This window comes from Elephas maximus, chromosome 4 (genome assembly GCF_024166365.1).
Source record: "Elephas maximus indicus isolate mEleMax1 chromosome 4, mEleMax1 primary haplotype, whole genome shotgun sequence".
Taxonomy (NCBI): Eukaryota; Metazoa; Chordata; class Mammalia; order Proboscidea; family Elephantidae; genus Elephas; species Elephas maximus.
The window spans coordinates 178,302,859-178,374,947 of record NC_064822.1 but is presented as its reverse complement, the minus strand read 5'-3'; the positions used below and the strand labels follow the sequence as shown (position 1 = coordinate 178,374,947).

The 72,089-nt window shown below is 44.3% G+C and overlaps 1 long non-coding RNA gene across 2 annotated transcripts; it reads left to right on the top strand.

The window, feature by feature from the left end:
- Positions 1-30,759: 30,759 nt before the first annotated feature.
- On the top strand, positions 30,760-71,705 carry LOC126074777 (uncharacterized). Of its 2 annotated transcripts, none has more exons than XR_007517026.1 (3): positions 30,760-30,804; positions 51,629-51,765; positions 71,667-71,705. It is a non-coding gene; the product is annotated as an uncharacterized LOC126074777 (long non-coding RNA). The 2 variants fall into 2 exon arrangements; XR_007517025.1 differs by lacking the exon at positions 30,760-30,804 and adding an exon at positions 49,004-49,087.
- Positions 71,706-72,089: the final 384 nt, after the last annotated feature.

Sequence of the window (72,089 nt, the reverse complement as noted above, 5' to 3'; positions counted from 1 at the left end):
ACTGGGCTGCTAGCTGAAAGGTTGGTGGTTTGAATCCATCCAGAGGTACTTTGGAAGAAAGCCTTGGAGATCTACTTCTGAAAGATCACAGCCATTGAAAGCCTTATAAATCACAGCTCTACTCTGACACATGTGGGGTCCCCATGAGTTGGAATTAGCTTGATGGCAACTGATTTTTTGGTTTGGAGTGCATAGCTGGAAAGTCCTCGTATACACTAGAGTTGTGTTTGGCTGCAATATATGGATGACACAAATAAAGTATTGTTTGTCCATAGAACAAGGGCTCTGCCTTCCTTACCACGTAGGTCTGCACCCTCCTGCTTATCACCTCATGGTTGTGTGGTAGCTACTGTAAATAAACCTCAGGGACTTCCAGAGGGGAATAAGAGTACGGGGCCAGCAGCAGAAAGGGGAAAAGGACAGCACACATGTACACGTGTGCATGCACACACTCGCACACATACTCACACTCACACACACACTGGCTTCTGCTAGAAGTTAAAAGCTCCCCAAGGACTTCTGCCACATCTCACTGGCCAGACTTGTGTACATAGCTCTTTAGGCAGATGGGAATTAGATGATTTTAGCTTTTCAACCTTTGTAACATAGAAAGATAAAGAGATTTTGCTTATAAATAGCCTTTAGGTAGCCAATTCACAGTGTCTGCCCCAGTCCCCTTTTGAGAAACGCAGGGGTGAACAGTCTTGACATAGAACCCAAGGTAAGAAGCCAGAGGGAAGTGTAGATCCTCGCATGGCCCACTGATTCTCGCCTTCCCCTATCTCTGTCAATGCCTTCACCCTCCCCGCCTCCCCCTCCAATGTATCTTGCATGGGTGTAGCCATATCTGCAGCTATTTTCAATTTTTCTGAATGCACCTGGTTGTTTCATACCTTCACGGTATTTCTCATGCCTTCCTCTCTGTCTGGGAGCCCTGTCCTGTCCTCCTCCAGTCCACACAGTGCCCATCTATGTGTCAGACATTAGGGATTCTATAACAGACAAGATGGATAGGGTCTCTTTCCTTGTGGAACTTATAGCTTAGTCCTCCTTTGACTTATATCCTCTGGGAATGGGCAGGACAAAGGAAAGAACCCATTTCTGATTGACTGTAAGCAGCCTATGGAGGTAAGTGTTATCATATCCATTTTAGAGGTGAGGAAACTGGAGTTCAGAGATGTTAAATGACGTGCCAAGGTCACAAGGCTTGAACATAGCAGAGGTGGAACTCGAACCTGGGTTTGCCTACTTCAAAAGCCATGCGTGGTTCCACCTTATTATGCTGTCTCCTCTTTTCAGAGGGCAGTACTTCATCTATGTGTGAAGATTGCAGTTAAGTTTCCATGAGGCTTTCTTCTCAAGAAGATATATTGGCATTCTGCTTGACCATTCCTCCCTAGGATGGCTCCTCAAGGGCAGGGTCTGGGTCATATTTAATTTCATACCCTTGTCTGGCATATAGTAAGGACCCAAGAACCCAAAAACCCGAGAAACTTGGGTTTGAATCTCAGCTCCACCGAGACTGTTGCCCTTGTATAATTCACATGAAGTCTCTGGCCTCCATGTCCCCATCTATAAAGTAAGCATAAAATGGGCAAATTTCCACTGCAATGTCTAGTACATTCCTCAAACTCCTTATTTGGAATCAGGAGGCATGAGTCAGAGGGGTTCGTTGCTGTGGGTGGCACAGGCTCAAACTTGTGTTCTGGCTCCTTGAGATACTTGGCCCAATGACTCTCCATGACATTCAGGTCTGTAAAATGGGGACAAAATACCTATTTCAAAGTGTTGATAAACCACTCGCTGTTGAGTTGATTCCAAATCATAGTGACCCTATGAGAGAGAGTTGGACTGCCCCATAGGGTTTCTAAGAACAGCTGGTGGATTTGAACTGCTGACATTTTGGCTAGCAGCCAGATGCTTAACCACTGCACTACCAGGGCTCCTGCAAAGTGTTAACAGGAAAAAAAAAAAAACCCAAACCTGTTGCCATTGAGTAGATTCTGACTCATAGCGACCCTATTGGACAGAGTAGAACCGCCCTCATAGAGTTTCCAAGGAGCACCTGGTGGATTTGAACTGCCGACCTTTTGGTTAGCAGCCGTAGCATTTAACCACTATGCCACCAAGGTTTCCAAAGTGTTCATAGGTGGGTAAAAAAGAATATACGTTATAATAATGAGACTAAAACAAAACAAAACCCAGTTGCTGTCGAGTCAGTTCCAACTCACGGTCACCCCATGTGTGTCAGAGTAGAACTGAACTCCAGAGGGTTTTCAATGACTGTGATCTTTCAGAAACAGATCACTGGGCCTTTTCTCCTGTGGTGCCTCTGGGTGGATTTGAGACACCAACCTTGGGTTAATAGCTGGCTGCTTAACTGTTTGTGCCATCCAAGCACTCCAATAATGAGATTGTTGTTGTTAATTGCCATCAGGCCTATTCTGGCTTGTAGAGACTCCATGTGTCCAGAGTGGAACTGCTCCATAGGATTTTCAAGGCTGTGTGACCTTTCAGAAAAGGATTTCCAAGTCTGTCTTCCAAGGTGCCTCTGGGTAGGTGCAAACCATCAACCTTTTGGCTAGTAGTTGAGCGCAAACTGTTTGCACCACCCAGGAGCTTCATAACAAGATTAACTACGATTTATTGAGCACTTACTATGTGCTAGGACCTCTGGTAAACCTGCGCCACATATCACTGCATCGGGATTTACAATAACACAAGAAGAGATATATTAGTATTCCCATTTTTCTGGTGGAGAAACTGAGGCTCAGAGAAGTTAAGTAATTTGCCCAAGGTTATACAGAATGTCAGGCCTGATTTGAACAGGACTGACTCCACAGACTCTGCTCTTAAATAGCTGCTGTAAAACAAAACCCTATAAATACAAGGTGCTGGGAAATGTTAATCCAGGTGCTCCATACAGGCTGAATGACTGAATGATTCAACAAAGAAACACATGACATTTCTGTCTTCTATCCTCTCCTACCCCATATCTAGCACAATGCCAGATGTATCTCAGGCACTCAGTAATCACTTATGATAAATAATAACTAAATGAATGAATGACTGAGTGAATGCCCTTACACCCCTTCAAATCCTTCTCTTATTGTGTTTAATCTGTTCATTAATTCCACAGGTCCCTGGGTAGTGCAAATGATTTGTGCTCAACCGTTGGTGGTTTGCACCCATCCAGTGGTGCCATGGAAGAAAAGCCTGGTGACCTGCTTCTGTAAAGATCACAGCCACGAAAACCTTACGGAGCAATTCCACTCAAGCCTGGTGACCTGCTTCTGTAAAGATCACAGCCGCGAAAACCTTACGGAGCAATTCCAGTCTGTAACACACAATATTGCCACGCGTCGGAATTTACTCTATGACAACGGATTTTGTTTTGTGTTTTAATAGGTGCCAGACATGGTACTAGAGGTTAGGGATAGACCCACAGCAAGGGATAAAATAATTGCCCAAGAAATAGTTTGCCAAACCGAGGAATGAAGAGAATCTGTAGGATTTCCCCCCCAACAGAGATGACAAGCTGGAATGCTAGCCCAGCTCCTGAGATGCTTTTGGAAAAACAAACCAACTACCTGCCTAGCTGACCAAGCCGCTCTGTGTGCTGTTTCCTCCACTCTTCCTCCCTGCTGGGGAAGGACACTGGTGAGCAGAAAGGAACTCTGCTGTTTTAGGAGCGACTCCTTCCCTTTCTTGTAGCTTGAATCTGCTCAGATCATCATCTCTGGCTGGTGACTCTGCTGTCCGTTGCCTGGGAGTTGATTGTGATCTCACCACCAGAAAATTAGGACCCAGAGAGGGGACTAAGGAGGAACAAGGAGTGACTGTTAGACTGCAGAGAGTGTTCTCTGAGAAAGGCCTTGGGAAGTGTTTGCAATGTCACATTCCTTTCAGGGATGCCTGCTTGATTTATGTCATTCAAAGGGGCCTAGTAGATCTAGGGTAAGCCACTCCAACGCTTAGGGCCTCAGTTTTTGTCATCTTCCAAATGGGGTAATAACGCTTGCTCTGGCTTCTTACTGGCCTTCTGCTCCTTGAACCCCAATTTTTCTGCCTCTGAGCTTTTGAACTTGCCATTCCATCTTCTTGGAATGCTGTTGTCTCTCTTTCATGGACAAGTCCTCTTCAGCCTTAAGGCCCTGGTTTCAAGTTCACCTCCTCAGAAAGCCTGTGTCAACTAGACTAGCCCTACTCGACCCCCTGTTACTCTCTATTATATAACCCTGATTATCACACTTACGCTCCTGAAATTATCTTCTTCATTTATTTATAAACATGTTCGTTATTTATCCTCCCCCCTCTACAATGTAAGTTCCACAAACTGTCTTGTCACTGTGGTGTCCTCAGGGCCTGGCCCAGTGCCCAGAACATAGTAGGCACTCAATAAATTATTTGTTGGATGAGTGAATAACAGGCAGTTGTTAAACAGAAGGCTATTTCCAGTGGCCCCAATATCATCATTAGGGACAGAGGCCTGGCTTAGGTAGATGGTGGACATCTGGTACCCCAGTGCTATCCTCTGCTGCCACAGAATGACATTCTCTGTTAGCACGTCAACGTATGCAGCTTCATTCTCTGGGCAGCAGGAGGGTCTGGGGTGAATCAGGACAGTCCCAGGGAATTAGCCCCCTTATACTGGGGCAGGATCAGTCAGCTGATTCACCTCTCAACCTGCATGAAAGACAAAGGTACCCAGAGAAAGAGAGGAATTAGTTTCCAAATGAAACCCTGTTGTAGGAGTGGAAAATGGACTCAGCTTGGCATAGAAGGACTGTTTGAATCTTAGCCCTATCACTTAGGAGCGGTGTAGCCTTAGGCAAGTCATTTCACCTCCTGAGCCTCATTTTTTCCTTATTTATGAAGCTAGAGGTACCAAAAACAAAACAAAACAAAACAAAACAGCCCAAACCCTTTGCCTTCAAGTCAATTCTGACTCATATTGACCCTATAGGATAGAGTAGAACTGCCGCATAGGGTTTCCAAGGCTGTAATCTTTATGGGAGCAGACTGCCACATCTTTCTTTCAAAGAGTGGCTGGTGGGTTTGAACCACTGACCTTTCAGTTAGCAGCTGAAATCATCAGGGCTCCTTGCTAGAGATACAGCAAGCAATAGATACAATACTAGTGGATATAAAGGTGTTTATACAATGTCAGAAAACTCTGGTGGTGTAGTGGTTAAGAGCTACAGCAGTTCGAATCCACAAGGCACTCCTTGGGAACCCTATGGGGCAGTTCTACTCTGTCCTATGGGGTCGCTATGAGTTGGAATCGACTCGACAGCAATGTTTTTTTTTTAATACAGCGTCAAATACAATGCCACACATAAACGACACTCTCTTCTCTTACCTCCTCCTTTTTCTTCTCCCTCTATCTCTTCCTTTTCTTCCTCCTTCCTTCTCTTTGTGACCCTCATGTATTATTCTTTCCTCAGTCCAGACTTCTATTACATGAAGAGAAGAACAGGTTTACGGATAATTACAGGGATCGAGTCTCAATCACATGGGATACAGACTTGGACACTGGACCGGACACAGGATTTTATTTGGTTCCCGTGCTAGCTGGTCTGTCTAGAGCTTTTAACGGGGTAACATTGGAGCGAGCACCTTGGATCCATCACTTCTGCTCCCTGGGCCTTGTTTTTATCCTAAGTAAAGGAATAGGACCATAGGGGATGGCCAAGTAATTACTCTGTTAGAAAGAGCGTGGACTTGTAACGGGGTCAGCAGGAAATGGTGTTGAGTGATAGAATAGTGAACCTGTCAGGGCAAGTGATGGCGCAGGTCCCCTGTACTGGCCCTCCCTGGTCCAAAGCAATATTTCAGGTGTCTCCTTACGATGATTCTTCACTGAGTTGTCACAGTGAGTCAACCCCAAGAAATATAGTCTCGTATTTTTTCTATGCCAGGGGTGCAGAGAGAAGCATCAGAGGTGGATATACCCGTTGTCAGTACTTCAACCTCAAGGTTTTAGAACTTGCCTCCTAACGGGCTTTGATAATCCATGAGGAATCAATCCATCATGACTTTAACTAAGCTTTTTGAGAAACAATTTGAAATTTCTACCTCTGCAGCCTCCTGGGAGAATGAGTTCCATACATTTATTACCTGCTACATCACCTGGTGCTTCTTTTTAAATTTCTTCGGAAATCACACAAATTGCAGAGAAGCTGTGGAAAGTGGATGTCCCCGCCTGTAATCAGGAGATAATGAATGTGGCCACACTCACTTCTTGGCCTGTCTGGAATACCGTGGATTTTTTCTCTTCCTCTCTCAGTTTGTACCTCTCAGAGATGAAGGGGCTGGATCGTCGTGGTTGTCAGGCAGCAGCCTTGGAGTGAAGATAGTTCTGATCCTTCAAAGCCTGCATTAAATGCTACCTCCTCCAGGAAGCCCTTCTCAATCTTCTAGGATCAGAATTGTTGTTGTCATTAGTTTCCGCTGAGTTTGCAACCACATCAGTGCAGAGTAGAACTGCTCCATAGAGTTTTCAAGACTGTGGCCTTTAGGAAGCAGATTGCCAGGCCTATCTTCTGAGGTGCCTCTGGGCAGCTTTGAACCACCAACCTTTCATTTAGCTGCCCAACCATTTGCACCACTGAGAAACTCCAGGGTCAGAATTAACCACTCCTTTTCTGAGTTTCCAAAGCACCCGGAACAATCTAACAACAATTTGCTGTGTGTAGAAAACTCTTCATACCTTCTGAAGAACTTCCAAATCCTTTCAGAGCCCAAGCCATAATAAGGCTAATGATAATAATGAATAATAATAGCTAATACTTCTAGAATTTTTGCTACGTGTCAGAGAGTATGCTTAGCGTTTTATTTACATGAATTATCTTCACAATACATCTTTCTAGGAAGCAGTATTATTTCCATTTATTGGTGGGTGAGGAAAATGAGGCACTGAGAGGTTAAGTTATTTTCTACAATTTAAATATGAGAAAACAGAAGCTCAGAGAGGGGAAGTGGACAAACCTGGGTTGCACGGTCAACCAGAAACAGAACTGAGGTGTAGCCCTAAGTTTTCTGATTCCAAGTTTCCATTACATCTGGTCGGCCCCTCCTCTGTCTCTCATCAATATTTCCTATCGTGCTGTGTGTTATAATCAGTTGCCACCTGCCTGTTTCCCTCAGGGCATTAAGAATGACTTCAGGTCAAGGCTGTGCTTAAAACAACATGCATTTACTACCACACAGTTTCTGTATGTTAGGAATCTGGACGAGGCTTAGCTGGGTCCCTTGAAAGGGTGTGATTAAGGTAACGACTGAGGCTGGGTTCTTATCTGGAGGCTCGACTGGGAAAGGACCCACTTTCGAACTCACAACGTTGTTGGTAGGATTCAGTTCCTTGAGTTACAGAATTGGGGACTTCAGTCTCTCGATGGCTGATAACAGAGGTTGCCTATGGCTCCTGGAGGCTGCCTGTAGTTTCTTGCCACATGGGGTCCCCCAGTATGGCTGTTTGCCTCCTCGAAACCAGCAAGAGAGTGAGAGATGCCACCAAGATGGGATCTACAATCTAATGTAACCTAGTCATGTAATCACATACATGTAATCATGGGTATCCCATCACTTTTGCTGTATTCTATTGCTAGAAGCAAGTCACAGGTCATGGCCACACTCAAGAGTTTTGAGCTATTTTTCTTCTTTTGCCCCATGCTTTGTAATTACCAGCTGCTAGTGGGGATGATTAACTCTGAGTATGTACTGTGTCTTAGGAGCCCGGTGGCACAAGAGGTTTGCAATCAGCTGTTAACACAAAGGTTGGTGGTTTGAACCCACCTAGTGGCCCAACGAACAACTTCCATAAAGATTACAGCCAAGAGAAGCCCATTGAGCAGTTCTAGTCTGCACACAAGGGGTCACCCATGAGTCCCAGGCTGACTTGACAGCAACTAACAACAACAATGTACTGTGTATGTATATAAGAGGGACAGGTGGAGGCTGCTCGTTGCGGGGGGATGACAGTAATTTCCTCGCATCTAGGGGTCCCATAAATACCCCATAGATTAAACGGGTATGTCGAACCTTCTATTTTATAAGTGCTCTTTCCTCCTTATTATCCCAAATACATGAACTCCTGGTCCAATAGGGTCTAACCAATAGCCAGAAGCTAATTTTTTTTTACCCTACAGCTGCCAGTGTCCTGCCAGGAGACTTGGAACAGTTAGTAATTGTCATTGAAGCCGAACGTAATGAATTCAATGACTCTACTATTTGCCTTTAATTTGTCAAAATTATATCTCAAAACTGGGGCATGATGAAAGATTGCTGTCGAAAAGGAAAATAGGTCTCCTTAGGCACCTAAGGAAGATGGAAGGCTTGGGAAGAAAATGGAACTGATCCCAGTTGAACTTGTTTTGTGTGCCAAGTGCTATTCCTGGCCTTCAGATGCACAAAGCCATTTAAATCTCAGAAGTGCTCTCTGAGCTAAAGTAATATATTCATTTTCCAAATGAGGAAGCTGAGGTTCAGAGAGGTTAAGTAACTTGCTCAAGGGCACACAGCTAAAAAGTGGCAGAGGCAGGAATAAAATCTGGCTCTGGCTGACTCTAAGAAAATGTTCATGCACTAGGTGGTGTCACCATGGGCTCGCTCAACTTACCTTTATTATCCATACAAATTTATGCAGTTCATCTACATATGGATTTCACAACAGGTGGTCCACTGCTGCTGAGAAAGCTTGACTGGGTCGGCCCTGAATTGAGGTTGAGGGAGGAGAGAAGGGGAGGAGAGGGGCACAGCATTGCCTTCCTACTAGGACTTCTTACAACCCATGGAGGAAAAGTAGGGGAGTGAAAGACAGCTTGGAGGTCTTCCAGGTAAGAGTTGGAGAGCTATTGGTAAACTCTGATCTGTTTAGAAAATGTGTGCGTCGTGTCTCCAAACCGTCTCTCAAATCTTTTTATTTTCTCCATCACTACCTTCACCTCCGTAGGTCTCTATCATCTCTTTCCTATGGACAGTGGCAACACCCCACAGGCAGCCAGCTCCAGTCTTGTGTCTGTTCTGGTCCATTCTACATAGGGTTGTTGCTGTCGTTGGGTGCTGCCCAGTAGATTCTGACTCATAGTGACCCCATGTGACGGAGTACAACTGCCTTATAGGGTTTTCTTGGCTGTGGTGGCACAATGGTTAAGAGCTTGGCTGCTAACTAAAAAGTTGGCACTTCAAACCCACCAGCGGCTCTGCAGGAGAAAAGACCTGGAAATATGCTTCCTTAAAGATTAGAGCCTAGGAAACCCTATGGGGGCAGTTCTACTCTGTCCTACAGCATTGCTGCGAGTCAGATTCGACTCGATGGCACACACAGTAACAGTCTTTACAGAAGCAGGTCACCAAGTCTTTCTCCTGCAGAGTCACTGGGTGGATTCGAACTGTCAATCTTTTTAGCTGGTAGCCAAGTGCTTAACCAGTGTGCCACCAGGCCTCCTTCTAAATAGGGCAGTTAATGGGATCTCTTTAAAACAGAGAAGGAGCCCTGGTGGCGCAGAGGTTAAGCATTTGGCTGTTAGCCCAAAGGCCGGCAGTTTGAACCCACCAGATGCTCTGCGTAAAGACTACAGTCTTGCAAACCCTATGGGTCAGTTCTACCCTGTTCTATGGGGTTACTTTGAGTCAGAATCAACTCAAGGGCACACAACAACAACAATAACAGTAATCTTTACGGAAGCAGATTGCCACATCGTTATCCTGTAGAACCGCTGGTGGGTTGGAAACACTGACCTTTTGGTTAGCAGCCAAGTGCTTAACCAGTGCGCCACAAGGGCACCTTCCAAGATTACAACCTTGGAAACTGTTCTACTCTGTACTATAGGGTCACTATGGGTTGGAATAAACTTGATGGCAAAAGGTTTGGTCAACACAGAAGGTTAACCATTAGATCTCCTGCTTGAAAAGCTTCAAAGGCTTCCCTTTGCTTTTGCCATTACATCTATTACATCCAAGCCTGTTAATTCCCCCACTGTCATCACTCTTCCTTTCTTCTTTCCAACTGAATAGAGCCTCTTTCTTTTCCTGAAATGCTTTCTGCTCTCCCTGGCCTCAAGCCTTTGCCTGGTAGAGTCTTGCTTGCCCTGCCTCTCTTCTCCAGCTGACTCCTACTGAAGTAGACATGAGTTTCTATCTGCCCTGCATTGATTTCCTCTTCTTTCGGAAACTGTACTGTTAGTTTTCTTTGAGGAACCCCTACTCTCAGGCCATGAGCTTTGGTGGGACTGAGATGACACCCCAATTCCAAGGGTGGGCACATGACCCAGGCCTGGCCATTTAGTGCTCTCTCTCCCCCGGCCATGGCAAGTTCAGGGATGGACAATGGCCTAAGCATGACCAATGATCAAAGCACTGGGATTTTTGCTGAAACCATTGAGAAAGATTCTCCCGAAGGGGTTCAGCTGAGAGCACATAAAGCTGGAGTTTCTGACGTGTTCTTTACCATCCCCTGGGGAAATCTTGCTTGAGAATGATTCTCACACAGAGGAAAACAAAACCCAAAACGAAGAGAGAGGATTCCTTGCAATATTATCATTTCAGCACATAGATTTAGCTGCACTTGAAGCATGAAACCCTACAATTTTCAGGTACACAAGCCAATACATTTTCTATTTTGTTTAGGCCATTGTGAGTTAGGTTTTTGTCACTTGTTTTTCCAGTCCCAGCCTGAAGTTCTTTTTTCAGGCCTTCTTTTGAGTAGGTTTAAATCTCCCTGTCATTTGATCAGTAATATTTATTGAGCACCTACTATGTTTTGGATGCAAAGGATTCAGCAGTGAAGAAAACAGACTTGAATTCCTGTATATTCTAGTGGAGGCAAGAAGTGACGCACAAAATAAATAAAATGTATAGTTTGTTAATGGTGATGAGGGCAAAGGAAAAAATTAAAGCAAAGAGGGGGAGAAGAAATCTCAGCAGTGAGTGGGGTGGTGGGTGAATGTAAACCTTTATATAGGGTGGCCAGGGAAGACCTCACTGAGAGGGAGACATTTAAGCAAAGACTGAAAGAGGTGAGGGAATGGTCTGACTGGCTATCTGAGTTCCAGGCAAAGGAAACAGCACGTTTCAAGATCTAAGATCAGAGCGTGCTGGTGGGTTACACATTCCCATAGCAATTCTATATTACCGTTTCAATTTCACATATGTTAGATCATTCGATTTCATCCTATAGGGTTGTTTTCTCTGTCTCTCTCTCTCTCCCTTGCTCTAATTCTTTCCCTGTACTTCAGTTTGTGTATTTTCTGTTGGCTGCTCTTTGAGTTCACTGGTTCCTTTCTTCTGAGTCCAGTTTGCTGTTAAGCACATGAACTGAATTCTTCATTTCAGATGTTGCATTTTCAAGTTCTAGATTTTCCATTTAGTTCTTTTATAAACCTTTCCTTTATCTGCTGAAATTCCTTATCTATCCCCTCATTCTTCTAAAATTTGTATAAAGTTAGAATTCTTCTAAAATTTGTATAAAGTTAGAATTCTTCTAAAATTTGTATTTAAAATAAATACGTTAAACATATTAGATGTTGTTGTCAGGTGGCGTTGAGTCGGTTCCGACTCATATCGACCCTATCTACAACAGAACGAAACACTGCTTAGTCCTGAGCCATCCTTACAATTGTTGCTATGTTTGAGCCCATTGCTACAGCCATCGTGTCAATCCGTCTCATCAAGGGTCTTCCTGTTTTTCACTGACCCTGTACCCACCAAGCATGATGTCCTTCTCCAGGGACTGGTCCTTCCTGATAACACTTCCAACGTATGTGAGATGAAGTCTTGTCATCCTTGCTCCTAAGGAGCATTCTGGCTGTACTTCTCCCAAGACAGATTTGTTCGTTTTTCTGTCAGTCCATGGTATATTCAATATTCCTCACCAGCACCATAATTCACAGGGGTCAATTCTTTTTCGGCCTTCCTCATTCACCATCCAGCTTTTGCATGCATATGAGGTGATTGAAAACATCCTGGCTTAGGGCAGGGGCACCTGAGTTCTCAAGGTGACATCTTTGCTGTTTAACAATTTGAAGAGGTCTTTTGCAGCAGATTTACCCAATGCAATGTGTCTCTTGATTCTTGACTGCTGCTTCCATGGGTGTTGATTGTGAATCCAAGTAAAATGAAACCTTCAACAACATCGATCTTTTCTTCATTTATCTTGATGTCGCTTATTGGTCCAGTTGTGAGGATTTTTGTTCTCTTTATGTTGAAGTGTAATCCATACTGCAGGCTGTGGTCTTTGATCTTCATCAGTAAGTGCTTCGAGTCCTCTTCACTTTCAGCAAGCAAGGTTGTATCATCTGCATTTCGACAGTAGTTAATGAATCTTCCTCCAACCTTGATGCCCTGGTTTTTTCATATAGTCCAGCTTCTCGGATTATTTGCTCAGCATACAGATTGAGTAAATATGGCAAAAGGATACAACCCTGACCCACATTTTTCCTGATTTTTAACCATGCATTATCCCCTTGTCCTGTTCATACAACTGACTCTTGGTCTATGTACAGGTTCTTCATGAGCACAATTAAGTGTTCTGGAATTCCTATTCTTCATAATGTTATCCATAATTTGTTTTGATCCACATGGTTGAATGCCTTTGCATGATCAATAAAAACACAGGTAAACATCCTTCTGGTATTCTCTGCTTTCAGCCAGGATCCATCTGACATCAGCAATGATATCCCTGGTTCCACGTCCTCTTCTGAATCCGACCTGAATTCCTGGCAGTTTCCTGTCGATATACTGCTGTAGCCTCTTTTGAATGATCTTCAGCAAAATTTTACTTGTGTGTGATACTAATGACATTGTTCAATAATTTCCATGTCCTGTTGGATCACCTTTCTTTAGAATGGGCCCAAATATGGGTCTCTTATAGTCAGTTGGCCAGGTAGCTGTCTTCCAAATTTCTTGGCACAGACGAGTGAGCACTTCCGGTGCTGCATCTGTTTGTTGGAACATCTTAAATTGGTATTCCACCAATTCCTAGAGACTTGTTTTTCACCAGTGCCTTCATGGCAGCTTGGACTTCTTCCTTGAGTACCATTGGTTCTTGATCAGGTGCTACCTCCTGAAATGGTTGAAAGTCAATCAATTCTTTTTGGTACAGTGACTCTGTGTATTCCTTCCATCTTCTTTTGACGTTTCCTGTGTCATTGAAATATTTGCCCATAAAAAATATTTGCCCATAGAATCCTTCAAAACTGCAACCCAAGGCTTGAATTTTTTCTTCAGTTCTTTCTTCTTGAGAAATGCCAAACGTCTTCTTTTCTTTCAGTTTTTTAACTCCAGGTCTTTGCACATTTCATTATAATTCTTTACTTTTTTTTCTGGAACCATCCTTTGAAATCTTTGGTTTGACTGTTTTACTTCATCATTTCTTCCTATTAAATATTAAACATATCAAATATGTTTGGTCATTCCACTATCTGGGTCACCTGTGGGTCTACTTTTATGTCATGGATTGAATTACGTCCCTCCCAAAATGTGTATATCAATTTGGCTGGGCCATCATTCCCAGTATTGTATGATTTTCCTGTATGTTTTAAATCCTGCCTCTATGTTGTTAATGAGGGGGGATGGGCAGCAGTTGTGTTAGTGAGGCAGGACTCAACCTACAGGATTGGTTTGTGTCTTGAGGCAATCTCTTTTGAGATATAAAAGAGAGAAGTGAGCAGAGGGGAGGGGGAGGGGGTCTCATACTACCAAGAAAGCAGTGCCAGGACAGGAGTGTGTCCTTTGGACCGGGGTTCCCTGTGCAGAGAAGCTCCTAGTCTGGGGGAAGATTGATGAGAGAGCTGACAGAGAGAGAAAGCTTCCTCTGGAGCTGATGCCCCGAATTTGGATTTTTAGCCTACTTTTTACTATGAGGAAAGAAACTTCTCTCTGTTAAAGCCATCCACTTGTGGTATTTCTGTTACAGCGACACTAGATGACTAAGATGGTACATTAACTAACTTTTTTCTTGGTTATGGGTCATATTTTTCTGTTTCTTTGCATGTCTCATAATTTTGAATGCATGGCATTTTGCTTGAAGAAACAGCACACACTAACCTAGGTAACATGGTTGTTTTCTCTCTCAGAGAAGACACCCCTATTTTCGTGTCAGGAAGCTAGGGTGAGAGGTTGATCAGCCAGATGATTCAGATGATACAGTTGGGCTGAGCTGAAGCTAGAATTAGTTTGAGTTTCAAATGAGATAACAGAAATCTCTCTTTTTCCTTCCCTCCAATGCTTAACTTTCCACTGCCGCTCCTGAAGGACTGATCTCTTTGAGCTTATCAGAATTTCACCTAGGAGGGTCTTGTTTTCAATTTCTGTCTCGATTCAAGTTAAGGGCTGCACAAACCTCAAGATCCTTCTCTGGTTTCCAGGTCCATCCCCACAGGTGCTTACTCAGCAAAATTCCTGTTGAGAAGCACTGTCGGGCCAAGAGATTTATTATCACATTAGGGACTCCTCTAGATTTCAATCTGTCAAGCCAGCGCACATTGTCAATGAAATTTCTGTTGGGTCGTCCTTGTTCCAGCAAAGTCTCTCTGCCTATGGCAGGCCCACTTCTTCACTTGCACACACCCCCAAACAATCAGACCAGGCATGGAAGCTGTGGCTACCCTTTCACTGATGAAGGATTTGTTCCTCTCTGGAGTTTGGCTCCTTTAAACTTCTTTGCAGGTGACTCATGGTGCAGTAGTTAAATGCTCAGCTGCTAATCAGAAGGCTGGAAGTTCAAACCCACCAGCTGCTCCCTGGGAGAAAGATGAGGCAGTCTGCTTCCCTAAAGATTACAGCCTTGGAAACCCTATGTGAAAGTTCTACCCTGTCCTATTGGGTTGCTATGAGTCGGAATCAACTTGAAGGCAATGGGTTAAACTTCTTTGCATCCACCACTCCCTAATGACTTTAATGAAAGTAAGGTATTTCATTTATCTGGTGTTTGCTTCTGTTAACAATGGGGACAACAGTCTTTCACAACCTTAAACATCCTAACCAGCAGTGAACCTCCTACATTACTTTCCATAGCACCTGTTTCGTTTTTAATTATTAGTCACATTCCTGACTCCCCTGCTGGTCTGTAAGCTCCATGAGCACACAAACCACGTCTCCTTTGTTCAGTGAAGTATACCCAGAGCCTAACCCAGGGCCTGGCACATTGTAGACAAAAAGGGTATCACCAAGTCTCTGGTCTAGGTGCTGGGCAGCAAGTTGGGTAAGACCATCCTAGTTCTCGAGCTGCTCACAATTGAGATGTGCAGCTGGATCAGGGCATACCAACCATTTGATTGGAAAAGACCACCAAACCCCAGGTCTTCCAGGTTGTGTCTCCAGCTTAATCATGACTTAGAGAAATCATCACCTTAGTAAGACATGGAGGGGTCAAAGTTATTTCATCCATCTGGCCTCTTTTTCATGATCCATCAGCTGAGTCATCTCCCCTCTGATCAGAAACAGCTGGAATGTGGAGGTGTAGCCAAAGTCTAGAGGAAGATCGATGGTCTGGTTGACTTTGGGTCTGTGAGGTCTGAGACTGAAGTGAATCACATGCATGGAGGAGGCTCTGCTGAGTGGGGACCCCTGAAATCTAGCTGCTAGGGGAAATAAAGTCAAGGTGAGGGAAACACACACCTCCAGGCACATCCAAGAGCTATTTGTACTCAATCTTTATCAACGAGGACAAGAGCAATAGGCACTATTTACTGATGCTCTCTGTGCCAGGCACTGTGCTTCATACTTTATACTCATTGTTCTCTGAAGCAGGTGGTCTTACCTTCCCTATTGAGCAGGTGAGGGTAAGAGCTCAGAGAGGTTAAGTTGTTTGCCAAAAGTCTCACATCTAGGGAGTAGTGGAGCCAGGACCTGAAACTCAGGAATCTGATCTACTTCTATGTCATTAATTGTCTACCTGTTCTGAGCCAGCCACTATAGAAGCCCTTGACAATCATTACTTCTGATTTTGATAATATGCCATTTATAGACAGGAATACTGAGGTTCAGAAAAGGTAAGGAATTTGCTTAGTGTTACAGCTAGGAAGTGTGAGAGTTGGGATTTGATCCAAGGCCAGTAACTCCCAGACTAAGAGCTTTTCCTTTCTAACCTGGGTGTTCTTCATTCACCCATAACCATTTCTCCCCTTCTTTGCCCTGCCCAATGCCCCAGGAGCTTGACCCCTATGAAATGAACCTGCAAGCCTCTTGCCTTTTGACTTCTGGTTGGGTTTATCAGTGGGGGAAGTTGGAGACTGGGAGAAGAAGGAGGTGGGGGCCTCTATGAGTCCTGATTCTCTCTGCTTTGGTGTGGTTTTGGGAGTGGTTGCATTCCTGTCTATAATTTCTGTTACAACAAACAAACAACAAACAAGCAAAAAAACCAGTTGCCATCAAGTCTGTTCTGGCTCATGGTAACCCCATGTATATCAGAGTAGAACTGTGCTGAGAGTTTTAGAAAGCAGATTGCCAGGCCTTCCTTCTGAGGCACCTCTGGGTAGATTTGAACCACCAACCTTTCAATTAGTGGCCCAGCACTTAACTGTTTGTGCCATCCAGGGGTTCTGTACAGCTTATGTTTGGCAGCTTCTGTTCTAGTTTCCAGCTCTCTACTGGAATTGGATGGCAAATTCTCCCCTCGTCCTTTCGTGCCTAGGAGATGCAAACAGCTTCCTGCTGTTGCTGGTCCCTGTGGACCTCAACATCCCCTGTGGGTTCCCTCAATGCTGCCTACTCCCATGTGCCCACTGTAGCCCCCCTCATTAAAAAATCTCTTCAAAAATCCCATCTGAGTGAGCTTCTGTTTCCTGCCAAGACCATGACTGATACACTTTCTCATCAGAGATCCAACACTTTGGGAATAAGATTTCAAAAGCTAGCCTGGCTTGGAGCCCATTTTGTGAAAATGTTCACTGCCTTCGAGAAAAGCAGCCCCCATCTTGGCCTCATCTCATTGTCCCTCTGCAGTGTGGCTCTCAGTGGTTTGGCTCCAGGTTCTCCACATCAGCCAAAGCACCCCGTTACCCAGCGTTGGCCAATGCATGGCATTTCCAGGCATCTGCCTCTCTTATGTTACCCTGTGGCTTCACTTCTGTGGCATGGATCACAGTGGCAGCTGAGAACAGATACAATTTAATTAAGCTCTTTATGGGTGTCAGTGGAAAGGAGAGGGACAGATGTCTCCTCCTTGTAGCTGTGGGAGCTGTTCCTGCTTGAAGGATGATGTATGAGTGGGTTCCTTGGGTGGAAGCCTTTGGGAGAGCAACTTTCCAGCCTGTCTGGGCCAAGATGGGGGAAGACTTGGCCAAAGATCTCATTCTGGGAGGGAGCCCTCACTCCCTGTCGTGATCTGCATTTATTTCTCAGCTTGTCTCTGTCTTTTGCCTCACCAGGCAGGTTTGGTACATTTTAGGCATCCAGCAGGGCTGGAAGCACTGGTTGGGGCTGGGGAGTGGGTGGGTGGGGGCCTGCAGTGAATCAAGATTAATGAGGAGAGTTTCTTGACAGACAGTGGGTGCTTGCTCCCTCTCTTTTTGGCTAAGTAAGGAGAGGGAAAGGAAGTAACATTTATGATACATATGTTACTGACAGGCCCCATCTGGTATGCCTTGTCTCATGGGGTCCTCACGACAACCTCGGAGGTGGGTGGCTGTGTCCCTAACTTACATTTGAAGAAACCAAAGTTCAGAGAGGTTACGTGACCTGCTCAGGATCACACAGCTTGAACCCACAGAACGCAGGTCTGACCAACTCCAGAGTCCTGGCTGTGTCCCTCCATCACACACCTCTGCAAATGATAATGACCATTTGGCAAAACTTCTTAAGAGCAGGTAGCCCTGCCTTCTTCTTCCTGTGTTCTCCTTGTACACAGTGCTAGCCACACAGCAAGTAGCAAGCACTCTACAAATTCCTCAAGTCCTAGAATGCCCAAGTCCTCGGACATTGTCTTAGACTGTGTTCTCTAGAGAAGCAAAACCAGTAAAGTGTATAAACATATATAGATAGATAGATACACAGATAGATAGATAGACAGATAGATTTATATCAAGGAAATGGCTCACGTGGTTGTAGAGGCTGGAACGTCCCAAGTCCATGGACTAGGATAGAAGCTTCTCCTGATTCATGTAGCCGTAGGGGCTGGAACCTAAGATCGGCAGGTCAGAGAGCAGAGCTCTTGCTCACAGGCTATGGAGATTGACAAATCCTAAGATTGGCAGGCAAGCTGCTAGCTCAAGTCCCAAGAACTGGAGATCAGATGAACAGGAGCCAGCTGCAGGATCCAGAACAAGCAAAAGCGCTTGAACCTTGCCAGAACATCTGTCTGTATTTGAATGCAGGCCGTACACCCAAGGAAACTCCCTTTCAAATAATTGGCTACTCACAACAGATCCCATCATGGGGGTGATCACATATGAAATCTCAACAGGGAAATGATCACCACATTGTACAACTGCCAAAACACTGAGAATCATGACCTAGCCAAGTTGACACACAATCTTAACTATCGCAGGCATTATTTGGTATATCTCTGCCTTTATTATCCAGACAAGAATTCTAAGGCTCAGAGAGTTGGAGGGACCAACTGGAGGTCTACAGGGCATTGAAGTTAAAGAGAGCTAAGTAATTTGTATGTTGTTGTTGTGTGCCATCAGGTTGATTCCAACTCATAGCAACCCTGTAGGTCAGAGTAGAACTACCCCACAGGATTTACTAGGCTGTCATCTCTATGGTTATCAGGAAGGACCAGTCACTGGAGAAGGACATCATGCTCGATAAAGTAGACAGTCAGCAAAAAAGAGGAAGAACCTCAACAAGACGAATTGACCCAGTGGCCGCAACAGTGGGCTCAAGCATAACAACAATTGTGAGCATGGTGCAGGACCAGGCAGTGTTTCGTTCTTTTGTACATGGGGTCGCTATGAGTTGGAACCAACCCGATGGCATCTAACAAGAATGACAACAATCTTTATGGAAGCAGATCGCCAGTTCTTGTCTTTCGTGGGACCACTGGATGGGTTCGAACCCCTGACCTTTCTGTTAGTAGCTGAGCGTTAACCACTGCGCTACCAGGGCTCCTTCAGTAGTTTGGATAGGAGTATTATAAAGGGTCCCTATGATGCTATGCACGGTATGTTCCCACTTCCTTCCTCCCACCAAGCCAGGCTTCTTCTGTTCTTTGTCCATGTCTAGAGCTCTGCTCCCTGCTGTGTGTACTCAGTAAATACCTGCAGGTCAGAAAGGTGTAGACAAGTTACTTATTTAAAAGGTTTCCATCATTTCTAAATGTGGGTAGATAGGCCAATTGCCTTGAGCCTCATTGTATGGGATGTAATTTTTCTCTGGTTCAGAAGAAGTCATTTTAAATCTTTTGAACTTGTTTCTTGGTCTAAGACACAGTAATGATGGCACTTGCTTCAGAGAGCTATGATGAGGGTCAAACAGATAGTGGTGAGACTAAAACTGTTAAGAAATGTGAAACCAATGTTAGAGTCAGTGCCTTACATGCTCAGACAGTGACTTGGAGGTCTTAAATAATCAACTGACACTCTGGGGGCTTGGATCAGCAGTTCAGGGAGTTTCGAGAAGAGAAGGGCACGGGGAGGTCACTCCTGTTGGATCCTCAGGTTACTCGTTGTTGAGGGCCCTTCTCAAGAAGGAGGCTGTAGTCTGCATTTTTAACCTTGCTGAGAAGCCCTGTTACAACTGGGTGGGATAATGGGAAGCAGTACCACTGAGATTCCTTGCTTTAAACTTCCATGAGTTAGGTGGCCTGGCTGACCCAATCCAGGAGTGACTCCTATTCTGGAAGAATAACATGGAGACTCTGGAGTCATGCAGGCCTGGGGTCAAATCCACAGTCATCTTGAACTACTGCATGACAGTGAAACCGTGTGTGAGTCATTTGGCCTATTTGAACTTTGGTTTCCTCAAAATGAGAATTATACTAATAGTTGGCCCCCCTTAGAGTTGTTGATGTGTATCAGATAATGCATTAGCACAGAGCCTAGCTTCAATAAGTGCTCAATAAAACATTAGCTACTATTGTTCTTGTTGTTATTTGCTGTCAACTCCAATTCATGGCAACCCTGTGTACAACAGAACAAAATGTTGCTGGGTCCTGCACCAGCTTCATGATTTTTGGTATACTTGACAGCCCCATGTGTCTGTCAGTTTGTTGTACTGTTGGGGCTTGTGTGTTGCTGTGATGCTGGAAGCTATGCCACCGGCATTCAAATACCAGCAGGGTCACCCATGGTGGACAGGTTTCAGCTGAGCTTCCAAACTAAGACAGACTAGGAAGAAGGACCTGGCAGTCTACTTCTGAGAAAAAATTGGACAGTGAAAACCTTATGAATAGCAGTGGAACATTGTCTGATATAGTGCCAGAAGATGAGACCCTCAGGTTGGAAGGCACTCAAAATCCAGGAAAAACAGGGAGACCCTCAATGAGATGGATTGACACAGTGGGTACAACAATGGGCTCAAGCATAACAATGACTATGAAGATGGTGCAGGACGGGGCTGTGTTTCGTTCTGTTGTACATAGGGTGGCTATGAGTCAGACTCAATGGTACCTATCAACAACAGCATTGTTGTGATGCTGTATTTTGAGAATCTTCCAGCGTAGACGGCTCATCCTCCAACACTCTACTGGACAATATTCTGTGGTGATTTATAAGGCTTTTATTGGCTAAATTTTGGAAGTAGATTGCTAGGCCTTTCTTTCTAGCCTGTCTTAGTCTAGAAGCTCTGCTGAAACCTGCCCACCACGGGTGATCCTTCTGGCATTTGAAATACCACTGGCAAAGCTTCCAGCTTCACAGCAACATGCAAGTCACCAAGTGTGACAAACAGACAGACAGATGGTGGTGGCAGCTATTGGTAGTGGCAATTTAATTTGCAAGACTTCTCGAGATGGCAAAATCTGAACCCTATTGGAATTACACAGGCTTGATCTGAAATGACTGCAAAAATCTTTTGCAGGTGTTAACATGTTGCACATCCACCTTCACGTACCCTCTTGATCTTGCAACTATTTCCAGGACTCCAGTTGGCACCTGTGAGAAGAGGCTCCTCGTCTGCCCCCCTGGAGAGTTAACAAGCAGCTTTTGGGAAGGAGAAGTTTGGGAACCTTTTGTGCAAGTGAACAGAGCACCTGAGAACATGCTGTCTCTTCCAGGCCAGGGCTTTTGCAGGGACTTCCAGCTCATTCACTCCTCTTTTTTATCTCGGCCCGTAAGTAGCACAACAGCACCTTACCCAGGCTCTGGGAAGGAGCCTGAAAGTTCTTAGACTCCAGCAACAAGTCTGCTTTAATTATAACAGCCAGCTGTTCCCTAGTCCCAGGCACCTAGAGAGCAGCAAAAGGGGAATTCATTTCGATCTGTGAGCACATTGGCTACATTATTTCCGTTGAAGGATTTTGCCAACCAAGGTCAGAGCAGATAGGAATGGAAGCATGCATGCGTTAATACCCACAGTCATATGTATCACTCAACCCAGGAGAAATACCAGGCACAGACCAATCTCTCCACGAGGGTTGTGGTTGGGAGGCACGGTGGGGAGGTGTGTTTAGGAGGAAAGAAATTCCAGACTGAGCAGCCTTCCAGAAGGCCGAGATTTCCAGGACCCATCTTCCATCCTAGGGGGTTTGGAAATTCTGTCTCAAAACCAGAGATTTCAGTCCATTCTTTTTATTCAATTTTCCTTCCATTTTGGGCACCATGGAATCTCAGGATATGGACATCAAACAAGTCTGTCTACTAGGTTGACCCAGAGATCATCCGCCCTCTGGAAGACAAAAAACCAAAAAAAAAAAACCAAAACAAACAAACAACAACAACAACAAAAAACCCAAACCCGTTGCCGTCGAGTCGATTCTGACTCACAGTGACCCTACAGAGCAAAGTAGAACTGTCCCCTAGAGTTTCCAAGGAGTGCCTGGTGGATTCGAACTGCCAACCGTTTGGTTAGCAGCCTTAGCACTTAACCGCTATGCCACCAGGGTTTAAAAGCAGTCATAAAATGACTTTACTTCTTACTAATTTTGCTCTGTCACTTCCTCGTTTGCCCGTTTACTCAACACACATTCATTGGGCATGTAGTGACTTCTACCTGCATCAGTTTTCTCAACTGTAAAATGGGGATCCTAGTAAAACCTAGAAGACATCAGTAGTTCAGTGGTAGAATTCTCACCTTCCACGCAAGAGACCCAATTCGATTCCTGGCCAGTGCACCTTATGCGCAGCTACCACCTGTCCCTCAGTTGAACAGGCTTCAGTGGAACTTCCAGACTAAGATGAGCTAAGAAGAAAGGCTTGGAGATCTACTTCCGAAAATCAGCCCAAGAAAACCCTATGCATCACAACCAATATGCAAATGATCATGGTGACGTGCTGGAGACCCAGTTAGATGCTTGGGATAAAATATGAATCCAACAAACTCCTTGTTCTTGTAGAACTCACATTTTAATAAGGATGGCAGACTGTAGTGTAGTCGCTGCCTTCATGGAGTTTAGTTCTAATGAAGGTGACTGACAATAAACAAGTAAGCAAAGTTACTCCCAAGCACTGGGAGGGGACAAACATGTTATGTGGCAGCAAAGAATAGGGAAACCCACTTTGGTCTTCGGGGAAAGCACACATAGGCATGTGACATTGAACTGAAGGCTGAAGGATAAGGAGGGCCAGCGTGTTCCCAGCCAGGCCATTCCTGTGGGTGATTCTTGGGCTGGATATCTTCAGACTCCTGGATCTGCACACAGGATGCAGGAGGCAGAGCTCCTCCGCCCCCACCCCAGTGATTTGAACTACTCCTACTGGCTGGCTTCTGCCTGCAGTGCCCTCCCCAAGTCTTGTCTACTGCATCAGCTTCTTCTGTGTTCAGGGACAGTGCGTGGTCACTGTCCTGGGATGCTTTCTTTGATCGCTGCCTCTGTATCAGGCAGCCTTAGGCCCTTCTCAGCTCACAGAGCACATTTTCCAAACACCAGCTAAACCCCATGTGTATCAGAATAGAACTGGGCTCCGCAGGGTTTTCAGTGGCTGATTTTTTGGGAAGTGGATCTCCAGGCCTTTCTTCTGAGGCATCTTTTGGTGGGTGGACTTGAACCTTCAACCTTTCGATTAGCAGCAAACTCATTAACCATTTATGCCACCCAGGGATTCCTTCCCAAACACAGCTGTCATGAAATGATTGTATGGGGTTTGTTCGCTTGCTTGTCTCCTCACAAACTTGTGACTGTCTTGAGGACAGAAATGGTACTGTGTTTACGTTCATTGCCCAGCATTTAGTCTGCCCGACATACCGTGGTTGTTGGGTGCTGTAGAGTCGCTTTTGACTCATAGTAATCCCATGTGGCAGAGTAGAATGGGCCATAGGGTTTTCTTGGCTGTAGGATTTATGGAAGCAGATCACCAGGTCTTTCTCCCCAGGAGCTGCTGGGTTGGTTTGAACTGCCATCTTTTTGGTGAGCAGTTGAGCACTTAACCGCTTGCGCTTAACCATGGCTCTTTAGTTGGACATATAGTAGATGCATAATACTTATCTGATGCATGAAAGGATAAGTGATTTACTCCCTGAGGGCAGGAACCATGTCTTCTAACTCTTTGTACCTTCTCTTGCTGCCCCCTCCCCCACACAGTGCCTGTGCACACTGAGAGACCAATAAATGCTTATGGAATAAATGATTATTTTAATTACTCAATGAATCACCACAGGGTTTCCTTAAATAGCACTTATTCTGGTACTTTTAAATGTTCATTTATAAATTATTAACTATGTCACCAGGAAGCTTGGAGAAAGGAGCTATGCAGTAAAGAGGGGCTGGCAGAAAAAACCTAAGCTACAAATTTAGGCAGGAAGGCACAGAAGAACGAATGATGAACTTGGGGCCTGATGACCTAGGACCAGACAGACTCTCACTAGCTGCATGACCACAAGCTCTCACAGCCATCTGCAAACGGGAACGATGTTTTTGCTTTAATTGCTTCTCAGGGTGACTGTGAGGATCACATCTACGCAACAGTCTTCTAGGACTAGGGATACAATGGTGCCCACAGCAGGTAAGCTCCTGTCTTCAAGGAGCCTATAGTCAACTGAACTTATAGTCAATAGCGGTGGTGCAAAAGGTTAATGGGCTTGGCTGCTAAAGGAAAGGTTGGAGGTTCCAGTCCACTCAGAGGCACCTTGGGAGAGTTCTGAATAATCAACCACTGAAAACCCTATGGAGCACAGTTCTACTCTGACACACATGGGGTCACCATAAGTTGCATTGACTTGATGGCAGCTGGATTTCGGGGTTACACAATGGTGACTCCCAAAGAACCAACCACACTTCCTGATTTCATACTCCATGTAGTTCCCTCCCACACAGACTCTCGGCTTGGCCATGGATTTGCTTGGGCCAATGGCACATTAGCGAGAGTAATGAAGTAACGAACTGATGCACACTTGCACATTGGGACTTAGCATCTTGGAACACTCTAGGACATCAGCTGCTGTGCTGTAAGGAAGCTCAGGTTAGATGACTGCATGATAAGAGGTCTCTGGAGAGACAGCCCTGAAGATGAGAGGCTCTCCTGCATGGTCCAGTCTCAGCACTGCTCCCAGCTGATGAGCTCCAGGTGAGTGCAGGTGCATAACTGACCTCAGCTCCAGCACCTGAGGCAGATTATCCAATAGGCAAGGTAAGCATGGTGCTTACCTTGCTTACCAGGTCATCTGCAGTGAACAATTTCACATTTATTCACCACATCAAAGACTCTGTCTGCTTCTAGCTGTGGCTGCCCTCTGTCTCTGTCCCAACCCCACACCACCTTCCTACAGAATCAAAGCCTCTTTTCAAATTTACAATCCTGATAGGGGGAGAAGACCTAGCAAGCAATGTAAGCATGGTCTTACTTATGCTTACTTATCAATCTGTAGTGAACAATTTCACATCACAGATGTACTGAAACGTGAAATTGTTCACTACAGATTATCTGTCAAGCAAATTAAACACCGTGTTTACCTTGCTTATTGAATAATCTGCCAACTTTCCTGTTGAACCCAGTCAAACACAGAATTGTGAGAAGTAATAATAAATCATGGTTGTTTTCAGGACTAGTTTTGCAACTGATAACTGAAAAAAGAAATATAAAGGAGAATGTATCAGACAAATGTAAACTGCCAAGCTAGTGCTAGCTCTAAAATTTATATCTAGAGGAAGCTACAGAACTTGAGAAAGCTGAATAAATCTAAGCTAGTGGGATATGGAGTCCCTAGGTGGTGCAAACAATTAAGTACTTGGCTACTAACCGAGAGGTTGCTGGTTCGAACCCACCCACTGACACCTTGAAAGAAAGACCTGGATTTGCTTCCAAAAGGTCACAGCCGTGAAAACCATATGGAGCACCGTTCTACCCTGACACACATGGAGTCACCGTAAGTCAGAATTAACTGGATAGCAACTGGGTACCAGAAAAATATAACACTAAGCAATTTTCATTTATTTATTGAAAGCTTATAATGTGTCACAAATCTCACTAATGAAATAATAATAATGATAATGATAGAAGAGATTTTTCTGTTTCAGGTACCGGGCTAAGTGATTTACATGGCTCATTACATTTAATCCTCAAAAAAACTCTATGAGGTAGCACTGTGCAGATACGCAGATACCCATTTCTCACATATGAAGAGACGGAGGCACGGAGAGGTTGGGTAACTTGCCAGATATCGTGCAACTAGTACGTGTTGGAGCTAGGATTCAAACACTGGCATACCAACTCCAGGCTCTTGCAACTCAGAAATGTGATCCGTGAACCAGCAGCATTGGCATCACTAGACAGACTGTTGGAAATGCAGATTCTCAGGCCCACCCCAGACCCACTGAATCAGAATCTATGTTTCAACAAGATTCTCAGGAGGATTTGTGTGCATGTGGAAGTGAGAAGCCTGATCTAGACCACTCTGGAGTTCATGCTCGGCATGGTTAACACGCTCCCAGGTGACTCTTATGCTAGTTAACTTTTGACAGCCACCGGCCTAAGGGGCAGCCATGCTTCCAGAGGACCTAGACCAGTAGTACTCTCAATACTGTAAAGTAAGTAAAGTTAGGCTTTCGGGTAAGGAGGCCTGAGACATAATGGAAATAACACAAGTTTCAATTCTTGACGGATGTGGGTTTGAAGCCAGCTCTGCCACCTGCTAGCTAAAGTAATGAGCAAGTCACTTCACTTCTTACCACCTCAACTTCTTCATCTGTAAAATGGGTGTGGTAATTCCTCCTCACCTTCACTTTCTCCCATTTAATCCAACCAAGGAACCATTTCATTCTCAAGTTTTGGCTGGGAGGTTTGTCATTAACCTTCCTTAAAGGTATAAGCCCCTCTAGAGTATTTCCTGGAAACCCTGGTGGAGTACTGGTTAAGAGCTATGGCTGCGAACCAAAAGGTTGGCAGTTCGAATCCACCAGGTGCTCCTCGGAAACCATGTGGGGAAGTTCTACTCTGCCCTATAGGGTTGCTATGGGTCAGAACGACTCGATGGCAAGTTGTTTGGTTTTTAATTATAGTGTTTCCATTTCGAATGGGAAAATCATATGATCTACTATGCCCAGGATGTCAAATTGAAGAGGAATGGTGTTGCATTCATTGTCAAATAAAAAAAATTTCAAGTTCTACCCTGAAGTACACTGTCAATAATAGGATAATATCCATACGCCTACATGGAAGACCAGTTAATATGACTATTAGTCAAATTTAAGCACCAACCATTAAGGCCAAAGATGAAGAAATGGAAGATTTTTACCAACTTCTGCAGTGTGAAATTGATCAAATATGTAATCAAGATGCATCGATAATTACTGATGCTTGAAATGCAGCGGTTGGAAAAAAGAAGAAGGATTGGTATTTAGAAAATACGGTCATGGTGACAGGTTGCATGATAGAATTTGGCAAGGCAAATGGATTCTCTATTGCAAATACCTTTTTTCACCAACGTAAACGGTGACTATACATTTGGACCTCACCAGATGGAATACGTAGGAATCAAATTGACTATATCTGTAGAAAGAGATGATGGAAAAGCTCAATATGATCAGTTAGAACAAGGCCAGGGGCTGACCGCAGAACAGACCATCAACTGCTCATATGCAAGTTCAAAATGAAGCTGAAGAAAATTGGAACAAGTCCACCAGAGCCAAAGTATGACCTTGAGTATATTCCAGCTGAATTTAGAGACCATCTGAAGAATAGATTTGACATACTGAATACTAATGACCGTAGAACACACACATTGTGGGATGACATCAAGGACATTATACATGGAGAAAGCAAGAGGTTGTTCAAAAGACAGGAAAGAAAGAAAAGACCAAAATGGATGCCAGAAGAGCCTCTGAAACTTGCTCTTGAACATCAAGTAGCTAAAATGAATGGGAGAAACAATGAAGTAAAAGAGCTGAACAGAAGATTTCAAAGGTTGGCTCAAGAAGACAAAGTAAAGTATTATGATGACATGTGAAAAGTCCTCGAGTTTGAAAATCAAAAGGGGAGAACACGCTAGCCATTTCTCACGCTGAAAGATTTGAAGAAAAAATTCAAGTTCGAGTTGCAATATTGGAGGATTCTATGGGCAAAATACTGAATGATGCTGGAAGTATCAAAAGCAGGTGGAAGGAATATACAGAATCACTGTACTAAAAATAATTGGTCGATGTTCAACCATTTCAGGAGGTAGCATATGATCAAGAACCAATGGTACTGAAGGAAGAAGTCCAAGCTGCACTGAAGTCTTTGGTGAAAAACAAGGCTCCAGGAATTGATGGGATACCACTGAGATGTTTCAACAAAAGGATGCAGTGCTGGAGGTGCTCACTCATCTATGACAAGAAATTTGGAAGACAGCTACCTGGCCAACCGATTGGAAGAGATCCAAATTTATGCCTATTCCCAAGAAAGGTGATCCAACAGAATTTGGAAATTATAGAGCAATATGATTAATATCACACAAGTATTGTGCTGAAGATCATTCAAAAGTGGTCGTATCAGTACATCGACAGGAAACTGCCAGAAAGTCAAGCTGGATTCAGGAGAGGACTTAGAGCAAGGGATATCATTGCTGACGTCAGATGGATCCTGGCTGAAAGCAGAGAGTACCAGAAGGATGTTTACCTGTGTTTCACTGACTATAAAAAGGCATTTGGCTGTGTGGATCACAACAAATTATGGATAACATCGCGAAGAAGGGAATCCCAGAACTCTTTATTCTGCTCATGAGGAACCTGTACGTAGTTCACGAGGCAGTTGTTTGGATAGAACAAGGGGATACTGACTGGTTTAAAGTCAGGAAGAGTGTGTGTCAGGGTTGTATCCTTTCACCCTACTTATTCAATCTGTATGCTGAGCAAATAATCTGAGAAACTGGACTATATGAGGAAGAACGCTGTGTCAGGGCTGGAGGAAGACTCGTTAACAACGGGTGACACAATCTTGCTTCCTGAAAGTGAAAAGGACTTGAAGCACTTACTGATGAAGATCAAGGAATACAGCCTTCAGTACGGATTACACCTCAACATAAACAAAACAAAAATCCTCACAACTGGGCCAATAAACAACATCATGATAAACGGAGAAGAAATTGAAGTTGCCAAGGATTTCATTTGACTTGGATCCACAATCAATGCCCGTGGAAGCAGCAGTCAAGAAATCAAATGACATATTGCATTGGGAAAATCTGCTGCAAAAGATTTCTTTAAAGTGTTAAAAAGAAAAATGTCACTTTAGGGACTGAGTTGCGCCTCACCCAAGCCTTGGTGTTTTCAATTGTCTCATATGCATGCGAAAGCTGGACAACGAATAATGAAGATCGAAGAAGAATTGACGTCTTTGGATTAATGATGTTGGCGAAGAGTATTGAATGTACCATGGACTGCCAAAGAACAAACAAATCTGTCTTGGAAGAAGTACAGCAAGAATGCTCCTTGGAGGCAAGGACGGTGAGACTTCGTCTCAAATACTTTGGACATGTTATCAGAAGGGACCAGTCCCTAGATAAGGACATCATGCTAGGTAAAGGGTCGGTGAGAGAGAGGAAGACCCTCAACAAGATGGATTGTCACAGTGGCTGCAACAATGGGCTCAAGCATAACAAGGATTGAGAGGATGGCGCAGGACCAGGCAGTGTTTCATTCTGTTGCACACAGGGTCACCGTGAGTCGGAACTGCCTCGATGGCACCTAACAACAACAGCAGAGTATTTCCTTGGTGGCACAGTTAAGTTTGCTGGGCTACTAATGGAAAGGTTGGCAGTTTGAACCCACCCAGTGGTGCCTAGAAAGAAAGGCGTGGTGATCTGTTTTTGGAAGGTTATAGCCATGGAAACCCTACGAAGAGCAGTTCTACTCTGAAACACAGAGGGTCGCCACGAGTCAGAAATGACTTGACGGCGACCGGTTTAGAGTATTTTAGTGCCATGCAGTACAGGACCAAGGGGCACTGGTGGCACAGTTGCTATAGCGCCTGGCTGCTGACTCAACGGTCGGAGGTTTGAACCCACCAGCTAGCTGCTCTGCAGGAGAAAGAGGTGGCAGTCTGTTCCCATAAGGATTTACAGCCTTGGAAACCCTGTGGGGCAGATTTACTCCATTCTTACAGGGTGATTAGGAGTTGGAATTGACTCAATGACAATAGGTTTGTTTTTGGTTTGGGTAGTACAGGACCCTGGTCATGTGGCCATTGCCCCTCCCTTATGTATGAAATAAAAGTATTGGCTTCCATCATCCTGAACCAACCAACTGATTTGACATTTAAGTGTGTGTGTGTGTTGGGAAGTGGAAGAAGGAGAGAACACCAGAAGACTTTATTAATTTTTTCTTGAATTTTGAAAGATGATGCTTATCCCCTTCTCCAGGCTGGCTGGCTTAACCCAGAGGTGACTTGTAAGGCAGCTAGGAATCCTTCGTTGCGGAACTGGTTCTGACCATTTTGACTTTTCACTTCCTGAGGACTGGAAATGTACAACTTCAGAAAACAGAAATAAAGGTACTTTGAAGATGCAACAGAAATAAAGGTACTTTGAAGATGCAAAAGTCCTGTACACTTAAATTCCACACATGAATGGGAGATGCTTTTTGGACCAACATAGGGTTTTCTCCAGGCCCCTGTATCTCACTAGAAGGCCCCCACTTATGCCAGGCACATAGACGGTAGGGGTCACGTGGCATCATCCTGGCCCCGCTGGCTTTTGTCAAGTAGACTGATAAAATAAAAAACCAAACCAAACCTATTGCCGTCAATTTGATTCCAACTCCTAATGACCCTAAAAGACAGAGTAGAACTGCCCCACAGGGTTTCCAAGGCTGTAAATATTTATGGAAGCAGAAAGCCACATCTTGTTCTCATGTAGTGGCTGGTGGGTTCGAATCGCCGACTTTTTGGTTAGCAGCTGAGCAGTTTAACCACTGTGCCACCAGGCTTCCCTCAGCAGACTGATGTTCACTCCCATCGCTAAGACAGGCCCAGAGGAGGCCAGTGTAGGAGGCAGGCAGCCAGTAGGTGCCCTGGGGGTTAGAATGTTTGGGTTTATGTACCCATGCCTCGGAAGGAATTTGCCTTCCTGCCCTAGTGACACGGATCAGCGCTTGAGAAGTGGATTTTCTGCTTGAAAACCAAGGCTGCATTCTCCACGGTCCTTTAGGCTGATTCTCCCCCACCCCTCTCAATAGCAGCTTCCCTTAGGCACGGCTATTAAGACCTCCCTTCCTTTAAAATAGCCTGGGCTCAGCGAGGCATGAGCATAATGGGAAGTGATACCTCGACCAGCGTCTAATCCTGGGCATCCAAGGAGGTGAGTGTGTCTGGTTTTGTGCACTTATCTGCTTGATGAGCGCACCTCCCAGAAAACCTGGGGACTACTGGGCTGCTGCTGCTGGAGATCAGGAAGGCAGCTGGAGTGGTGCTCAGCCGATTCAGACTCGACTGTATACCAGGCCTGTTCGAGGTACTCTCTGCACACTGTATTGTTTAATTCTCAACCCGGTTCTTCAAGTGGACATTATTATCCTTGCATTGTGGTGAGGGAGCAACCTTGGAGAGATTAAATAACATGCTCAAGGTCACACCGCTATGAAGTGGTGAAGTCAGGATTTGAAAGCCTGCCTGTCTGATTTCTTTCTTTGTGAATCTGATCATCGGGACTTTAGAATCGTCAAAACATAGAATCCAAGCATGCAAGGGCCCTTGAAGTTCATTTAGTACCTTTCTTTGTTGAACACAGGAATCCTATTGGTGTCTGTCCTCACCAGAGACCATGCAACCTCTACCGATGTAATTCCAGTGTGACGGGGACCTCGCTACCTCACAAGGGAGTTGGCCCCTTTACTACAAAACTCTGCCTTTACAAAGTTTGTTCCATTGGGCTGAAGCTCCCCCTCTGGGCCTCCTCCCCACGTAGCCTTCAGAGGCTGAGGCCTCACTGACTTTGCTCTTTGAGGCTGATCTACTCTTGGCGACCTGTGGCTTATTCTCTCAACTCCCCAGCTGTGTCATGGTAGATAAAGGAGCACTCCTGATATTGTTCTTGTCCACAAAGGGCTGATTCACCCAGGGGAGTGTGCTGGGCACCAGGCTGAGGAAGCATTTCTAAGAAGCAGGAACGAGAGCCAGCCTGGCAGGGAAACACTGTTTTTCACAGCAAAATTCTCATTTATTCTGTTTGCTTCATGGCACACAGCTAGTCAGTGGCAGTTGTTGTTGTTGCTAGTTGCCTTCGAGTCGATTCCAACTCATGGTGACCCCATGTGTGCAAAGTAGAACTGTATTCCATAGGGTTTTCAATGGCTGTGACCTTTTGAAAGCAGATTGCCAGGTCTTGCTTCCGAGATATCTCTGGGTGAGTTTGAACCACCAACCTTTGCTTAGTAGTGTAGCGCTTAATCGTTTGCTCTACCTGGTGAGCTTGACTCTGAGGCCTCCTTGACCCCCCTTTTACCATGCTTCCTCCCATGGGCTTGTCTTCCCTGTTGGCTCCTCTATCCCATCCAGGAGGCCCTGCAGAAAGGTCTCAGCCTCTGTTGCCTCCCGGGAGCAAGGGGGCCTGTGAGAGTCAGTGCTCACAGCTGGAGAAGCTCCTGGGCAAAGCCCTCCTGGTGAACACCTACTGTGCACTGCTTGATTTCCCAGGTGAGCTATACAGCTCAAAGAATCCTTCCTGGCTCCTGAGTGGCCCCTGAGAACCTGCCTGTTGGAATTTGTCCTGCTAGGAAGCAGATTTGGAAAGTGAAGGGCACTTCAGAGTGTAACTAACCTGCTATGTGGGCTTGGGCAAATCTCCTCCACTCTCTGGGCCTTGGCTTCTTCCTCTACAGCATGTGAGCTTTGGGCTCAATTGGTGTATCTCTCCTGGCTGCCTACCCCAGAGATTGTCATTCATTCTGTCTGGGCAGAGCTCTGGGTGTTGGCATTTTTCAGACACTCCCCAGGGGAATTTAATGGGCAGCCAGTCTTAAGAACCACTGGGCTAGATAACAATAAGTTATTTATTGGATTTGTAAGAAGACTCAGAGTTCACCCAGTTTCACATTTGTTGTCTCATTTGATCTTCACAAGGAGAGATAGCAGGATAGGGGTTCTGGTCTGCTCTTCAGAGATAAGGTTGCTGGTGCTCAGAGGGGTTAAGTGACTCACCCAAGGCCACACAGAGAGGGTACAGCAGAGCTTGGATTCGAAACCAGAATTTCTGATTCCAAATTCTGGGCTCTTTTCACAACACCAGGCTATCCTCTTCAGGGCCTCTTCCAGCTCTGAGAGTTGTGTACCGTTCCCTGACAAAGGGGCCAGCATTCTTCAGTGCCAGCCTCCCACTGGTCAATAATAAGAATGATAATGACCATAATAATAATAGCTGTTGTAGTCTAGTGCCATCGAGTTGATTCTGACTCTTAGTGACCCCCTGTGACAGAGAACTGCCCCATAGGGTGTACTCTTTACAGAGGCAGACTGCCACGCCATTTCTCCCTTGTTGTTGCTGGGTGTGTTTGAACAGCCAACCTTTTGGTTACCAGCCAAGTGCAAACCATTATACAGGGACCTATATAATAACAATAACAACAGTAATAATGATTTATCATTTACCAGGCACCCAGAGTGTGCTGGGCCTTCTGCATACCTTGTTTCTTTTCCTCCTCCCGACGTCCCTGTCAGGTGGGTGTTTCCCTCATGTTCACAGATGAGGTATTTGAGGTACAGAGAGGTCTAGAACCTTGCCCCAGGTCACACAGATGGTTCATGGCAGAGCTAGGATTTGAACCCAGGTTTGTCTGATCTGCAAAGCACAGGCCCCCTCCCCTGCACAAGACTGCCTCACTTAAGAAGCATGGCATCACGCAAATCTTCCAGCCGCCTAGTGAGCCTCCTGCCTTGAACCAACTGCCAGTCACTCCTGGGTATTGATGGATTCCTGCCTTCCCTGGCACGACCTCGCCGAGCCCTGTGGCTTGGATTCAATTACACAATTGAAAAGACAAACAAATTAAAAGAGGAACAGGGCTCTGTAAAAAGCTTCTTCAATGACTCTGAGGACCAAGCTTGCCTCTCCCCTTTGGCATGAGCATCTCCTGGCATGCTTTGATGGTTGTGTTCTCTAACAAACACTAGCAGTGTGTCAGGGCAGTGAGGATGGACAGGTGTGTCTTGTGGCCGAGAAGGCCGGAGTGGGAAGTCTTTGGAATAATACCCACTTTCCCTGGAAAGGCCTGTAGGATTCACGCTGGAACCCAGAGAGTCTAAGAACTTGGCAGCACATCCGGCTCCCTCTCCTGGGGAGCTGGTTAAAAATGCGGGCTCCTGAGCCCCAGCCCCACCACCACCCTGCCGGTTTGTGCTGGCTTGCGTGCTGCTGTGATGCTGGAAGCTATGCCACCAGCATTTCAAGTACCAGCAGGGTCACCCATGGTGGACAGGTCTCAGCAGAGCTTCCAGACTAGGACAGGCCAGGAAGAAAGGCTTGGTGATCTACCTTCAAAAATTACCCAATGTGTATGGATCACAACAGAATATTGTCCAATAGAGTGCTGGACGATGAGCCCCACAGATTGGAAGGCACTACGCAGTAGTCACAACAATGGACTCAAATGTACCAATGATTGTGGAGATGGTTCAGGACTGGGCGATGTTTTGTTCCGTCACGCAGGGGGTCCCTGAAGATCAGAACCGACTTGGCAGCAGCTAATAACGACAACAACAACAACAGCAACAAGGGCTACGTGGTGCAGCACCCAGAGATGATGCTTCTGAGAGGCTGGGTGGACCTCAGGGATCTGCATACTAAACAGACCTCCTCCAGGCGATTCTGATTCAGCTTGTCCTTAACTGTGTGTTTGGGAACTCTGAATTCTTCCTGACCTAGATAAAGCCCAAATGGGACAGGATGTGCCCATGATCACAAGGCAGGTCAGCAGGAAACCTGGATTCATTCTGGGCTGTTTATGACCTCCAAAACCAACCAAACCAAACCCATTGTTGTTGAGTCGATTCCGACTCATAGTGACCCTATAGGACAAGCAGAACTGCCCCATACGGTTTCCAAGGTTGTAAATTTTTACAGAAGCAGACTACCAAATCTGTCTCCTGAGGAGTGGCTGGTGGGTTCGAACTGCTGACCTTTTGGTTAGCAGCAAGTGCTTTAACCACTGCACCACCAGGGCTCCTGTTCTCCAAGACCTCTTCCTACCTCATTTTGGGAATTTATTCTATAGTGCCAGAAATGCAGGATTATAGTAGTCATGTAATACTCTCTTACAGGAGCTCTTCAAAGAGCGAGGAGCCCTGATGCCACAGTGGTTAAGCACTTGGCTGCTAACAGAAAGCTGGGCAGTTCAAACCCACCAGCCACTCTGGAGAGAGATGTGGCCGTCTGCTTCCATAAAGATTTACAGCCTTGGAGACCCCATGGGGCAGTTCTACTCTGTACCATAGGATTGCTGTGAGTCAAAATCAGCTTGATGGCACAAAATAACAACTTTCTCAACCTTCAATGCTTCTCAACCTTCAGGTCTCAGGGAAGAAGCCATCTCTCCAGGGAAGCCCTCCCTGCCGACATACTCTACACCAAGGGCCTCCCACCCAATAATTCTTTATCACGGCCTCCTATTTGCTTCCTTCAGAGCAATATAACCATTACCTGTTTACAATCCCAGACCCTAAGCTCCTCGAGAATAGGAACTGTGTGCGTTATGTTCATCACGGTGCTAAGTAGCCCTTAGCAGGTGGTCAACAAATGCTCGTTGAAGGAGCGAAGGAGGGAATAATACCCTTTGGCATCAGACAAGATGAAGCAGCCCACAGGGAACCAGGAAGCCAGGTTCTGGTCTCAGCCCTGTCTCCACCTTGCTGCGTAATCTTGGGAAGGCTGGCAGTTTCTTGGAGCCTCAATAGCCTCATTTGTAAGAGGAGGCCCAGTGAGACTCTCTCCTAGGACCCATCATTCCAAGAGGAGCTTCTCACTTTCCCTCATCACAATAAGTCCCCCGTGTTCAAAAGCCCCTTCCTACTAGGCCTCCAGGAGTGTCTGAGGGTGGTTGACTACTAACTGAAGGATTGGTGGCTCCAATCCACCCAGAGGTACCTTGGTACAAAGTCCTGGTGATCTACTTCCAAAGGTCACAGCCTTGAAAACTCTATGGAGCACAGTTCTACTCTGACACACATGGCGCTGCCATGAGTTGCAATCAACTCAATGGCAACCGATTTGGGTCCTTTTTTTTTTTTTTTTTCTGGTTTAGCAGGTCTGTCTTTTCCCAGCCTCCCTCGGGGCCTCTGTAGCTACAGTTTCCATTCAATTCATTTGGATGATTTTGCTTTTCTCAGCATTTATAAATACTCTGCTTTTCTTCCCTTCGCCTCCACCAAATTTTTTCCTTCTTTCCATCTCTGCTGTTATTAAGTGAGGTCATGTGCTCACGGTACCCAGTGAGTCTAATTACCAGGGAAAGTAATTAACATTTCTAATAGAAACTGCCACTGCTCATTTTCATCAGGGCCACACAAAAGCAATAAGGTAAAGAGTTTCGTAATTAAAGATTCGTTATTGTGGGCTTCCCATCCTGTCCTGCAACTAATAAAGTCTTTTGCAGGGGAACTAACTGAGTGTGCTGAGCTTCACGGAGACGGACAGGACCCTACTGGAAAGCTCTGAGCATGTTTTCTTGCCTTGAGCTCCTTTCCCTTTCATCTGGAGCTCCATCTTCTGGCTTCCACTGTCTTTTCTTGGAGAAAACCTCATTTCAGGAGCAAAGACTGAACAGCCCCTAGAAACACTTGGCTGTGACCTTAATGAAGACTCAGCATAGCTTGGCAATCTGAGTCTCAATTATTACGTCTAAAGATGAGCGAGTGAGTGTGGGAGGGGGTGGGGTGAGAGCCATGGGAAGAGCTATGTTGGGTCTTGGGTGAGGTGGATACCCTTCTGGTGGAGTCTCATCTCTCCTGGCTTTAAAGGATAATCTGGGCAAATCTCTCACATTTCATTTTCTTTTTTTAAATTGTGGTAAAATATACAAGACATTTGCCATTTAAAACATCTTTAAGTGTACAATTCAGTGACATTACTTACATTCACCATGTTGTGCAATGATTACCATTATCCATTTTCAAATATTTTTCATCCCTCTAAACAGAAACGTATGAGGGGCAGTGATGGTTCAGAGGTAGAATTCTCACCTTCTATGTGGGTTTTTTTTTATGTGGGAGATCTGGGTTCAATTCCTGGCCAGTGCACCTCGTGCACAGCCATCACCCATCTCAGAGGAGGCTTGTGTGCAGCTATGATGCTCGACAGGCTTCAGCAGAGTTTCCAGACTAAAAGGGACAAGGAAGAAAGACCTGGCTATCTACTTCTGAAAATTAGACAATGAAAACCTTATGGAGCACAATAGTCCAATCTGCAACTGATCATGAGGATGGCGCAGTATGGGCACCTTTTCCTTCTGTTGTGCATGGAGGCGTCACGAGTTGGGAGCCAACTTGACGGTAGCTAACGACAACAACAAACAGAAACTCAGTGCCCCTTAAGTAAGAACTCTCCATTTCTCCACCCCCTCAACCCCCTGGTAACCATTAATAAAGTTTTTGTCCCTATGCATTTTTCTATCCTAAATATTTCATTTAATAGGGGTCATACAGTATTTGTCCTTTTGTGTCTGATTTATTCCACTCAGCATAATGTTTTCAAGATTTATCCATGTCGTGGCATGCACCAGAACTTAATTTTCTTTATGGCTGAATAATATTCAGTTGCATGGATATGCCACATTTTGTTTATCCATTCATCTGTTGAGTGTAAGGGGAGAGAAGGTGTCTTAGGCTAGGTTCCCTGTTGTTGTTAGGTGCCATTGAGTCAGTTCCGACTCATAGCGACCCTATGCACAACAGAACGAAACGCCGCCTGGCCCTGAGCCATCCTTACAATGAGCTTGAGCTCATTGTTGTAGCCACTCTGTCAATCCACCTCTTTGAGGGTCTTCCTCTTTTCTGCTCACCCTGTACTCTGCCAAGCATGATGTCCTTCTCCAGGGACTCATCCCTCCTGACGACATGTCCAAAGTATGTAAGATGCAGTCTTGCCATCCTTGCTTCTAAGGAGCATTCTGGTTGCACTTCTTCCAAGACACATTTGTTCATTCTTTTGGCAGTCCATGGTATACTCAATATTCTTCGCCAACACCACAATTCAAAGGCGTCAATTCTTCTTCAGCCTTACTTATTCATTGTCCAGCTTTTACAAGCACATGATGCAATTGAAAATACCTTGGCTTGGGTCAGGCACACCTTAGTCTTCAGGGTGACATCTTTGCTCTTCAACACTTTGAAGAGATCCTTTGCAGCAGATTTGCCCAATGCAACGTGTCTTTTGATTTCTTGACTGCTGCTTCCATGGCTGTTGATTGTGGATCCAAGTAAAATGAAATCCTTGACAACTTCAACCTTTTCTCTGTTTATCATGATGTTGTTCATTGGACCAGTTGTGAGGATTTTTGTTTTCTTTATGTTGAGGTGCAATCCATACTGAAGGCTGTGGTCTTTGATCTTTATTAGGAAGTGCTTCAAGTCCTCTTCACTTCCAGCAAGCAAGGTTGTGTCATCTGCATAACACAGGTTGTTAATGAGTCTTCCTTCAATTCTGATGCCCCGCTCTTCTTCATATAATCCAGCTTCTCAGATTATTTGCTCAGCATACAGATTGAATAGGTATGGTGAAAGAATACAACCCTGAAGCACACCTTTCCTGACTTTAAACCAGTCAGTAACCCCTTATTCTGTCCAAACAACTCCCTCTTGATCTATGTAAAGGTTCCTCATGAGCATAATCAAGTGTTCTGGAATTCCCATTCTTCGCGATGTTATCCATAATTTGTTATGATCCACACAGTCGAATGCCTTTGCATAGTCAATCAAACACAGGTAAACATCCTTCTGGTATTCTCTGCTTTCAGCCAGGATCCATCTGACATCAGCAATGATATCCCTCATTCCACATCCTCTTCTGAAACCAGACTGAATTTCTGACAGTTCCCTGTCAATATTCTGCTGCAGCCATTTTTGAATGATCTTCAGCAAAATTTTGCTTGGGTGTGATATTAATGATATAGTTCTATAATTTCCACACTCGGTTGGATCACTTTTCTTGGGAATAGGCATAAATATGGATCTCTTCCAGTCAGTTGGCCAGGAGGCTGTCTTCCAAATTTCCTGGCATAGAGGAGTGAGCACCTCCAGTGCTGCATCTGTTTGTTGAAACATCTCAATTGATACTCCGTCAATTCCTGGAGCCTTGTTTTTTGCCAGTGCCTTCAGAGCAGCTTGGACTTCTTCCTTCAGTACCATCAGTTCCTGATCATATGCCACCTCTTAAAATGGTTGAACATCAACTAATTCTTTTTGGTATAATGACTCTGTGTATTCCTTCCATCTTCTTTTGATGCTTCCTGCATCGTTTAATATTTTCCCCATAGAATCCTTCACTATTTCAACTCGAGGCTTGAATTTTTTCTTCAGTTCTTTCAGCTTGAGAAACACCGAGTGTGTTCTTCCCTTTTGGTATTCCATCTCCAGCTCTTTGCACATGTCATTATAATACTTTACTTTCTGTCATTCGATCTCCAGCATTGTTTCTATCACCAAGGCCATACTTTCCAACTACTGATCCTTCTTCTTTGTTTCCAACTTTCGCGTTCCAATCGCCAGTAATTATCAATGCATCTTGACTGCATGTTCGATCAATTTCAGACTGCAACAGTTGATAAAAATCTTCTATTTCTTCATTTTTGGCCCTAGTGGTTGGTGTCTAAATTTGAATAATAGTCGTATTAACTGGTCTTCCTTGTAGACATATGGATATTATCCTATCGCTGACAGTGTGGTACTTCAGGATAGATCTTGAAACGTTCTTTTTGGTGATGAATGCAACACCATTCCTCTTCAAGTTGTCATTCTCAGCATAGTAGACCATACTATTGTCCAGTTCAAAATGGCCAATACCAGTCCATTTCAGCTGGCTACTGCCTAGGACATTGAAGTTTATGCGTTCCATTTCATTTTTGATGATTTCCAATTTTCCTAGATTCGTACTTTGTACATTCCAGGTTCAGATTATTAATGGATGTTTGCAGCTGTTTCTTCTCATTTTGAGTCTTGCCATATCAGCAATTGAAGGTCCCGAAAGCTTTACTCCATCCAGGTCATTAAGGTTGACTCTACTTTGAGGAGGCAGCTCTTCCCCAGTCATCTTTTGAGTGCCTTCCAACTTGGGGGGGGGGCTCATCTTCAAGCACTGTATGAGACAATGTTCTGCTGCTATTCATAAGATTTTCACTGGCTAATGCTTTTCAGAAGTAGACTACCAGGTCCTTCTTCCTAGTCTGTCTTAGTCTGGAAGCTCAGCTGAAACCTGTCCTCCATGGGTGACCCTGGTGGTATCTGAATACTGGTGGCATAGCTTCCAGGATCACAGCAACACATAAGCCCCCACAGTATGACAAACTGTCTGTCAGTAGGTTCCCTAGAGAAGCAAAACCAGTAAAATGTATGAACATATATATAGAGAGATTTATATCAAAGAAATGGATCACACGGTTGTAATGACTGGAATGTCCCAAGGAAAGAGGCCTCTTCTAATTGACGTAGCTGCGGGGGCTGGCAAACCCAAGATTGACAGGCAAGATGGCAGGTAAGCGGCTAGCTCATGTCATATGAACCAAAGTTTATATAAACAGGAGCCAGTTGCAGGATCCAGAACAAGCAAAAGCTCTCAGGACTTTCCAGAAAGTCGACCTATATTTGATGCAGGCCACACCCCTGAGGAAACTCCCTTTTAACTGATTGGCTACTCACAGCAGATCCCATCTTGGAGGTGATCACATTATATCAAATGAAGACAGGGAAGAGAGGGACCCCCAAATCTGCAAACAAAATAACGGGAAATGGGCCAGTGTGCAGAAACAAAGCCCTTCCCCAGAACAGGGGGGCAGGGTATCAGAAAATAACCCTCAAACTTCATTAAAGTTGTCTTACAGAAGGAGCTGGATAAAACCAGCCCCAGGAACATGCACAGAACATCCACCTGTGACCGCTGTGTGACCTTCCACCAGGGGCAGTGAGGGGCAGCACCAGCAGCCAGGAATCGAACTTGTAGAGTGAGAGACTGCACAGGCGTGAACCCCATAATAAGTCTTGCTACAAATCCCAGAGGCCTCCGGGACAGGAGCCATCTTAGAAAGCTACTGAGTGTACTAGTTACATATCCCTGCGTATACCTATGAATAAACATGAATCTTTTCCTGCCCAAGAACTTTTAAAAATCCAGGAAAATCCTTTGTTCTGTGAGAAGGTGGCTTAGGCACTCCTCGTCTCCTCTTACAAGCCTTTTCAATAAAGCTTTGCTCCTATGGAAAACTCTGCCTTACCTGCTCATTCTTGACCAGTGAGAGGCAAGAACCTTATTCCAGTAACAAAATCTCATCACGATGTGATCACATCATCAATATGACGGCCAAACTACATCATAATTGCCAAACCACTGAGAATTGTGGCCCAGCCAGGCAGACACACGTCCCCAATGATCACAGAAGGGTATTAAAATTCATGTCTCCATAAGCAGCGGGCAGTCAAACAATGGGTAAGATCACGGCCTCTAGTGTCAGCTGTTGAACTGCAGGCAGGTTTGCTTAACCCGTCTAAACTTCAGCTTTCTCTTCTGTAAAAAGGGTATCATATAATGTATTAGTTATCTGTGGCTGTGTGACAGATTACCCCAAAATTTAGCAGCTTAAAAAAATAAACATTTATTACTTTAGAGTTTCTGTGGGTCAAGAATCTGGGCATGGCTTGCCTGGGTCCTCTGGCTCAGCTCTCTCATAAGACTTTGTTCTGAGGTAAATGCCAGCTGAATGTGTCTCCTTTTTTTTTTAATTTATGTATTGTGCTTTAAGTGAGAGTTTACAAATCAAGTCAGTCTCTCATACAAAAATTTATACACACCTTGCTATGTACTCCTACCTGCTCTCCCCCTAATGAGATAGCACACTCCTCCTCTCCACCCTCTCCACCCTGTATTACCTGTGTCCATTCAACCAGCTCCTGTCCTCCTCTGCGTTCTCATCTCACCTCCCAGACAGGAGTTGCTCACATAGTCTCCTGTGTCTACTTGAGCCAAGAAGCTCACTCCTCACCAGTATCATTTTCTGTCTTATAGTCCAGTCCAATTCCTGTCTGAAGAGTTGGCTTTAGGAATGATTCCAGTCTTGGGCTAACAAAGAGTCCGGGGACCATGACCTCCGGAGTCCCTCTAGACTCAGTCAGACCATCAAGTCTGGTCCTTTTATGAGAATTTAAGATCTGCACCCCACTGCTCTCCTTCTCCATCAGGGATTCTCTGTTGTGTTCCCTGTCAGGGCAGTCATCAGTGGTAGCCAGGCACCATCTAGTTCATCTGGTCTCAGGCTGATGTAGTCTCTGGTTTATGTGGTCCTTTCTGTCTCTTGGGCTCACCTTTACCTTGTGTCTTTGGTGTTCTTCATTCTCCTTTTCTCCAGGTGGGTTGAGACCAATTGAGGCATCTTAGATGGCTGCTTCCTAGCGTTTAGGACCCCAGATGCCACTCACCTAAGTGGGATGCAGAACATTTTCTTAATACATTTTGTTATGCCAATTGACCTAGACGTCCCCTGAAACCATAGTCCTTAAACCCCTGTCCCTGCTACTCTGGCCTTGGAAGCATTCGATTGTATTCAGGAAACTGCTTTTGGTTTAGCCCAGTAGTGCTGACCTCTCCTGTATTGTGTGTTGTCTTTCCTTTAAAAATAGTTTTTGTCTGCTATCTAATTAGTGAATACCCCCTCCCTCCTCCCCACCCTCATAACCAACAAAGAATATTTTCTTCTATGTTTAAACCTTTTCTTGAGCTCTTATAATAGTGGACTCATACAATATTCATACTTTTGCAACTGACTAATTTCACTCAGCATAATGCCTTCAAGATTCTTCCATGTTATGAGATGTTTCACAGATTCATCAATGTTCTTAATTGTTGCGTAGTATTCCATTATGTGAATATACCGTAATTTATTTATCCATTCATCCGTTGATGGGCACCTTGGTTGCTTCCATTTTTTGCTTTTGTAAATAGGGCATGCATATATCTGTTCATGTGAAGGCTCTTGTTTCTCTAGGATTCTAAGGAGTAGAATTACTGGGTCCTATGGTAGTTCTAGTTCTAGCTTTTTAAAGAAGCGCCAAATCAATTTCCAAAGTGGTTGTATCTCAGTGTGCCTCCTTTTAAAGGATGAAGAAGAAAAATAGATTTAGCAACAAAAAGACAATCCAGCTTAAAAGTGGGCAAAGGCTTGAGTAGACATTTCTACAAAGAAGATAGCCAATAAGCACATGATAAGATGCTCAATGTCATTAATCCTTACCCATCCCAATCATTGCCGTGGAGTGGATTCCGACTCCTAACAACACTATAGGTCAGTGTAGAACTACCCCATAAGGGTTCCAAGGCTGTAATTCTTTACAGATGCAGACTGCCATATCTTTCTCCCACAGGGCAACTAGTGAGTTCAAGCCAATGACCTTTCAATTAGCAGCTGAGTGCTAAACCACTGTGCCACCAGGGGTCCTCATTAATCCTTAGGGAAATGCAAGTCAAAAGCTCAGCCTCTGCCGTCTCATGACTTGACTGAGGGAGGAAGCACTTATTAGCCTCAGTTTCCTCATGGGCTGTTGGATTGAAAATCTCATGTTCCCACTGGCTGTTGGCTGAGGCCCTCCTCAGTTTTTTGCAATGTGGGCCCCCCTATAGAGCAGCTCACAACATGGCAGCTGGCTTCCATCAGAGTAAGCAAAGAGAGAGAAAAGAGGTCAAGTAAGATGGAAGTTGTGGTCTTCTTGTAACCTCTTCTCACAAGTGACATCCCATTGCCTGTGCAGTATTCTATTCATTAGAGGAGAGTCACTAGGTTCAGCCCATAGTCCAGGGAAAGGGATTTCATAAGGTAATGAATACCAAGGTTTGAGTCCACTCAGAGGCACCTAGGAAGAAAGGTCTGGTAATCTTCTGAAAAATCAGCCATTGAAAACACAATGGAGCATAGCTCCACCTTGACGTAGATGAGTTCTCCATGATTTGGCATCAACTTGATGGCAACTGGTAACCAAGAGGCAGGAATCATTGGGAGCCATCTTAGAAACTGCCTACCTCATGTAGCCTCCCAAGACTGTAGTGAAGATTAATCAGAAGATACTGGAAAAATCTTATACCGTATTGCATGGCAGATAGTAAGTGTCAGACGCAGTTCTTATTGCTATTGTTATTACGGCTTCATAAATGTCCATTGCCACTGCTCTGCTCCAGGTGATAATAGAGAAGGAAAATGTATATGATTGGGTGGAAAAGAGATGGTGTGTCAGTTGTCCATTGTCACAATAATGCTGCATAACACACAACCCCAAAACCACAGTGGTTTTTGCTCATGGGTCTATGGGTTTGCTGGGAAGTTCTACTGATTTGAGCTGAGCTTGATGGGGCTCACTTCCACGTCTGTGTCAAATAAAGGCCAGCTAGGTGGCTTTGCTGATCTTGGTGGGCTCTCTTACTGTTTGGGACCTCAACTGGGACAACTGAGTTGATTTGTCTCGGCTCTGCATGGTCTCTCATCCTCCAGCAGGCTAGTCCAACCTTGTCCTCAGGGAATCCTTTGCAAACAGGTTTCCAAGAAAGCAAGAAGCCTAGACTCATAACTGGTACCCCATCACTTCTGTCCCTTCTTTTGGCCAAAGCAAGTCACAAGACCAGCCCAAATTCAAAGGGTGGAGAAAGAGATTCTACCACTTGATGGGAGGACCTGCAAAGTCACATTACAAGAGGCATAGATACAAAAAGGGTAAGAATTTGGGCTATTTAAAAAAAATTTTTTTTATTGTGCTTTAACTGAAAGTTTACAAATCACGTCAGTCTCTCACACAGAAACTTATATACACCTTGCTACATACTCCCAGTTGCTTTCCCTCTAATGAGACAGCCCGCTCCCTCCCTCCACTCTCTCTTTTTGTGTCCATTTCGCCAGTTTCTAACTCCCTGTACCCTCTTGTCTCCCCTCCTCTGTCCACCTGATCTAAGAAGCGCACTCCTCACCAGCATCCCTTTCCAACCCATTGTCCAGTCCAACCCCTGTCTGAAGAGCTGGCTTTGGGAATGGTTCCTGCCCTGGGCCAACAGAAGTTCTGGGGGCCATGACCACCAGGGTGCTTCTAGTCTCAGTCAGACCATTAATTCTGGTCTTTTTACAAGAATTTGGGGTCTGCATCCCACTTTTTTTTATCCCACTACTCTCCTGCTCCCTCAGGGGTTCTCTATTGTGTTCCCTGTCAGGGCAGTCATTGGTTGTAGCTGGGCACCATCTAGCTCTTCTGGTCTCAGGCTGATGTTGTCTCTGTTTTATGTGGCCTTTTCTGTCTCTCGGGTTCATTATTACCTTGTGTCCTTGGTGCTCTTCATTCTCCTTTGATCCAGGTGGGTTGAGACCAGTTGACGCATCTTAGATGGCTGCTTGCTAGCGTTTAAGACTCCGGATACCTGTCTCCAAGGTGGGATGCAGAATGTTTTCTTAATAGATTTTATTATGCCAATTGACTTAGATGTCCCCTGAAACCACGGTCTCCAAACCCCCGCCTCTGCTATGCTGGCCTTCAAAGCATTCAGTTTATTCTGGAAACTTCTTTGCTTTTGGTTTAGTCCAGTTGTGCTGACCCCATTGGGCTATTTTTTGCAGTCAATCTATCACAAAAGGGAGAATAAAGAGACCTGGATTTAAATGGTATGACATCTAACATAACATGAACATCCTTTCATGTGCTTATTGTCCATTTGCATATCTTCTTTGGAGACATTTCTGTTCAAACCTTTGAAGCTATTCCAGATTTGGGTCATACTGAAATAACCAGTGAAGGTATTGGGTACCATTACTGAGTTTAGGCTTTTCATTAAGTTATGCTGATATTGTATGGGTATAATACTAATGATGAAGTTCTAAAAACATTTGTTCATTCATTCATTCATACAATTATTCATTCATCAAACGTTTAGAGTATCAATTGGCAAACTTTTTTTGGTAAAGAATAAGATAGTAAATACTTTAGGCTTTCAGACATGTGTCAGTCTCTGTCGCAACTACTTAACTTTGTAGTTGCGAAAGTAGTTATAGGTGATATGTAAATGAATGGGCGTGGCTGTGTTCCAGCAACAATTTTATTTATGGGCACTGAAATTTGAATTTCATATAATGTTCACTTGTTAAGAAATGTTATTATTTTATTTTCCAATTAAAAAAAATTTTTAAAAATATAAAAAAAATCATATTTAGCTTATAGGTCATGAAAAATAGAAGATGAGCTAGATATGGCTGGAACCCTGATCCAGGGCACCTCCAGAGTACCTGTCGCTCTGCAAACTGTCAGACATCTTTTTAAAAGCCCTCTTGCATGCTTTGTTTCCTTTTATCTCTGATACAAGAAAAAGAATAGCAACTACAGGGATCAGTTCTACTGCCTTTGTTGTCGTTAGTTGTTGTTGAGTCGACACCGGACTCATGGCAGCCCCTGCATAATGGAATGAAATCCTGCCTGGTCCTGTGCCATTTACGTGATCATCTGCAGATTATACTGTTGTGCTCCACAGGGTTTTCACTGGATGATTCTTAGAAGGAGATCACCAGCCCTTTCTTCCTAGTCTGTCTCAAACTGAAAGCTCTGCTGAAGCCTGTTCAGCCTCATAGCAACATGAACACCTCTAATGACAGACAGGTGGTTGCTGCGCGTGAGGTGTTTTGGCTTTGGGAGGTACGTAAGGAGGTAGTGATCCTGCTGAACCCCTTCCTGGCTTTCGACAGGATCAGGCATATAATTCGCAGGACCCAGTGCAAAATCAAAATGGGGGACTCCTTGTTAAAAAAAGTATTAAGAATTTCAAAATAGTGATAGCCGATCGTTTAGTCAAGGTCAGGGTCCTGTGTGTGACTGCACAGGTCACACTCCCATGAAGCTGGCCCTGGCTATAGGCTTTGTGTCTGTGTTCTTGTATCTTACCTAGTGCTACTGAAACACAAAGGCCATAAGGGGATGGCTTTAAAGAACAGAAATTTATTTTCTCACAGCTCTGGAGGCTAAAAGTCCAAACCAACATCTTGGTCATGTCGACTCCTTCCTTGTCGGTAGTCATAGGGGTTCCTTGTTTTCTTGGTGTTCCTTGGCTTGTAGGTGATGCCCAGATGAAGTCTGTCTTCTCTCATGTGTGCCTCTTCTGCTCTTTTTATAACTCAGAAGTGATTCTATTGAGGACCCACCCTACCCGGATATGGTCTAATGAACACAACAAAGAAAATCTTATTTCCACACAGGATTACATCCCAGGTACAGGGGTTAGGACTCTAGCATGTATTTTAGAGAGACAGAATTCAATCCATAACACCTTGCATGTTAAAAACAAAACAAAACTGCCTTATAAATTCTATATCACAGAGTTATTTAAGAATTCATTAAGCTAATAAATGCCACCTTTCCTAGCATGTTTCCTGATACGTCCTAGGTGAACAATGACACATCCTGGCCCCATGCTTCACCACTCTTCTTCTGCCACTGGTGATTTTAATGCCACCATTGTCACCATGGCAGCTAGAAGTTTGGGCAAAGCAGCATCCCAATGAGGATTTGCAGTTCCGTTTTTAATAATTTTCCTGAAGGCTAGACATCTGTTTGGATAACTGGTGCAAAACGAGACATTAGGGATTTGGGCTTAATTCAGAATAACTTGGAAATAGCACACCTGGTCTTCCATTTATAATATTTCTGTCCTTTTTTGTTGGTTTTATGATTTATATCTTACAAATCTCTTTGTGTGTCTTTCCTTCCCGTCCGTTGCGAATTGATCAGATAACAGAAGGGCAGCATAGACATTTGTCCCTTTAATTAAAGCCGTCCCCCTCCCCTAGGCCAGAGCAGATGTTGTAGAAATTTCTGGGTGACTCCTTTTCAAACAAAACTGAACATTGCACGCAGTGCTGGATGTGAGAAATTCTTTTCCGCCGATGGCTCCCAGCAAAAGTGCTGTCGGGAGCTCTGACTTCTTCATATTAGAGGAGAAGTTGTTTCCTGTTAACGGAATAAAGATGGACAGAAATCCCTTTATTTAGAGATACATTTGATTGGAAATGACAGATTTATTCAAATATTTGCTAAGTAACTTCTTGTTGATTCCAAAAGAGCTAAGTATGAGAATTTTTGACTTGCTGAGGGTGGGTTTCCCAGATGAATCCCAGCAGATCGATCTTGGCGAACGCTCCATCCTCAATTTTGACATGGCCCCATGCACTTGACAGTCCCATAGTATCAATCCCTTTCATAAAAAGGCAATAATGGTGACTTCCAACACCTGGGCTACTTTAACCCTTAAACTCAAAAAATAGGAGGTTGCGTTCCTTGCGCATTCGCTATATGTCAGATGTTTTATGTCAAATCAGGTGCCATAGAGTTTTCAATGGCTAATTATTTGGAAGTAGTTCACCAGGCCTTACTTCTTAGACACATCTGGGTGGGTTTGTACTTCCAACCTTTTGGTCAGCAGCCAAGCTTGTTAACTATTTATACCACCCAGGGACTCTGGTACGTATATATAATAAGTGCTTAATATATTGGAGTTATTATTATTATTATTGAATAGTAGGTGTTTATTTTTTTATGAAGGTGTTTGGAAACCCTGGTGGCATAGTGGTTAAGTGCTACGGCTGCTAACCAAAAGGTCGGAAGTTCAAATCTGCCAGGCGCTCCTTGGAAACTCTATGGGGCGGTTCTACTCTGTTCTATAGGGTCGCTATGAGTCGGAATCGACTTGATGGCAGTGGGTTTGATTTGGTTTTGATGAAGGCGTTTAGGAGGAGGAAAGCCTGGTTCTGAACTGACTACAAGACAAGATGCTTTGCATTGATTCCAACTCATGGCAGCCCCACATGTGTTAGAGTAGAACTGTGCTCCATAGGTTTTTCAACGACTGAATTTTCAGAAGTAGATCTTTAGGTCTTTCTTCCAAAGCACCTCTGGGTGGACGCAAACCTCCAATCTTTTTGTTAGCAGCTAAGCACATTAACAGGTTGTACCACCCAGGGACTCCAATGTTTTACATACATGATCTAACTTACAAAATTATCTAAATTAACTCACATTTGACCTATAATCAAGGTATTATTATCATCACCTTTTGACAAGTTTGGAAATAGTGATTTGTCTAAGACCTGGTGAAATTGGGATAGGAATGCAGACTGGCCAGTTTTTAACTATATCATGTTGCTAATTTTTGTTGTTAGGTGCCATCGAGTCGGATCCAACTCATAGCAACCCTACGTACAACAGAAGGAAACACTACCTGGGCTTGCTCCATCCTCACAATTGTTGTTGGGCATAAGTCCATTGTTGCAGTCACGGTGTCAATCCATCTCATTGAGGGTCTTCTTCTTTTTTCCCTGACCCTCTACTTTACCAAGCCTGGTGTCCTTCTTCAGGGAGAGATCCCTCCTGACAACATGTCCAAAGTATGTGCGACATAGTTTTGCCATCCTTGCCTCTAAGGAGCATTCCTGTTGTACTTCTTCTAAGACAGATTTGTTTGTTCTTTTGGCAGTCCGTGGTATATTCAATATTCCCCAACACCACAATTCAAAGAAGTCAATTCTTCTTTGATCTTCCTTATTCATAGTCCAGCTTTCATATGCATTTGTTTAGTGCTGACTATGTGCCAGGCAGAGTCCTAAAAGCTTTGTGTGTGTTAATTTGTTTCATTTCTTTCTACCTTATGCGTAGGAGCCCTTGGGTGGGTGGTGCAAATGGGCAAATGGTTAATGCGCTCAACTTCTAACTGAAAGGTTGGAGGTTCAAGTTCACCCAGAGGTACCTCAGAAGAAAGGCCTGGCCATCTACTTCCAGAAGACCAGCCATTGAAAACCCTATGGAGCACAGTTCTACTCTGATGCACGTGGGGTCACCATGAGTCACAATCAGCTGAGTGGCAAGTGGTTACCCTTCATGGAAGTTGCTGTTATTAACTCCATTTTAAGGATGAGAAAATGGAGACACAGAGAGGTCAAGAATGTCATCTGAGGTCATACAGCCACTGAGGGTCAGAGCCCAGATTTGAACCCTGGCGGTCTGTCTTAAGATTCTTAGCCACTGTAAGGCCCCGCCTCTCTGTCATTACATTCTCTCAGGACAGTTCATTACCAGCTAATCCACAGCCTCCCATCCTAGCCTAAGCACACAGCATGGATTCAGCACCATGGGGCCCTTGGAGGTGAACCGCGGAGGCTGCCTCATTCCATAACTGTACCCGAATCCCGTCTCCAGCTGTAATGCAATGTGTTAAGAGCTACAGTGCAGGGGTGTACAAAGGTCTGTGGCAGCCCAGAGCTGGGAAAGATTAGTCCTGCCTGAGGAGCCCAGAAAAGCATCTAGTTCTCTCTGTGTATTGCTTTACACAAGGATAAAATGCAAAATGACACACATATATCAGGAAAAAAATAAAGGTCTTGAGCAAGCAGGATGAATCTCAGGGGGGGACCAGAGCCTCGTGCGTAGCTTCAGTTCTGCCACTCACTAGCCGTGACTTTGGGCTGGTTGCTTCCGCTTTCTGAACCTTCCTATCTTCCTCTTTAAAATCAGGATATTTTGACTTGCCTCAGAGGGTCATTGAAAGATGTAGTGAGAAAATGTATAAAACTCCTGATATATTGTAAGACTGTAATAAACGTACTTAATACGTGTTTTGCTGTCTCAGTCAAGACCAATTCTCAGGCATGGAGCTGATAAACATCTTCCTGCTGAATTATGAATAACAACAAAAACAGCAATGATAAGAGTAATGCTCACCGTTTATTGAACTCTTATTGTGTGCCTGGGACTGTTGTAAATGCTTTAACTCTATCTCATTTAAGGAATGGGATATGCTTTTTAAAATAGGTTTTAAAAACCAAAACAATCCCCTCAAAAACAAAAACAAAACCCAAGTCACATTTTACAAATTGATGTTCTGTGAAAAATAAAGGTTAAAACAAAAATCATCAACTAGGTTAGAGAAACCCCACGTACTCTGTCTTGGTGGTTCCCCAACATCATTGCACGTTGGGATATGGGGAATCCTTAATATATTCCCATGCCTGGCTCCCACTTCAGATATTCTGATTTCGGTGGCCTGGGTGCCACCTGAGCACTGGAATTTTTAAATTGTGTTAACATATATTTAACGAAAATTTTGCCATTTTAACCATATTTAAGTGTACCATTGGTGACATTAATTACATTCGAAGTCTTGTGCCACCTTTATCACTATTTCTAAAACTTCATCACCCTAAACAGAAACTCAATACGCCCTAAGCAAAACTCCCTATTTCCTCCTATTGCTGGCTCTTGGTAACCACCAGTCTACTTTTGTCTCTGTGCATGCCATGGATTGAATAGTGTCCTCCCAAAATACATGTCAACTTGGCTAGGTCATGATTTCCTTGTATGATTGTCTACCATCTTATCTTCTGATGTTATTTCCCTGTCACTGATGTGTAAATCCTATCACTATGATGTAATAAGAGGGATTAGCAGCAGTTAGTATCGATGAGGTCTACAAGGTTAGATAGTGTCTTAAGCCAACCTCTTTTGCAATATAAAAGAAGTGAACAGAGAGACATGGGAACCTCATACCAACAAAAAAGAGGTGCCAGGAACAGAGTGTGTCCTTGGTTTCTGCACTCAGGTGCTCCTAGACCAAGGGAAGACTGTTGACAAGGACCTTCCTCCAGAGCCAACAGTGAAAGGTTTCTCCTGGAGCCGGAGCCCTGAATTCAGACCTCTAGTTTACTGGACTGCAAGAGAATAAACTTCTCTTTTTTAAAGCCAACGACTTGTGGTATTTCTGTTATTGCAACACTAGATAACCAAGACAGTTCATTTGCCTGTTCTAGATATTTTATGTAAGTGGGATCACACAACATTTGTCCTTTTGTGTATGACTTAGTTTGCTTGGTGTAATGCTTTCAAGGTTCACCCATGTATCAGAACTTCGTTTCTCTTTATGTTGTTGTTGTTAGGTGCAGTCCAGTCAGTTCCCACTCATAGAGACCCTATGTACAACAGAACAAAACACTGCCTGGTCCTGTGCCATCCTCACAATCATTGTTACGCTTAAGCCCATCGTTGCAGCCACTATGCCAATTTCTCTTTATGGGTAAGTAATATTTCATTGTACATATGTATCACATTTTGTTTTTCCATTCTGCAGTTGGTGGACGTTTGGTTTATTTCCGGGTTTTGGCTATTGTGAATAGCACTGCAGTGAACATTGGTGCACAAGTATCTGTTCGAGTCCTTGCTTTCAAATATTTTGGGGGTAAACCTAGGAGTGGGATTGCTGGGTCATACGGTAGTTCTGGGTTTAATATTTTTGAGGAACTGCCAAACCGTTTTCCACAGTGGCTGCACCATTTTACATTCCCACCAGCGATGCGTGAGGGTACTGATTTTTCCGTGGAGATGTTTTGAAGCTTCCCAGGTGATTCCAGTGCAGCAAAGTCTGGGTACCTTAGGTCTGTACCCCTCTTGAAATACTGTGTGCTCAGTGGCACATTCAAACCTTTGAGAACTTGGTCAAGTTTCTTAACTTGCATTTCCTACCCATGTTTGTGTTTAAACTTGACCAAACATACTTCTGGAAACTTCTCCCTCCTTCCGTCCCTTTCTGCATTAAAAATTATGAAATATTTAAAAGACACATGATGCCCTTCCCCATGGGGCATCATTATGTTTTTGACCTCATCTCCTGCCTCCACCCTTTCCCAACTCCCTGAACGCACCAGGCTCTCTCCCACCTTGGGGCCTTTGCCCTGTTCTTCCTTCTGTCTGGAGGGTTCCCCCCTGCTTGTCACCATGGCTCTCTCCTCTCTCTGCAGGTCTTGACTCTTATGTCTTCTTTTCACCAAAGTCTATCCAGGCTTCCTGATTTAAATTTGCGACACTCTGCTCCCTTTTCTGGAAACCCTGGTGGTGTAGTGGTTAAGTGTTACAGCTGCTAACCAAAAGGTCGGAAGTTTGAATCCACCAGGTGCTCTTTGGAAACTCCATGTGGCAGCTTTACTCTGTCCTAATAGTGTTGCTGTGAGTCAGACTTGAAGGCAACAGGTTTGTTTTTTTTTTTTTGTCCCCTTTTCCTGCCACTCTTTTTTCTCCATATTGACATTCTTGCCTTATTTCTTGCTTCATAGCTCTTAGAATCATCTAACAATTATACACACACATACACATGTTTATATATATACACACATTCATTTATCGTCTGCCTGTCTCCACTAATGTCAGCCCCACAAGGGCAGGCCTTTCGTTTTTATTGTTCACGGCCGTATCCCCAGCACCTAGAATGGTGCCTAGTATGTAGCAGGTACTCAATAAACATCTGTGGAATGAACAAGTGAATGAAAAGTATAAACAAAAAAAACCAAACCTGTTGCCATCGAGTCGATTCTGACTCATAGCGACCCCAAAGGACAGAATAGAACTGCCCCGTAGAGTTTCCAAGGAGAGCCTGGTGGATTTGAACTGCCAACCTTTTGGTTAGCAACTGTAGCACTTAGCCACTACACTACCAGGGCTTCCATGAAAAGTATAGAGAATAAAATTATGATTAGTGGTACACCCATCGTCTAGTTTAATGTGTTGGCACTTTGCCCTATTTGCCTCTCTTCTTTCTTTTCTAAAATGTTAAAATGCTGTAGATACTGTAGCATTTTTATATACCCTCTTTGTACACCTCCCCTGCCCTTGGCCCCTTCCTACCTCCCAAAGGTAGCCACTATGTTAAAGTTGGCGGGTAGTCTTCTGGTCCTTGCTTTTATGCTTTTATGCATTCACCCAGAATTGTTCTGGAGTTTTAAAATTTTACGCAAACTGCACACTTACCTAACCTTCTGCAATTTGCTTTTTATATCTACATTATATTTTATTCATGTGGAATCCATGCAAATTTAATTCACTCACTTTAAGGTTGGTATAGAATTCTACTATATGAATATGCCATAATTTATTTACTATTTTCCCTCTCAATGGGCATCTAGGTTGTTTTCCAATTTTCTGGTATTGCACACAAGGCCATGGAGAACCTCCCTGGGCATGTCTTCCATGCACACGTGTGAGAGGACTTTCTCTCTTTCTCTTTCTTTCCTTTTAGTTTTTAGATGTGGAATTGCTGGGCCCTAGGGTAGGCACATCTTTAAATTTACTAGATGTTGCCAAGTTTCAAACCGAAGTGGCTGTACCAATTTTTGCGCTCTCCATTAGGGACTTTTGCCTATCTGTAGGGTGAGTTGTTACAGTAGTGTTGCTCATTATTTGCCTTTCCTGATTCCTGATGAGCTGGGGCACCTTGTCATATCCTTTTTGGCCACTCAAGTGAGTTGTGAATTGTCTTTTGATAGCTTTCATCCATCATTGTTCCGAGTTGTTTGTCTTCTTGTTATTGACTTGTAGAAATTGTTTATATATTCTGGACACTAAGCTTTTGTCAGTTATGTGCTTTGCAAATATCTTCCCATCTATAGCCTTCCAACTTTGTTTATGTTGGCTTGTGCTGTACAGACATTGTACATTCTAATGCCAGAATATTTTCCATTACATGAAATGAAGGGAATGAATGGTGGGTTTTCAGACACCAGCTCAGCAGGCTATGGAGGGAGGAGGACGCAGTGTCTAGAACCAAGGCATTCACTGTAGCTCCCGTTACTTCCCTAGTGAGTCTACTGTTCTCCAGCCCCAGAAAATCTCCTTGACTCCCAAGCCCTAAGGTTTGCTGTAGAGTCCTGCAGTGGGTTTCATGTTGTTGGTCTGTCTGAAAGAGATCTTGTGGTACTGCCCTGCATGGAGACCAGCAATCACAGCAGTGATCTCTAATGCAAAGCTACCTTACCAATCGCAAAACCCAGGGCTTAGCTAACTTGCAGAAACAAATCCAATCAATATGTTTGCATGGTAATGGGAAACAGCAGGAGGGAGGGATGAAATGAAACTTGTTCCAGAGTTGTGCTGTAGGAGCAACAAATGCACAGCATTCTTTTGACTTCTGGGACTGAGAACGGGGATCAAAACTTCAGGCAGGACAGGTAAAGAAACGGCTCCATAGGAGACCTGTGACTACACCACACCCACAGGTGGCAAGGCACACTTTCCACTCCAGGTAGACCCTGACTCAGAAGTCTCCTTTAGAACCTAAAACCCTGATGATTTGAGATACCATGGTGCAATGCTTAAGTGCTCGGCTGTTAACCTAAAGATTGGTGGTTCGAATCCACAGAAGAAGTCCACAGGAGAAAGACCTGGTAAGCTGCTTCTGTAAAAATTCCAGCCTAGAAAGCCCTATGGGGCAGTTCTACTCTATCTACTCCCTATGAGTAGGAATTGACTCCATGACACCCAACAATAGCAATATTTTATCAGTTGTTTTTTGCTATGAAACAGTCCACCCCAAAATTTAGTGACTTAAAACAACAACCATTCTGTGGGTAGGCATTTTGAGCTGGGCTCAACTGGACTTTTTTCTGCTGGTCCTGGCGGGCCTCATTCATGTGTCTGTGGCCAGCTGCTGGGCAGCTAGGTGGCTCTGCTTCTAGTGGTTGGCCGGCTGGTAGCTGGGGCAGTAGGGGGGCTGTGCCACATGCCTCTCGTTCTCCAGCAGGCTAGCCTGGACTTACTCATATAGCTGTCTTAAGGTTGCAAAAGCTACAAAAGAAGAAGTTGTAAGGCTGACGAAAGCCTAGACTCAGTGCTCACACAATGCCAAAACAAAAAAACCAAACCTTTCGACTCTGGCTAGTGGAGGCCCCATGTGTGTCAGAGTAGAACTGTGCTCAGTAGGGTTTTCAATGGCTGATTTTTCAGAAGTCACCAGGCCTTTCTTCAAAGTCACCTCTGGGTGACTCGAACCTCCAGCCTTTTGGTTAGCTGTCAAGTGTGTTAAATGTTTGCACCGCCCAGGGACTCCACTTCTGCCATATTCTACCAGCCAAAGCAAGTCACGATAATAAATGCACTTTAATCGCAGTTAAAGAGGTGGGAAACAGACTCCTCCTATTGATGGGAGAAGCTGCCAAACATTGTGGCCATTTTTACAGTTTTTATCACAGATAGCAACAGACTCACAGGGGCCTACCACAGAGTAGAACTGCTCCATGGGGTTTCCAAGGCTGTAATCTTTACGGAAGCAGACTGCCACATCTTTCTCCCGTGGAGTGGCTGGTAGGTTTGAATTGCCGACCTTTCAGTTAGCAGCTGAGCACTTTAACCACTGCATCACCAGCAGCAGGTTTGAGTTTTTTACCATAGATAGAAATTTCTGTGATGTAAGCCGTCTCAACTTAGGGTGGTTGCCAGACCCTTATCATTCATAAGGTTTAATTATCATCATGAAAATGTATACAACCAGGAAAAGTTGTTAATGTATGCACAGTCATACTGTCTTTTTCTCCGTACGCTAAGGAAACATCTAACATTGTCTGATAGGTTATTTTCCCACCTCTCCTCTGCCATGAACACACACACACACACACAATGCTCTAATCGGTCATCTGGAGAAAATGAAGGAGCTGGGCTGAGGAGATTTGGCTTGGAAAAGGTTGAGAATGAATTCAGGGAGAAAAAAAGATAAGAGAAGGGGTGGGAAAGGAGAGCCCTTGCTGGTGATGTTGGGAAGAGTTTTCGTGCAAAACAAGTGTGAGGGATGGAGAAAGAGACTTTGAGGCAATTGATGAGTATGAGAGAGTTGGAGCCTGGGAGGAATGAGGGGAAAAAAAGCTTAAAGAACTGGGACTCCTTGTGAGGGTTTGGATTCTTTGTAATGTTCTTTGGAAGATTCAGCTACAGATTGGAAATACTTTTGACTGTGGACTCAGAACATCAGGCCTTCCAAGACTAGATGGTATAAGCCCTGGCATTTTGTTGAGGTTATGATAGTAATTTGTCACCTTGCTGAGGCGTGACCTTGAATTCTCTCTGCTTCAGGGTAATGCGTTGGGTGCAAGTCTCTGAGCCAATGAAACAGCAGGCTATACCCCATTCTTAGCTCAGTTGTTCCCTGCAATAGACAGGCCACTTCCTTTTCCCATGTGGACCTGGGTTGGAAAGAGAAGCTTGGATGATCAGATAGGGGTTGAAGCCTGCTCCCTGGGCCTTGGTGGCTGCGATGCCAGGGGCAAGCCTAGGTGCTCAGAGGGAGTTTGCTGAGCTGAACTAAACTCTGTTGAACCCAGAACTGAGTAAGCTCTCCTAGGCCCCTTGGTTGGACCAAACTGTGGTAATGAGACACAATTTGCTGATTTCTATGGCTGGAGCATAGGATAAAATAAAAAGAAGACGACTGAGTAATGAACTGCTAAAGGGAGTAGCAATCCAGAGTCAAAAGATATTGGATTCAGGTGTAATAAAAGAGTTATAAGAGAAATAACGATGCTCCTAGTCATTGAGCACTAATTCTATCCTAGGGGTCACTCTCAGTGCTTGACAGGCATCACTTCTCATCCTCGTCACCAGCTAACAAGGTAAGACTCCTTGGGAACATTATTGGAAGAGCAAAGAAAAATGAAGAAGTGCAGACAGTCTGGTCAAACAAAAGCAAGTCGAATTGCATTCCAGCACTGACTAACCATGAGTATGTTAGGCAGGATACTTAACTTCTCTGTCCGTTTCCTCTACTGTAAAAATGGACATAATAATCACACATATATAGTTGTTTTGTGAGGTTTAAATTAAAGCGCTTAGAATAACACCTGACGCAAAGAAAGAGCCCAATAGATGTTGACTATTATTATCCTCATTTTACAGATGAGGAAACTGACCACCTAGGAGGTTTAAATAACATGAACAAGGTCATCAGATTAATAAAGGTAGAAGCAAATTATGAATGCAGGCTTGATTTCAAAGCTCCTGCTCTTGCCGTCTATTAACAAATATCTATTGTCGGCTATGTGTCCCTGTCTTAGTCATCTGGCGTTGCTATAACAGAAATACCACAAGTGGATGGCTTTAACAAAGAGAAATTTATTCTCTCACAGTCTAGGAAGTTGGAAGTTTGAATTCAGAATGTCAGCTCCAGGGGAAGGCTTTCTTTCTCTGTCAGCTCTGGGCCAGGGTCCTTGTCATCAATCTTCCCCTGATCTAGGAGCTTCTCAGTGCAGGAACCCCAGGCCTGAAGGATGTGCTCTGCTCCCGTCACTGCTTTTTTGGTGGTATGAAGTCCCCATGTCTCTCTGCTAGCTTCTCTCTTTTATATCTCAAAAGAGATTGACTTAAGATATAACCTAATCTTGTAGACTGAGTTCTGCCTCATTAACATAAAAAAAAAGCTGCTTCTAATTCTGCCTCATTAACATCATAGAGGCAGAATTTACAACACATAGGAAAATCACATTAGATGACAACATGGTAGACAATCACACAATACTGGAAATCATGGCCTAGCCATGTTGACACATATCTTGGGGGACACAATTCAATCCATAACAGCCCCCATCTGGAATGAGGAGTGAGGAATGAGGTCAACAAAGTTCTGGATTCTCAAGAAACAAAGTTTCCAGTCCAGAGGGAAACACTAAGTATGTAGACAAATAATAAGCCAGATTATTTCAGGTGCTGAGTGTGACGAAGAAGAAGCAGGATGATGTAAAGAGTGGGATGTGTGCATGTGTAGTGTCAGGGGACCTCCTGAGGAGGTGACTTTTGAATGGAGACCTGAATGAGGAGGAGGAGGAAGCTACTTAAAGCTTTGGGGAAACTTTCCAGCAGGAGGAAGAGAAAGAGGCCAGTGAGACTGGACAGAGGTGAGAAGGAGAAGGGAATCAAGGAGGGAAGTTTGGCACAGTTTAACCTTCCGTTAGAGCCACAACCTGATTTTGGACTTCTAGCCTCCTGAACTGAGAAAATAAATTTCTTTTATTTAAAGCTTCCCACTGTTTTTGGTTATAGCAGCATTAGGATACAAGACAGTGGTGGTGAGGGACCAGCCGGTCTTAGGCACTGAGAGACCTGCCTTCTCACCCTGATTCCACCACCAGGTGGTCACATTGCCCGCAACGAGCCCACGACTGCTTTGCCCTCATCTTCCTCATCTTCCAGGTGAGGTCTTCAGGCTGGATGATGAGCCTTTGGGTCCCTGTGGCTTCAAGAGCGTTCCACTCTATTGACCATATTTTACAATTATTCAGCTTGCTGAACAGAAGGCAGTATAGTCAATGCCATTGTTATTTTCCCTGAAGTTCAGCTCATGAATATCGGTAAGAACTCAGAGAAACACCACAATAAATGAATAATAATTGTGATTATTGATTAAATGACAGGCACTTTACTGTGTGCTTTGCAGCTATTAATTCAAAACTCTTCATTTTCCTTGGGGAGGGATGCATTCACAGCTACTCTATGGTTTGTCTCCACAGGGCACTCTTCATGTGTTCCATGTAAACGGTGCTCTCTGGAGTTGTGTAGATGGTGGCCCTGAAAGCACTATGTTGTTGTTAGCTGCCATTGAGTCAGCCCTGACTCACGGCAGCCACAATGGGTTTAGACCATTTTGATCCATAGGGTTTTCATTGGGTGATTTTCAGAAGCAGGTTGCCAGGCCTTTCTTCCTAGTCTGTTTTGGTCTGGAAGCTCCACTGACACCTGTTCAGCATCATAGCAACTCTCAATCTCCATTGACAGCTGAGTGGTGGCTGCACATGAGGTACATTGGCTGGGAATCGAACCCCGATCTCCTGCATGAGAGATGAGAATTCTGCCATTGAACCACAGCCACCCCTTTTACAGATGGGGAAAGAAGCTCAGTGAGATTTGATAACTTCCCCAAGAGCTTCCTTATCGTTAAAAGCAAAGAAGGGCCTCAGACCAAGACCTCCGATTCCAAAACCTGAGATTTTGCCAGGATATAAGGCTGCCTCTGGTAGACAAGGGTTGATTTCTTCATGAGAGGGGCTGTGGGACTGGGGCTGGGAAAGTCTGAGTTTACATCCCAGCTACTCTGTAACTGAAGACAGTTACTGAACCCCTGTGTGCCTCAGTTTACTCATCAGTAAAATGGATCATACTCATTCTTACCCCGTCGGCTTAATTATATGAGATTGTGTGTATAATGTCCCAGGAAGTGTGTGAGGCCCACGCCAGGCATGCAGTAAACACTAAGCACAAACGGAAAATGTCTTTCTCCACCGAGGAGAGCTGCCGAGCACCTTTCCAGGGAATCTGCTCACCAGTGGCCGACCAAGGTGGCTGTTGATCAGTACAGCCCTTTGAAGGGCGTCGTCTTTTCCAACAGAACATGACACAGCCACAGGGAAAGTTGTTTTAGTTCCACTTAGTTTGATTTATTATTGATCATGCTGGAGATAAATTAGAATCATTAAAATCAGAGGCTGCAGTCTGCAGCCTGCTTTGAATCCCAGAGTTGTCTGCTTTGCACTTGCTGGGACCTGAGTGAGTACATGCAGGTCTAGAGGAGAAGGGCCCTGGGAGAGCCTGTCTGGAAAGTCTGGGTAATGAGAAAGGACACACAGCATGGCACTGCCTTCCAGATCCCTGACACCTACTGTTGGTGCCATAGCAAGAAGAGCTGCCAATACCTTGTTTCTTTATATCCTCACAGAAATGCTATGAGGTCAGGTACTATCATTAGCATCCCCCTTTTAAAGATGGGAGCCCCTGGGTGGTGTAAATTGTCAATGTGCTTGGCTGCTAACTGAAAGGTTGGAGTTCGAGTCTACCCAGAGGCATCTCAGAAGAAAGGCCTGACAATCTAATTCCAAAAAACCAGCCACTGAAAACCCTATGAAACACAGCCCTACTGTGACACACACAGGGTCGCCATGAGTTGGAGTCTACTTGATGACAACTGAATTTTTTAAAGATGAGGAAACTGAGACACAGAGAAGGAAAGTCACTGGCCTTAGGTCACTAGCAGCCTTATAGGCTCAGGACCTCTTCACACGAACTAGTTTGGGCATCCTCACAACATGGTGGCCTCAGAATCATCTGACTTCTTACATGGCAGCTCCAGTGCAAGTGTTCAAACTAGGTAGAAGCTACACTGGCTTTTATGACCAAACCTGTAGTCACATAGTATCTCTTTTTCCTTATTCTATTGGCTGAACAATCACCTGCAAGAGGACCTTATACATTTGACCCCTTGTCCAGTGCTCATTGGGCCATGTCAGTCAGTTCCACAGAGTGGCCTGGTGGGAAAAGCACACATTTTTGAATCAATCTTGGGTTAAATAGACTATATGAAGAATAATGGGGTATCAGGATTGGAGGAAGACTCACTAACAACCTGTGTTATGCAGATGACACAACCTTGCTTACTGAAAGTGAAGAGGACTTGAAGCACTTACTGATGAAGACCAAAGACCACAGCCTTCAGTACGGTTTACACCCCAACATAAAGTAAACAAAAATCCTCACAGCTGGACCAATGAGCAACATCATGATAAATGGAGAAAAGACTGAAGTTGTCAAGGATTTCATTTTACTTGGATCGACAATCAACGCTTATGGAAGCACCAGTCAAGAAATCAAGTGATGCATTGCATTGGGCAAATCTGCTGCAAAAGACCTATTTAAAGTGTTAAAAAGCAAAGATGTCACTCTAAGGACTAAGGTATGCCTGACCCAAGCCATAGTGTTTTCGATCGCCTCACGTGCATGCGAAACCTGGGCAAAGAAGGAAGACTGAAGAAGAATTGACGCCTTTGAATTATGGCGTTGGTGAAGAATATTGAATATGTCATGGACTGTCAAAAGAACAAACAAATCTGTCTTGGAAGAAGTACAGCAAGAATGCTCTTTAGAAACAAGGATGGTGACACTATGTACATCTCACATACTTTGGACATGCTATTTGGAGGGATGAGTCCTTGGAGAAGGACGTCATGCTTGGTAAAGTAGAGGGTCAGCAAAAAAAAAAAGGAAGACCCTTAACAAGATGGATTGATACTGTGGCTGCAACAATGGGCTCAAGCACAGCAATGTGAGGATGGTGCAGTACTGGGCAGTGTTTCATTCTGTTGTACATAGGGTTGCTATCAGTCAGAATCAACTAGATGGCACCTAACAACAGCTATGGAATCAATGGTTAAGCACTTGGCTGCTAAACAAAAGGTCGGCAGTTAGAACCCATTAGTAGCTCTGTGGGACAAAAGACCTGGCAGTCTGCTCCTATTACAGCCTAGAAAACCCCATGGGGCAGTTCTACTCTGTCCTAGGAACATACCCAGCATGTTCAAGGCAGAGCAAGAAAGAAAGTATGGGGAGTGCTCATGGTATTGATCCTCAAATCTGCCCTTTCCTCAGCATTTCTCTTCTGATTAAACGGCATCACTGCTTCCCCAATTGTTCATGTCAAAAACCTGGAGCGTCACCCTTGATTTTTCTCCTTCTTTCACATCATACTTCTGTCCGTCAGCAGATCCTGTCACCCTTACACTGTATTCCAAATCTACATACTTCTCAGCCCTTGTATAGCTGTCACCCTAGGGTAAGCCACCACCATCTCTTACTTGGGCCATAATAGCCTCCTTCAAGCCTTTTTGATCCCACCCTTGCCTCCCGACAGTCTATTTTTCACACAGCAGCTTATCAATCTTGTTGAAATGTCAGATAAGTCACTCCACGGTCCTGTTCAGACTTCCAGTGGCTTCCCACTGAACCTAAAATAAAATAAAAAAGTCTTACCAAAGCATTGAAGAGTAGTGGTTAAGTCACATATTTGGAGCCAGACTGCCTGAATTCAAACCCTAGCTCTGCCACCCACCAGCTCTGTGAAGTTGAGCAAGTTACCTTACCTTTCTGTGCCTCAGTTTCCTAATATGTAAAATGGGGTTAAAATATTACCTATTCAGAGGGATGTTGTCTTATTAAGTGGGTTAATATATGTAAAGTGCTTAGAATAATGCCTCTGCAAGTAAGTACTTTGTCAATATTAACTTTTATTATGATGATGATGATGTCTTGTAAGGCACTATATAAGCAGGCCCCCGGATGCCTCTTTTCCTTCATTCCTTTCTTCTATCACTGTGTCCCAGCCACACTTTCCTTCTTGCTCTACCTTGAACATGCTAGGTATGTTCCAACCTGAAGGCCTTTTTATTGGCTGCTCCCTTCACTGGGAGTGTTCTTCCTACAGACAGTCATGAGGCTCCCTCTGTCACTTCCTTCAGGTCTCTGTTCAGTTATTACCACATTAAGGAGGCCTTTCCTGATGACACCCCTTGTGAATTTATTCTCTTGCCCTGCTTTCCTTTTCTTGGTAGCATTTATCACTATCTAACAGATGTTATTTGTTTATTCTTCTTTCCCTGTTCTGGTTATCTATTGATGTGTAATAGACCACTTCAAAACCGACTGTCTCAGCATCCATCATTTTGTTCTTTCTCATGGTTTCTGTGGGTCAGGAATTTGGGAAAAGCTCAAATGGGTGATTTTGGTTTAGGGTCTCTCATCTGTTGCAGTCAGGTGGCGGCTAGAGCAGGAGGGAACTAGCAGCCGGAACTGGCTGGCATCTCTGTTTTTTTTCTATAGACTCAGGGGTTCTTCAAATGGGCTACTTGGGCTTCCTCACATCATGGCAACCTCAAGATGGTAAGACTTCTTACATGGTGACTCCAGTGCCAGTGTTCTAGTGAGCTAGATGGAAGCTGCATTGGCTTTTATGACCTTGCCTGGAAGTTACATAGTATTATTTTCTCCTTACCCTACTGGCTGACCAATAACAATAGTTAAGAATGTGCTAAAGTTCAAATTTGAAAACAACTTTTATCCCCATAGTTATCCATAGGCCTAAAAACCCATTGAACCAATGGCTAAGCACATAGAAGAAATGATGCTAATTAAACAGGAGAAAACAAATTAATTTAGAGGGTAAAATGCAATATTACCTGCATAGGCATATTCACAAGAGTCTTATTCTTAGCAGCCCATGTCTTATTCACCTCTGTCTTTTTAGAGCTGAGCACAGAGCCTGGCATGAAGCAGGTGATCTGTGAATGAGTTTTAAAGAATGACTACATATAATCTGATCTTCAGGTAACTTCATATCCTTTTTATTAAAAAGTTAGTTAAAAAACCCCATTCTAAGGGCAACTTGTTTCAGGGAAAGAAGTAGCTTGAAAAGAAATGTGTGAACCACTATTTATTGAATACTTGCTTTGTGCTGGGAGTGGTGCCAAGGACATGATATTGTTTATTCTTCATAGTAATCCATGTATTAGGTACTACTATTATGTACCTACTGCCCATTTTGTAGATGTTGAAAATGAAGCTCAGAGAGGGTAATCACACTCTCCCTTCCATTAAGGATGCAGGTGGTATTTGGGAGCCCTCTAATGTTTGTTTGGCACTAAAGGCTGAGTTCTTTACCAAGTTCCATGCTGCCTCTTTGGAGCCTGAAGTGTCTAGCCATAACCTAGTACTATGTCAGACACTGTTCCTCATCTTACCTACACCTGGGCTTTTGATGGAGATTGACCATTAAAACAAAGATGTCACTTTGATGGCTAAGGTGTGCCTGGCCCAACCATGGTATTTGCAATATCATCATATGCATGTGAAAGCTGGGCAATGAAAAAAGAAGACCTGAGAAGAATTAAGGCATTTGAATTATAGTGCTGGAGAAGAACATTGAATATACCACGGACTGCCAGAAGAACGAACAAATCTGCCTTGAAAGAAGTACAGCCAGAATGTTCCTTCGAAGCAAGGATGGCGAGACTTCATCTCACTTACTTTGGACGTGTCATCAGGAGGGACTAATTGCTGGAGAAAGACACCATGTTTGGTAAAGTAGAGAGTCAGCGGAAAAGAGGGAAACCCTCAATGAGATGGATGACACGGCAGCTGCAACAATGGGCTGAAAAGCATAGCAAAGATTGTGAGGGTGGCACAGGCCTGGGCAATACTTCATTCTGTTATTCATAAGGTCACTATGAGTCAGAGATGACTTGAGGGCACCTAACAACAACAGACCATTAAAGAGTATTTTGGCCACTTGAGTTGCTGTTTAGCTAAGACCAGGTGGCATGTGGAACTTTGTTTGCACTGCCTGTCACTTTGTTGTTGTTAGCTACCATCAAATTGGCCCCAATTCATGATGACCCATGCGCAGTGGAAAGAAACACTGCCCAGTCCTGAGCCATCTCCATGACTGGTTGCAAATCAGGCCACTGTGATCCACAGGGTTTTCATTAGCTGGTTTTCAGAGTAGATCTCCAGGCCTTTCTTTCCAGTCTGTCTTAGTCTGGAAGCTCTGCTGAAACTTGCTCGGCATCATAGCAACATGTAGGCCTCCACTGACAGACAGACAGGTGGTAGCTATGCATGAGGTGCACTGGCCTTTAAGAAGTTATTAAGGTGGGTATCTTCTTTATAAGTGTTCTCATTCTCAGCTATTTTAAATACATCATTTTGAAATAGTGACACACAACTCCAATGCACTTGAGCTTAGCGAATGGATCACCTGATATCAGATCCTGGAGGTATGGCTGGGGTCAATGTAAGCAGTTGGCACCTTGAGAAGCTGGAGTTCATGGTGAAATCCACACTTCAGGGTTTAGGTTGAGCGTCCATTCTGTATGGATGCCTTTCTAAGAGCATCACTTCTAAATGGATAGCACATTGTAGAGGAAGCTGACAGATGTAGATTCAAAGCCAGAGATACCTCTTCCTAGCTGTGTGACTCTGGACCAGTGACTTAATTTCTCTGACCCCACATTTCCTCATCTATCAAACAGGTACTGACACACCCACCTCCTGGGCTGCTTTAGGAGTCTCTGCATGGTGCAAATGGTTAAACACTTGGCTGGTAACTGAAAGGTTGACTGAGTAAACTCAGAGGTACTTGGAAGAAAGGCCTGGGGATCTACTTTCCAAAAAACCAGCCATCGAAAGCCCTATGAAGCTCAGTTCTACTCTAACACTCATGGTTCTCTACGAGTCAGAATCAACTTGATTCTGATTTTGGGAACTGATTTTGGTTTTGGGCTGGATTAAATGGGATAATAGAGCAATATTGATCAAGCACCTAGTATGTGCCAGGTGCTGTTCTAGGCAACGGGGATCCAGCAGTGAATAAGACCAAGACCCTACCATGATGGACGTTACATTCTAGGGGTGCTTAATAGGAACCTGGGAAATAAATAAGAATAATATCCTTTCAAGTTGTAATAAGTCCATGAGTGAAAAGGAACCATGGTAAGAAGATACAGGAACATCAGGACTGCTCTTTAGCGTAAGGGATGGGGAAGCCATTTCTAGAGAGGTGATATTGAGGAAGGATGCTAATGCCTGGCTCACGGAACGTCCTGGAGCCTGCTTGCCTGGTGGAGGAAGAGCAAGGCGAGGGTCCAACAGGGCTGGTAGGAAAAGAGGCCAGAGTGGGAGGAAATGAGGCCAGAGGGAGCAGGGCTGGATCAGGGGTGCTCTGGAGCCGAAGTGGGGATTTAGGATTACATTTTACAACATGGTGCATGTAAAGTGCCTCACCCAGGGCCTGGCACACAGTGGGTGCTCACAGGTCAGTCGAACAAACAAGTCCTCACCATCTACCATCTCAAGACTCTCTGCTGGGCAAAAGACACAGAGGTGAGTTCATCACTGTCCTCATTCTTCAGAACCACCTCCTTCCTCTTCCTCAGTACCCTTCTGCTAGGTCTTATTCCTAAGGACTGAAGACCACCTGGGAGGTTTCCAGATTTGGAGTATTTTGCCCGGTTCTGGCATTACAGTTTAAAATGCATTGAGGCAAATTCTGGATAATGAAAAATATTTATTTTCTCTAACCAGATGCGTGAAAAAAACAACAGAAGAGAGAATTTTCTTCTTATTGAACTTTCTAATCTATTTTCTTTGAGGCTGAGAACAAATTTACCAAGCCTGCATTTGAAATGCTATCACTGCAGGGAAGTTAAGTGTTCTAAAGCGTGGAGAGTGTGGGAACAGCTTCACGCTCACGTGGCATCTTCAGAAGCACTTTACAAACACAAACACATGTGCCTCTCTCAGCTCCTCTTGGTGAACGTGTGGAAGAACAGCAGCTAACGTGCACAGGGACTCAGTACATGATCGGACACCCTTCTAAGCCCTGGGAAAATAGACCTCCATGGTTCCTAGTGAAGGGCTTCATGTGATTTTTACTATGCTGTGCAAGTACCACCAGTGACCATTGAGTTGACTCTGACTAATGGCAAGCCCATGAGTGTCAGAATAGAACTGTGCTACATAAGGTTGTTGACTTAGGCATCTAGTGCTGCTATAACAGAAATACCATAAGTGGATGGCTTTAAACAAAGAGAAGTTTATTCTCTCACAGTCCAGTAGGCTAGAAGTCTGAATTCAGGGCGCCAGCTCCAGGGGTAGGCTTTCTCTCTCTGTTGGCTCTGAAGAAAGGTCCTTGTGATGCATCAGTCTTCCCTTGGTCTGAGAACATCTCAGAGTGGGAACCTCAGGTCCAAAGGATGCGCTCTGCTCCCAGCACTGCTTTCTTGTTGGTATGAGGTCCCCCTGCCTCTCTGGACGCTTCTGTCTTTTATAGCTCAAAGAGATTGGCTTAAAACACTATCTAATCTTGTAGATCTCATCAATATAACTGCCACTAATCCATCTTATTACATCATAGTGATGGGATTTACAACACATGGAAATCACATCAGATGACAAAATGGTAGACAATCATACAATCATACAAAGGAATCATGACCCAGCCAAGTTGACAGATATTTTGGGGGGACACAATTCAATGCATGACAGCTGTCAGTGGCTGATTTTTTGGAGGTAGATTGTCAGATATTTTTTCCACGTCACCTCTGGGTGGACTCAAACTTCCAACCTTTCAGTTAGCTGCCGAGCATGTTAACAGGTTGCACCAGCCAGGGACTTCATACTGTGTAGTAGGTACCACTTATTGTCTACATTTTGGAAAAGAGTAACACAGTTCAGAAATGGGTGACCAAGTGCTCACAATTACCTGTAATTTACCCATTGACTTGGCTTGTCCAAATATGAGTCAGAATTCTCTCCTCCTCACAAGCTCCTAAACTTTGGCTTGACCCCAAGCTTAAGCAAGCATTAAGGTGCGGAACATCCCCCCTTAAGTGTTCATTCCGAGAATCTGTGGACCACAGAGAGAAACATTTTCTGTTAAATCACACTGGTCCTGCTGTCAGCACACCCCCACAGCTTGCCCCTTACCTCCACAAAGTTCTAGCTAGCTCCTCTTGTTCTTGCTGCTGTTGAGTTGACCCTGACTCATGGCCACCCTACGCACAATGGAACGGAAAGCTGCACTGGGCCATGATCAGTTGTGGATTGGACTGTTGTGATCCATAGGGTTGATTTTCAGAAGTAGACTGCCAGGCTTCTCTTCCTAGTCCATCATCTTAGTCTGGAAGCTCTGTGGAAACCTGTTCATCATCATAGCAACATGCAAGCCTCCATTGACAGATGGGTGGGGGCTGTACATGAGGTTCAGTGGCCATGTCTTCTGCATGGAAGGTAAGAATTCTATCACTGAACCACCGATGCCTCATGCTAGCCCTATTACTCCTCCGTGTAAAAGAAAACCCTTTTCTGTTTGATTTTGAGACACTCGCAGATTCTGAGGTCAGGGCATTTTCCCTATTGCAATAGGCTATTTGAATAAATTCTCTCCTTGCCTAACTCCAAGTTTGTTTCTCATTTGATGTGGGGGAACTGAGATTTGAACCCAGAATTCTTTGAACCTTCTTATTTATTCAGGGATTGGAGTACTCAAGAACATTTTCTTCTGTATGGAATACGGTGACAGATCAATGTATTTTCTTCTCTAAACAAAACTAGAAAGAATTTCACTGATAAAAATGTTTTTATATTATGTATATTGTTATCTTTATACCTAAAAGGTAGTACATAAAGAATCTTGAAGATATCACAGTCAGAATTTTTTTTTTATTAAAAACTATTTCTATTGGTTCATTTGTTTTTCTTTTGTCCATATAGGCCAGCAGATGCATAATATTTTGTAGAAAAATTACAGGAAACAAGCTTCAGTGTGAGATTAGTGTAAGTACATATGTATGTATGTGTGTGTATATGTAGATAGATAGATACACATACACACAAACAACGTTGTTGCTGTTGTTGAATGTTGTCGAGTCAATTTTGACTTATAGTGACCACATGTGATGCGATAGAACTGCTCCACAGGGTTTTCTAGGCTGTAGTCTTTATGGAAGCAGACTGACAGGTCTTTTCCCTGTGGAGCTGCCGGCTGGTCTGGAACTGATGACCTTTCAGTTAGCAGTCAGGTGCTTAACTGTTGCACCACCAGGGTTCCATATACATGGGTGTGTGTGTGTGTGCATTTATATATATATATACACATAGTGACACATGGCACAGCTATCTTATTTGAATTCAGCAAAAGTCGAATAAAGAAACTGATTTCAGAATCTCTTAGTGGTCAAGGGCATACATATTGGAGCCAGATGGATCTGGATTTGGGTCCAAGCTATGCTATGGTGTTCCCTGGCTGTGTGGCCTTGGGCAGTTTCTTCAGTTTGCTTGCCTATGAAATGAAGATTAAAACAGCACCTTCCCACATTTTCCTGTTGTGGCTGAGGTTGAGTGAATGAATGGTATCTGCTTAGTTGGTGGTTCAGTGGTCGAATTCTCTCATTCCGTGAGGGAGGCCCAGGTTCAATTCCCAGCCAACATACCTCATGCAGAGCAAACACCCATCTGTCAGTGCAGGACTGTACGTTGCTATGATGCTGAACAGGAAACCCTGGTGGTGTAGTGCTTAAGTGCTATGGCTGCTAACCAAAGGTTCGGCGGTTAGAATCCTCCAGGCGCTCCTTAGAAACTCTATGGAGCAGTTCTACTCCGTCCTATAGGGTCGCTATGAGTCGGAATCGACTCGACAGCACTGGGTTTTTTTTTTTTATGATGCTGAACAGATTTCAGCAGAGCTTCCAGACTAAAATGGACTAGGAAGAGAGGCCTGGGGAGCTATTTCTGAAAATCAGCCAAAGAAAACCCTACAGATCACAACGGTCCAATCTGCAACTGATCGTGCAATGGCTCAGGGCCGGGGAGCATTTTGTTCTTGTGCATGGGGTCCCCATGAGTTGGGGGTTGACTGGATGGCAGACAACAACAGCGTAATACTCAATGCTAGCACACGTCACATTATGAGGTATTCATTTATTCACTTGGTATGACAGAGTCACTGTAGGTGGCTGACCCAAACCCATGCACAATTCCCTTCCCCCTTTTATCTACCTGACACTTGTTAGTTGCCATCAAGTGAATTCTGACTCATGGTGACCTGGCACTTAGGAGCTTCCATATGGCGTAGTTCTAGTCACTGAGATCTCCAGGGGTCTATGCAATGAGGCATTTGGGCAAGCTTTCGTTTTTCTGATTAACGGAAACAGACTTGACTGGGAAGCCTCTTTACACTTTCCACTACTTTCCCCTTTCTGCTACTTCCTGCTTAGAATAAGCACATGGTGTTTGGAGGTGCAGCAGGAGGGAACTAGGAAGAAACTCATGTAAGGAAGAAAGTCAGCATACTAATGATGGTGAAGAGAAAAGACAGCAGGAACCCAGGCCCTGGAGGCGTTCCTGAGCCTCCAGTTCAGCCCTGCCCACCTCTTTTCATGCCATTGTTACGAATTCTATTATTCTACAGCTAAATGCATGCCTGGGGGGCAGTGGTGGGTCAGTGGTAGAATTTTCACCTTCCATACAGGAGACTGGTCAGATTTCTGAACGCACCTCAAGCGCAGCCACAACCTACGTCTGTCAGTGGAGGCTTGCGTGTTGCTGTAATGCTGAACGGGCTTCAGCAGAGCTTCCAGACTGAAATGGACTAGGAAGAAAGGCCTGGCATCTACTTCTGAAAATCAGCCAGTGAAAAACCTGTAGATCATATTGGTCTGATCCTATCGTGCTTGGGGTTGCCATGAATCAGGTGCCAACTCAATGGCAGCTAACAGCAACAAATATGTACCTGATTGGTACACATGCTTGTCATTCCCCAATTCTGCTGCTGCTGCTAACAGTATAACAAAGACTACTATTTATTGAAATAGACTCCTTGCAAACATTGTACTAAACAATTTATATACCAAAAAATCAAACAAGACCCGTTGCCGTCGAGTCAATTCTGACTCATAGTGACCCTAAAGGACAGAGTAAAACTGCCCATAGAGTTTCTAAGGAGGACCTGGTGGGTTCGAACTGCTAATCTTTTGGTTAGCAGCTGTAGCTCTTAACCACTATGCCATCAGGGTTTCCAAAACAATTTATATAGGTTAGGGTTTCCAAGACAATTTTTATAGGTTATATAATTTAATAAACATATCAAGTCCATAAGGTAGTGCTGATATAATTCCCATATAACAGACAAAGAAACTGAGTCTTAAGAGAGGTTAAGCCACAGGCCCATGATCACACAGCAAGAAAGTGGTGGACCCAGGGCTCATACATAGGTCTACTGGCTACCAAGACTATGCTTGCCAGGAAAACCTTGGGAAAATATAATAATTATAATAGCAACAATAATGGTGGTCACCATTCATTGAGCACTTATTATTTGTTCATTTCGTTATTTAGTGAGTGGCAAGTGCCCAGCGCAGTGCTAATTCTTTACGCACAGAATCTCACGGTAAGCTGCTCAGAGGGCAGAGGCTCAGCGCTCTCTCCACAGCCCCGGAACAAGTCCTCACTTTGAGTGGCTGAATGGTGCTGGGATCCTTTGAAATGGGCTTTACAGGAAGGCGAGAAGTTTGGTAGGCCAAGAAGATGAAATAGTACACTTCAGAAACAGCAGTAGGATCAAGGAAGCTTTGCCAGAGCTTGGTTCTTAGCGAAGCTTTGGGTGTGGAAAACCCATTAACTGTTCCTCAATGTCCATTTTATCCTTTCTTTTAGAAATTGCATACCCCTGGTTTTATCTGGGCACATGACCACCCAGCTATAGACAACATTTCCCAGACTCCTTTGCATCCAGTTGTGGTCATCTGATTAAATTCTCACCAATGAAATGTGTAACTTCCTTACCTTTTCTTTCAGAATACAGATTGCCTCCTACTTCTGTGGATCAAAGCTTGGGCATGACATTTAACCAGCTTTAATCATGCTGGTGAAGGCAACATCCTCAGGGTTGGGGTACTGTAGCCACAAGATGGAAGGAACCTGGGTCCCTGAGTGACTTCTTGGAGCAGAACTGCCCTGTCAACTTGGATTCCTCACTCTTTATTTATTTATTTTTTTTGTGGTATGCCTTTATTTCATCTTAGCAGGTTTAGATCAGTCCAACTCTATACTTCTAATTTCTATTAATGGTTCAAAAATATCTGCTGTTAGCTTAGCCTTGTTCTCAAGGGGCCCACTGGTGCTAGGTTTGGCAGCTTCTCTGGAGAGAGTCTCATTGAGAGTGGAGATTAAAATAACAAAATTGTTTGACACTGAGTGCATCCAGAACATGACTGGAGA